Source organism: Lygodium microphyllum, chromosome 19 (assembly GCF_053477565.2).
Source record: "Lygodium microphyllum isolate KBCC chromosome 19, Lygodium_microphyllum_v1.1.10, whole genome shotgun sequence".
Taxonomy (NCBI): domain Eukaryota; kingdom Viridiplantae; phylum Streptophyta; class Polypodiopsida; order Schizaeales; family Lygodiaceae; genus Lygodium; species Lygodium microphyllum.
Window position 1 is genome coordinate 118164267 of NC_141153.1, and position 72089 is coordinate 118236355.

At 40.5% G+C, this 72089-nt stretch overlaps 3 pseudogenes; all 3 read left to right on the top strand.

Annotated features, from left to right (window-relative positions):
• Positions 1–15070: 15070 nt before the first annotated feature.
• Positions 15071–15966, top strand: LOC148020311 (isocitrate lyase pseudogene; annotated as a pseudogene).
• Positions 15967–24130: 8164 nt separating this feature from the next.
• Positions 24131–25029, top strand: LOC148020312 (isocitrate lyase pseudogene; annotated as a pseudogene).
• Positions 25030–43544: 18515 nt separating this feature from the next.
• On the top strand, positions 43545–44359 carry LOC148020313 (mitochondrial adenine nucleotide transporter ADNT1 pseudogene; annotated as a pseudogene).
• The last annotated feature ends 27730 nt before the right edge of the window (positions 44360–72089 follow it).

A 72089-nucleotide genomic window follows, 5' to 3' on the forward strand; every position in this document is an offset into this window, starting at 1 on the left:
GTTATGGACTTTATGCTTGTCATTCATAAAATCAACAACAAATCAAGCTGCAACAATTTGATAAATTTTCAAATGTACTGAGTATATGTATTTACATCGGGATATCTTATTAGCAAAAGCAACCAAAGTTTTTTGTGTCACATTGTCATCTTGTATTTGCATTGGAGTCTTAACATCATCCTAAAGGTTAAGGTTGATGAAACAAACATTCAATGTTATCCACTTTGATGGAAAGTTAGAAGCAGCCATTTTACTGCTTTTGATTGCCATGACACATTATTTAATAAGATTCTGAAGCTTTGAATCTAAACAAGGGAATACATTTGACCAACACTTGTTGTGCACCTCGGATGATGACTATGGTCCTTTTGCCCAGGACCAAAGAGTTGAAAGAACACATTAGGGTTTAATAGGCACTACTCAATCGGGTGAAGATTGACCAAACGGACGCACAATGTTCTCCATTTTCTAAATTTACAAACGCCCATACTATTATACCCTTCGGCTGCCATGATACATCCATTAAGAATCATAAGCTGCAATAGAGCCAACACGGTGCGGGTGGTAGCGGTCCACGAAGGACCTGTTGTTTAGCAGGTGGGGCTGGTTGGCTGTACTTGGAAGTGGTAATATGATCATCTGGAGAGGAGGAGGAAGAAGAAGAATTATGGCTAACATGGATGTGGTCGCCGCAGCGCTCAGCCTCATGCGACGAGCTGGCATTGTGAAGCTGCTGGACTCTCTGCTTGTGGCACTTGTATGCGGGCGCATATGCAACCGATCCAAGCATTGCGCCTAGCACGCACAATGAGACTGAAGTCCCAAGCAATCCTGATACTGACCTGCTCTGGGGCATTGTAACTCGGTCGGTAGATATTGTCGATGATGAAATGTCGATGACGATACTCCTCCAAGGCGCTGGAATCCTTCTGAATGGACTGAAGTATCATAACGCACCGTGTTTATATGTTGATGATACCAATGCGCAGTCGGCCGCTCTTCTTGATCACCTTTCTAATTGTTCGAACAGCAACGATATTATTACGAGTCGTTAGGGTATAAGTGAGTACTAGTATTATACCAGCTACATATTTTCCACACACAAATGTTTCAACATTGGGGCATTAGTTCCAAAGCCAACTACATAGAGCTCAACAAAGAATGGTTGGACACAAAGGATGGTTGGAAATTTTAAAACTATATAAGAATTTTCAAAATCCCTAATATAGTGTTATTAGAAAATTTGGAAATTTTGATGCACTTTAGGAACCCCCAATACTCTTAATATTTGACCACATGGTCAAATCATGTTTTCTTACTTAAAGATGAAGTCTAATCTAAATATCGTATAAGCTATCTTTTTAAATTTTACTTTCAAAAATAAATCAAGATTTAGCCATGTGGTCTAATATTTATCACTTATTTGAAATTGGGACTTGTAAATTTCTCAAATTCTCTAATATGGTATTACATAAAAACTTATTGATAGGCAGCTTTTGTATTTGGTTAATATAGATATCTTCACGAAGAGAAAACATTAGTAACATCCTTGCAATGGAGGTCTTTAACAGGAAAGATAGTAGCAGTAATCGGATTTTTGATAATTACTACAAGTTGGATTGGATTTTGATGCACCCAAGCATTTGAGATAGTTTCAAGATCAAGTGTAAGGATGTTTCAGACCTAGCAAACATTGAAAATGTAGAATTTTAGAGCTTAGAAAAGTGTTTAATAGAATAAGTACAATAACAAAACTATTGATCCAACATATTTGCATGCATAAATAAATATGTTTGCATGACTAGAACTGCACTGTAAAATATAAACAAAACAGTAAATTTTTAAAATTGATCATTGTTTATTCTTTTGTATCAATGTTATTTTTTATAATCTTTATAGTATTCTAATTCATGTGCATTTTACTGACAACTCTATATCCATCAACTCTGCATGAATGGCAGAATGTAGAATATTTGAGCAACAAGATACATGTTTGGCATGAATGCATAGGTTCTTTGATCTACGATAATAACTCTACAAGTCAACTTGTAACTCAAAATATATTTCTTTATAATTCATTGTATATAGTAGAAAATCAAAGATTGTAGCATCTCCCATTGCCACCATTTTGTAGTTATGAATAGTTGATTGGTAGCTTGGAGTTCTTAGAAGCATATAAGTCTAAGATAAAAATTGACATCAATAGTGCTATAAAACCTACCACATGCTCCAAAGATGTGCATCTTAGTTTATTTATTCTATTTTTATTGTTTGCACATTTTTTTGGTTTATGTGAGGTTTTGAAGAAAACAAAGATTACTTATCAGTGCAAGTGTTCGTTTGAGGAATGAATGAGTTGGCCTATTGGGTGAGTCATGGCAGGTTAAAAGAACACATTTTGATGAGATAATCATGTATAGGGTAAACCAATCAAATCTTACATTCAGGAAAACCTCTTGATTTAATCAATAAAGGTATTGCTTAGATGAATTGTTGTGTTAGTCAGTTTTACTTACCATAGTTTGTATTTTAAGTACAAGTATCTCATTGCTAGACAAACTCTGTACATTCGCTTTGGATATAGAAGATGGTGACTTTTATGAGGGGAGTGGATAAGCTTGGATCAAGATACCCAAGATGAGGCACATACAACTCTCGTAGTAGATGTAATTATCTTGTGGAATGGTCATACTTCTTTGTAGTTAGCGTAGAGAGTCATTGACCCATTTCTTTTTCCAGACAAAAAATCCAATTGATGTCCAATGAGCTTGTATGCAACTTCTATTTCAAGTTGGATAATAGAAAGGTCCGGACTTGTAGTGAAAACTCCTTGACAAGTAAGGAATGTGCTGCTCCACATATCCTTGGGATAGTGGAATCCTTGTAAAAATTCTTATAATTAAAGAGTGATTAATTTAAAAAGAAACTTTTGTGTACTTTTAATGTTGATAATTTTGATTTACTGTGATCCAAGCATGTGAGTATGTGTATTGTAATTAGTCAATCACACTAGTTAAAATCACAATTATGCAAAGACAATATTCTAAAGGCTACACTAGTCAATCACACTAGTTATGGAGTTCTGTGATTGACTAGTGTGATTTACAATATTGTCTTTGTAATTATGGAGTTCTATAGCCTTTAGAATATTGTCTTTGCATAACAATATATTGTAGCTCATCTCTTCTACTCATTTTTCTAAGCACTCACTGTTGGAAGGAATGAAAATAAGTGTTGGAAGTATTTAGATTTCTAGCTATTGTGTTTAAAGATCCTTTATATTTTCTCTAGCTAAACTTGAACATACTTAGTGATCCAAACATATTTGGAGGATATAATGAAGTGTAACAAAGTGCTTGTCTATTTATAAACTTTGATGATGGCTTTAAATTATTAAAATAAAATATCTATTTATAAAGCTCCAAGAAGGCTAGGATAGATTATATGTACTTAGTACCTAATGATGTCTCTTTCGCAATGTAACGTAGTTTGTAAACTTTTCTTATATTAATGAAAATTGATGTTGTAAGATTTACGTGCAATGTAGTTTGTGATACATGTCATTTATTATTATGTGCATTTGAATATAATGCTTATTTATTAGATTTATACACAACATGATTCATTATTTAAATTTAATACACAATATTTTATCAAATTCATACACAACATTTACTTATCTAAACACACATAAGGATAACTTAAATAAATAAATAAAACAAATAACAAGCAACTAACTAGAAATAAGATGTATAAAAATATTGTATTTATATTCATAATAATTTATAGAGGATCCAATACAAGCAAGGTTTCACAAAATCATTTCAGAAGCTAGATTCCATAAATGTTTCACTAGTAGACCCCTATTATTGCTGCTCTCCCGCCAGGATTGTCCCTCCATCACTGAAAGAATCTCACTATTTTTATATCCTTATCACTGTGACAGTGATCCTCCTTGGATAAACTACTTCATAGACTCATTCTCCAAACAAGTGAATGAGGAAGGATTTAGTAGCTTCCCGTAGTGCAAGGAGAGCCTAGGTAGTCCGTCAATCAAGTTGATCCATACTTGAACTATCAAGGAGTGCCTCCTACTATTTCTAATCACTACATCCCCTGCATTGTCTCTTGCATCACCTTTTGGAATGTAGCCTTTGGTATCAAGAGGTACATGGTCTTTTGATAATGGCCAATCTCTTGGAGGACCACTATGCTTGGCTTTCATCGATGCTTGTGATGGTGGCATGGTTGTAGTGGTGATGGAGCAAGGGAAGGTTACCTCTACATGAGAGTTCTTGGAGGGAACTCGATGCCGCTTGCTTGGTGCATGCTATGTCTTCCACCAATGAGAACTTGAAGGAAAAAACTCAAATAGGTAAAATGAGGTGAAACTTTCAACTTATAGCCACAATTCTTAAAAATCCATAAACTTAAATTAATACATCTAGATTCTTAAAGAAATATGACTAGTGATCACATTGACTTAAAAATTTACCTATGGATTCCTCTAGGACACGTAAACATCCAAAAATAAATTTGCCCCACCATCAGAAGTCTCTTGTACACCTAGCTGAAGGCTCACCTTTGGGGCCCTAAATTTGGAAAATGAAGGCTCCATACACGAGCCTTCATGTAGGTGTCCCAAAGGCTTGTAATGAGGCTAATTTTTTAGTGTTCATGAGTTCTTATGATGCTCGACATATGGGTGGAGTTCTATGGAGTTTTGATTTATAAAATTGAAGGTTGAATCATCTTTGGAAAATGTGTTAACTAGATTATACTTCACTAAGAACAAAAAATTTCATCAAGTGTGCGTAGTTGTGCATTAAATGTATTCTTGACCAAACTACATGTGACATTGAAAACTTAAAAATTCAAAAAACAAAAATCATGGGCAAAATAGAATATCATATATCTGATATAGTATTAGTAAATCATAAAATATAATAAAGATATAGTGCATTGACCCAAGTAGCTCTGTTCATTGATGTGTATGTGATTGCGCAGAAAATTTATCCTCAACAAAAGTACTTGCAAATTGGAAACTTCAAAAATCACATAATGCAAATCATGGGCAAAATAGAATATCACATATCGGATATAGCATTTTGAAACCAAAAAATACATGATAGATAGTACATCACACGAAGTACAACTAGAGTAAGGAAAAATCTAGCACCATTTTGAAGGCCACTACTATTAAATACTTGAAGGTCTACTAGAAGGATAACCAAAAACTAAGCTCCAAAAAATCTACAACCAAGCCTGAGTGTCGAGACCTAAAACGGGCCCAACATTGGCTATAGGCACTAGTCGGGCCTCCACTACTCACCTCAAACCACCCCACACATCCTTGTGGCCAAGAGCATCTAAGGGCTATACTATCCTAACCTCGAATATAGAAATTTTACGTTTGTATGGATTGTAATCCAACAAATAACATATTGGTGTAGTACACCACATAAGCATACACAGACAGAGCATACTTCGGCTGATTGTTACGACCCCACTATGGCTCTCCTACACCTCAAGGATTTGTTCCAAGATGTACCGTAAACACATAGAATAAATTTGATACATAATCCACTCTTTTAATTGATTAATCAAGGAGGTAATAGATAATCCTCACTAAATATTTTCCAAGGAACAAACCGGTAACCCTACAATAGCTTAGGATACCTCACATTCAACAAAGGTCATTGTCCATGAAAACAATTGCCATGCATCTAGGATGATACATTATGGTGCATTACAATGAAATTGTGTTTGACTACTATGCTCAAATAAGTTTATTAATTCACAATCAATATTATGAAAGTGTAAGAATAGTTCTTTTCGTGCTTTTCTTCTAAATCATGTGATTGCCTCGTTCCTTAGGGCCAACATTGAGCCTTCTCATGCTACTGGACCCTCTTCATTTTAACATACACATATCCTATATGCTCTGCATCATAAAACCATTAGAATTCAATGTATTTTAACACTTAAAAACCCCAATCTCCTTATCGCTTAAAATTGAGCATTCAATGATGGGTTTAGGGTGTATTTTTTATGTATATTTCTTTCATGAAAGCACTAAGGCTAGATCTCATGCTTACTCTACCATACATTCATAAACACAAATCTTATTTCTCCCTATTTTTTGATACAAAAAATCTATTTTTTCTTATTTTTTACTATTTATTTATGAATAATTACTAATATTTAAGTATTTTTTGATTTAGATTGATTGATCCTATTGAGAATCATTTTTTAATCATATTTCAACCCATAGGAATAGCATATGCAAGACAAAACCCAAAAAATGAATAATTTCTTTTAAATCTCAATGTTGCAGGTTTTGCGCATTTAGCATAAAATTTTTAGATGAATGATTTATGTTGATTTCTTTAACATTGGTGATAAATCAGACCATTGCCAACCAATGCAATCATTTCCAACCAAAATTTATCATAAAGCGATAAAATCTACAACTTACTTATAAAATTGCACCTTCTTACAAGGGTAGCATCTCATAATCGGAGGCCCGTCGATGCTTCCCAACAGCCCGTTGATAATTCTTCCAATCTTGATCTATGCTTTTACATCATCCCACGATCAAATTATTTCATCTCAGCAGCCCACCCCCTTCTCGCATTCAATAATCCATGGAAACACATAACAAGAAAGAGGAGAGAGAAGAGAGAAAGAATAAAACCAGATCTCTTGATTTATTGCATCATTTTTCGATCAGTTTGGAGTCATGGATGGCGAAGAAATGTTATGTCCTACTTCATTCTTGCTTCCTCATAATTTCAACATGCTGAAAATGACATTTTTAAATCAAATTTGGGGTGTTGAAAAAAAGGTTCCCCCCCATGTTCATGACTTTTCATATTTCCTTCATTAGTTAAGCTTATTAAGCTTTACTAGGATAACTAGTTCAAATTTTTTCATGTTCACACATGTCATAAGTGAATATTTTATCAAACAGAGGCCCCGAACAAACTTTGATTTGCAAATAGACTAGAGAATCAGCTTCATGGCGTCAAAATCTATAAAGTTGGTCTCCGCGATACACTTTTCAACTCCCAGATCACATAGCTGCTTCACAATGCCAAACCTTGTGAAGATTAAATAGGACGTCAAATGGACTCCAATCAACAAACTAAGACTTACATTTGGTTCTTGGCATCGAACTCCATCTAGGATAACAGGAGCTCATCAATTCACAACCATGTCATTTTTCATTAAAAGGTTTTTTACGCGTCATGTGCCACTTTTTTGCTTCAAATGGGTTCTAAAATATGCTCTCACTGAGCTAAACATAGATCCATTTACAAGGTAACTTCTCAAAGCATATTGTTGACATTAATATTAAATGTATTCTTGTTGTCGCAAATCTTACAAACACAAATCAAGTCTATGGGCTTAATAATGATAGGTCAAAGGCTAGAAGTTGATCAATCAAGTTGCTTTTAGCTCTCTTGGAGAGCAAGTAAGGCTTAGCTTGACCATCATCCCACATTGGTTGCCTAGTTCCTTAAAAAGAAATTGTGATGAGGCTCTAAGAGGTGCACCAACCTAGAGAATGGTGCCTTAGAAATAATTAAGTTGGTAGTCTTTTAGAAATTCCTTATCTTACATATAACAACGCTGCTTAGTCTCCATCTTTACTTCTTATGTATTGGAGGATGTGTATTACTAGCTAGAGCAATAGTGGGAGCTAGAGAAACTGGAGCACATGGACCACCACTTCTAGAAAATGGTGGACCATTATTCTTGATAGACGGGCCATCATTATTCACCACACTAAGGCCACCATTGTCAGCCACAGTAGCACCACCATTATTAATTGTAGTAGGGCCACCATTGTCACCCACTAGGGAGCCATTATCACACACAATATGCTCACTAGATTTGAAAGATTATTGAGCTCGTGCTCTTGCATGCACCTTATTGGTAGGAAGCTTAGAACATGCCATGGTTGTGATGATGCAGGATAGAAAAGTGGAGGATAGAGTGTACGATAATGGGAAAAAAGGAAAGGAGAGACTTGACTTAAATACAAAACTCTTAAGCTTAATGCAATATAAATGAACTTTAATATTACTTTAGTATAAATGCACTTTCAAACTTACCGTAGTATAAATGAGCTTTTGTGTGTGTGTCTCTCTCCACCCCATCCTTCCCTCTCTTTGTCTCTTGCCACCCCCCTCATGCCCCTCTCTCCTCTCTCTAGGCTAGTGAATGTTGAAATATTTGGAATTTTTGAAATTTTGTATTAGGATTTCAAAATAAAATTTTCTTAATTTAAAATTTAATTGTTTGAAAGTTCCAACAATATCTTGTATCCATAGTCAAATAAAGGATTCAAGTAGAGATAACCTTAAGCTTGGCCCTCTTTGATAGGCATTGTTACATTGTCCCATCTCCCAAGAAGTGTGGTTTAAGATTAATAGATCCAAAAGATAGAGCAATTGATGTCAAAAAATTAAAAAACATAGTTTGAACTTGTGAAATTTTAAACAAAAGTTTTAAATTGTTCTTTTAGCTAAATTCAAATAGGCAAACTCTCTAGAGCTTAAGATATGAGTGCTTAAGATATCTCATATTTTAGCTAGGAGTATTGATGAGTCATATCCTTGTTGAAAAGCTTGGATCTAGAGCATGGCTATGGAGGATGGAAGATAAGGGAAAGACTCATGAAGGTATAGACTTAGAGAGACTAACTGCTACACAAGTAAAGTAGGTTCCAAAATTGAATCTTGGACTCAAAAAAACAATCATGTGTAAGTGGACAATGACACTTGAATGAAAGGATAGAAGTACTATCACATTGCATTAAAATGATAGAAAAGTACAATGCTTTATAGTCTTTTGGGTGGGTACCACTTTCCACCACTTTGCTTATGGGATTTAGTTCCTTCTCCTAGATTGCTTTCATTTTCGTTGCCCACTGCTTCATACAAAGAGGCTACGCTAGGTGTGATTTCCAAAATTCTTAACACCCCTCCTCAATCACAACTAGAAAGGCTCAAAGTGTGTAGAGGCTTTAGTGAACAACCACTTGCAAAGTGTGGGCGTACCACGAATATCGTAACCATCCAGAGGTTGCCACAAACAAACCTAAGTGTGGGTACCAAAAACAAGGTGGACATCCACAGGTTGTAACAGGGGCTTCACAAAGTGTAGAGAGGCTATAGTGCCATGTTATGTTAGGGCAAGGTTATACAAGGCTTCAAAATTTTTTGTCAAGAAGGTCTGAATAGAAGGATTTGTGAGGCTTCTCCTTCTTCTCTCGATGGTCTTCTTCTTCTTTTGCTTCTTCATCTCCATGGTCTTCTTCTTCCTTCACATCTGTAAGATAGGCCTTTTGATGCCTTTTTGTGGCACGACTTGAGAGCTTTTTAGTATGTCTGGTCCTTTTGCAAAAGTCACAAATTAGCAATTTGTTTTTGCCTTTGTACTTATTTTTAACATACAACAATTGTTCATCCTTAGAAGTACTTGGCTCTTCTTTATTTTTGATCTTCCTTTCTTCTTCTAACAAATAGGTTTGAATGTCAACAAGTTTAAGATTTGGCATGTTGATTAAGTAGTGGATACATTATCATAATCTGGAGGTAGTATTTTTAACAAAATACCAATGCATATATCTTCATCCATTTTAATCTTGATCCTTGCAAGCTAGGTTAAGAGGCATTCCATGTAATTCCTATGTGTTGTAAGAGATGTGTTAGGTTTTGTGTCTAGTTTCCAAAATTCAATTAATAAACCATACTTTGAGGACTTTGACTGTGCACCAAATAGAGTATCCAATCTTTTCCAAGTGTCATGGGACGTGCCACATATATCCACATGGTGGATATAGCTATCATCCAGCTCAACCTTTATGATGGCTTGAGCCTTTTCATGACTTTTCTACCAAGCAACTACAAGAGTTGCATCTTGGGGCTTCTTCTCTTATCCATTAGTGATGATTTATATGCCCTTCTTCATCAAGATAGAATTTATTCATGTTTGTTAAGTATCAACCAGGTATCAAACCTGACTCCTTTGAAGCAATGTGTTGCTGAGTCTCACATCATTGAGTCTTTTCCCATGCTAGAAGGTTGTAGCAACAACAAAACAACACAAAAAATGTTAGATTTGAATAGCAGATGAAATGATTATGTCAAAGGACACAAGTGCTAAGAGTTACTAGATGAGCATCCATAAACATTATGCTTGAATTTTCTTGAGTTGAGCTTGAGTCATCCAAACTATCCAAAATCTCCCCTCCTTGCTTATTTAATGTGTAGACTTTCTGGAAACTTCAGTGGATCAATAAATGAGAGTGGCAGTAGTTTGGCTCAAGTGGTAGGAGAGTGAGAAAATAAAGGAAAAATGAGCTTCCAGTGAAATGGCTATGGCTACCCTTTTAGGGTTTCAGACATGGACGTGGTTTTTCATTGATTGTAGCTCATTACAGCTCATACACTAGACCATTTGGGAAAATATTTGAGCTCAAAATAGCCCAGATAATTGGCTTGAAAATTCCTATGATCTCGGGAAAGACTACACTGCACAAAGGGAGAATGACTATATGGATAGAAATAGGCACAGATCAAACAATGACCATGAATTTTTGCAATTCTAGATATATAGACCACCAATGTCAGCAAATTGAAGCACCATAAAGAAGCTTTAGAAGCAAAAAATATATATCTAGAAGGAATCTTAAAAATATTTGGCTTTTATGAAGAGATATGAGAGCTCCAATGAAGGTAGATCCTAGAGTTTATGTAGACATGAAGGAAGGAATGAGAATATAGGTGAGAAATTAGCAAAACTTGAGCTGAATTGAGGTGGAGAGAGGCTGGATTAGAGGTTTATTTATTTGATCCATACTCACCATGGCTCTGATACCATGTTGAAAAGCATAGATCTTGAGCATGGCTATGGAGGATGGAAGATAAAGACAAGACACATGAAGACATAGATTTAGAGAGTGACTATTACACAAATGAATTAGGTTTTAGATAGAAGCTTGGACTCATAAACAAAATCTTGTGTAAGTGGACAAAGACATTTGAATGGAAGGACAAAAGTACTAGGAAATTATATTTAATAGAAAAGCAAGTACAATGATTTATAGTATTTTGGGTAGGTAGCACTTTCAACCACTAAGCTTACGGGATTGAGTCCCTTCTCATAGATTGATTGCATTTCCCTTGCCCATTTCCTCATAGAAAGAGGCTATACTAGGTGTGATTTTCTATGTTCTCAAAAGTCCTTAGTACCTGTACTCTCTCTTGGACTCTAAATGCATCAAAATTGTACTTTTATCTAGGTTTCCATTTCTTGTCATCTCTCTCTTGGATTGCCAACCATTTTGTATGGCATTGTCTAGCTATGTTTTTTTCATATCTTGCTTTCCTCACTTCATATATTTTCCTACTTATAGATTGTGCTTGAGAGGTTTTGGACCCTTTTTTTCTTCCTCGTATCGTATCTCTAGTATCCTATACCACATTGGAATAATTGCGTCATAGAGTTGGAATCATGAATGCCACCTCCATGATTAATTGCCTTTTGAAAAGCACAGAAAGCTTGCAAGTGAGATCATTCCATGCCTTGAGTTGACTATATTACTAAATTCCCTTGATCTAGAAAGTATGGACCATGTGCCTCAAGTATATGTTGCATAAGAAAGAGAGATTAGAAACACAAACTACTTCTCAATGATTATATAGTTTTGTAATGGTGACAATGTTGATCACATAGTGTGTTATGCTATTTGAAGTCCATGCATCCACCATATATTTGTGAAATTAAGCAACTCTCTTTATATGTATTGGCATCACCATCCCTAAACCTCCACTTTTGTAAAAGAGCTACTAATCTATCCAGGTGTATCCACAATTTTGCCTTTGCAATCCTCATTCTTTCCCCATTGCTCCAATCTAGAACAACAAGGTGCAACTTATTCCATGCTTCATACTTCTCTGGTTGTTTCACAAGTATACTACCTTCCTCATCTCGAGGTGGAGATACAAACTTTATAGCCTTGGGTTTGCCAAATAATGGTTTGCAAGGAATATTTCCACTCTTTTCCTATTTTTTCTTGTTCTTTTTTATTTCTACTTGGCCCTCAGAAATCCAATTTTAGAGAGGACTTGTTCTACCTTCTTGCATGTAGCATCATCTTCTGACACATATTGCATCTTGTATGCAAAGCATACATATTCATATTATACTAAAATCTCAATTATTCTAACCAAACAATGCAATGTGCAAAAGTGTATCCTTATCAATAGTATTTCCAAATAGGATGCCAGTTTGGATCCCGAGGGGTCCACTAGGGTTTACTGTATGGTACCACTTGAGTGTAACGGAGGGGGGTTATTTAAGGGAAGGAAGGTACATTTTATAAGGTAAGATCCCATAAATAAGGGGTAGATAAGGGGTATTTTCACATATTTCTTGCACTCAAGTGATGTCTCCTTATTACTACTAGTGAATCCCCCTGTGATTTGGATCCATTGGGACTAGCAATCTATTTGTCATGACTTTCTAATCATGTGTTAGAGAACCTTATTGTCTTGTCTTGGCAAGCCATTATTTCTTTCCATCTTTCCATTTCTTTCTAGTTTGCATACACTATATGCATTGAAATTTTTCATTTGTTGTAGTCGATAAACCAAACATACACTTCATTGTTTCTAAATTAACTACAAGATGCCATTCAATTTGATAGTCTCTAAATCCTTCAACATGTAAAGTTGCTCCATTATTTTGCTGTCAAATAACACTTGGTATATTAGTGAGGTTTAAAATAACTTTAAGTACTTCATGGTCTTCCTTTGGTACTTTAAATTCTGCAAGCCACTATATTTCATTCTCTGATTGCAGACTGAAGTATAAAGGATGGTTTTTATTTATGTCAAGATCCAATTATTGATTCATAAGTGTTATGCTCACATGTTTAGGTTTTTGCCCCTTGATAATCTCGGTCTCATCAAGCTTGATGATAAATTAAGATTTCCTCTATATTCTTCCAAAGAAATATTGTAAAACTTGACCATAGCCACGTACACCCTACATATATCCAATACAAAGTTGTTGGATGCATTCAATACAAAGGTAACTATTTTAGAATGTGTGTGTTCCAAATGTGTAGGCTCACCAATCATTTCCAAAACTTTCTTATTTAGTTATTTTTAAGCGTTCTTCAAGTGAAATAGTTTTGGCAAAGATACTCCTTCCTTAGTTTTGAGAACCAACTTTAATATTTGTATTCAATTGTTGATAAAGCATATTGTATGACTTAGACCTCAGTCCCACATCATCACATAATCCTTGAGCATTTGTAGTAGTAAACCAATTGCTTACATCCCTAAGATGTTCACTTACAACACCATCCATAATATCTCTAATTTTTCAATGCATTTTTTACCATATCCTTGCTAAGGATTTTAGCAATAGTGTTATTCTTTGCATGAGGAAATATATTTCTCATTGTAGTATATTGAGAATATATCTATCTATAATATTCTCCACTTCCTCTGGTTAATTGCTGAATTGGTTTAACTAATCAGATGCACTAATGTGCTTCTTCTTTTTTCAAAGTGAACCCAATCTCCAAAGCTTTTATGAGCTTCCTCTTTAAGTTTCTATTCTCATTCTCCAACTCCATAATATTAGAGTGTAACTCAATATTTTGTACCTATGTAGCATGCATAGCATCTTCAATGATAGACATTTCTTATTGTAGGCTCTTATTCTCCCTATTCTTCTCAGTCAATAATCTATCTTCTTCCATCAAATACTACATACACACTACAATATATAGGCCTTATACCGACGTTAAAAGCGACGAAAATGCAAATAACAAAATTTGCCCCCGTTGTCGCAAAAAGCATCGTTATTGGCGATGCCATAGAAGAGTCGGTATCATTGTCGCTATTAGTGTCGGTATTGGCATCAACGTTGATACCGACACCAATACCAACGCTGATAGCGACGGTTTGCGACGAAAATAACTACGCCAATAACGATGCGATCAGTAAAATTTGCGATGCTAATAGCGACGGTAACAGGGGAAAAAAAAATTTTGTGGCAGGGTAAAAAGTATACTGAAATCATAACATTGATACATAAAATAAATACATGATCGCATAATAAGCGATTGGTACAATCATGACAAGATATCACTAATACATAGAAAATGTCTACATAGATCAGGCGACCAAAAAATAAAGGTGTGTGAGCTCCAGGGATCCAAGGGCGAGCTACATATCCTCGCCCTCCGAAAGCTCGTCCTGTCGCAAAGGAGCATCGAACAGACTCTGCAAAAAAAGAAACAATGATACATCAATCCACCATACAATAATGCATTCTAATTAAACATGATAACTACAGACAAGAAAGATGAGTGACTTACAGGGCCACTGCGTCTATACAATCGGTCGATCAATGAAGTGAGACTCTGCCTCTCTGCATATCAAGTCTCAAGGTTGGTCGGATCGTGATTTGTAATGGAGTGCTGCAAAGAAAACAAAATGCGAATTGTTAGAAACATGATTGTTAGTACAAAGGATATTGCAAAAAAATAAACAAGCAAAACAAAAGAAAAACTTAAAAAGTCCTCCAAATATGTCATGTGGTCGCAACTCCCAAGATGATGGACCACTCCGGTGTCGTGCTGCTGCGCATCCGAGCCGTAAACACCTCCATTTTTGTTATGCATCTGTCTTATCTTTTCACGTGTGTTTCATTGTGTTTGATTGCTGCATTATCTTTCCGTCCTTTTCAGTACCCGCATCCAAAGTACATACTCCACTTGTGTGTTTGTGTTTGCGTGTGTTTCTGTTTGTGTGCATGTTGTGTGTGTGTCAGAAAAATATGAAAAACTGATGCCAATGAATATTATCATGCTCTCAATTTCAATGATGAATTCCAAGAAAAGTGCAGGAAACTGTGGAATCAAAGGAAGCTTTATAGAAGCCGACATTTAAGCTATGAAGATAAAGGTTGCACGTGAACAAGGCCAACGTAACATGCGGGACAAAGCATTTTTGAAGAAGATACATTGGCACTACATGCAATGGAGATTATGGTGGAGAGGGGGGCTGCAGAGGTGCACATAGAAGACCAGGCATCTGTCACTAAGAAATGTGGGCACATGTCAGGCAAGGTCCTGGTGGCAACATCGGAGCACATCAACCGCCTGGTGGCTGCCAGGCTACAGTTTGATCTCATGGGTGTGGAGACTATCCTCATTGCCAGGACTAATACTGAGGCAGCGACGTAGACTAACATCGATAAGAGAGACCATGCTTTCATATTTGGCGCTTCGAACCCTGCCGTGAAAGACTAGCCACTGGCCATCCTGCTGTTCGAGGCGACCCAGGCAGGGAAGTCAGGGTCTGAACTGCAGGCCTTGGAAGATGCTTGGATGGCTAAAGCTGACCTGAGGCTCTTCAAGGATGTTGTTGCAGATAAGCTAAGGCTGTTGCCCATACCTGAGAAAGAGCAGAAGATGAGATTAGACCAGTGGTTCTCTCAGGTTGATAGTCTGTCGCACTATGAAGCACAGGTGTTGGCTGAGAGGCTTGGTGTGGGTAATGTATTCTGGGATTGGGATCTTCCTAGGAGCAGAGAAGGCTTCTACAGGTTCCAAGGCGGCACTAGGGCCGCAATTGCAAGAGGCATAATGCCTTTGCCCCTCATGCTGACATGCTCTGGATGGAATCTGCTAGGCCCCATTATGACCAGGCACGCGACTTCGCCCTCGGTGTCAAGGCGCATTATCCTAACATTCTCTTGGCCTATAACCTGTCCCCTTCTTTCAACTGGGATGCTGCTTGAATGAGCGAAGCACAGATGCAGAGCTTCATCCCAGACCTTGCTAAGCTTGGCTTTGTGTGGCAGTTCATCACCCTGGGTGGATTCCATGCTAACTCACTCATTATGGACGCCGTATTGACCGCAAAGACTTGAGGGATTTATACAAAGAAGAGGGAAGATTTAATGTTCTAATCACTCATTACGATTTAATCATGCATGACAGGAGCCCTTTTCGGCCGTGCTTATTCTTGTCACAGAGGACAAAAGCTAAAGAAAAAGGAGGTAAAGCCTGAGTGGCTTTTTCTCTCTCTCTCTCTCTCTCACTCTTGGAAAAAAATTCTTTTTGTGATCAGGCAATTCCCTTCGGCAGATTACACGAAGTTTGTGTGTCTATTGTTTTTCGAGTTTGTCTTTTGCCTCTCAATCTTGGGTGCTGCTCAGTTGCAGCTAGATCAATCTTGGGTTTCACACAATTTTGAGAGGATTATCTCAATAGGATTCTGGAGGGGTCTCACAAAGTCTAGTGCGATTCAGTTCATCATCTGTATTACTGAATTCGGTTCATTAGATGGCAGCCTTCCTGGGCTGAAGAGGAGTTCTGGGTTTCCTCTCCATCACACAACTGAAGGTTTTATACAAGTACAAACAGGGGTGGAGGAAGCATCAAGTGAAAGGCATCGAGTGAAGCAACAGGGTGACCAGCACCACAACTCCCTCACCTCGAGAGATGAAGCATAACAATGTTGTTTCGAACGGCCATTTCAAGAAGGATTGGTACATGGTTCAATCAGTCTACTCGCAAGAAGCGCAGACGTTTAGCGAAGCAAAATAAGGCTGTGAGAATATTCCCACGACCTATTAACGAGCCTCTCCGGCTTGTAGTGTACTCTAAGACTCTGGAGTACAACTCGAAGATCAGAGCTGGCCGTGGATTTGTCTCAAAATTGCAGCTTATGTGGAGTAGAATATCACAGTTTTTTTTGTTTGGAAATGCCATATAACGCACCTCTAGATGCTATCAGGTACTGCTATAAATGCCTGGTACCTGCAAGCACCAGATCTTTCTCTAAGAATTGATATAGCAGAGTAGCAACGGTTATCTTATTTTGATGGCTGAGATAAGAGAGATCTCTAGACTGTAAACACAAATGCTTAAAGCATCCAAGTGGATTGACGGCTTCTATGATTCACGTTGGATTCGTGAAGAGCTTGTGAGGAAATGCCTGGTGACATTAACAGAAATACAGGATGAAAAGCTCAATAAGCCATCATGGCCTTGCTGAAGGCTTGTGGCAAGAAGAAGGATTTGCATAAAGGCACTAAGATACATGCCGATGTTACGTTCAACATGGGTCTCTGGGAGGATTTTGAAAAGCTACCAAACCTTTTGAGCCAATATATATAGATGAGTCTGCCAGGTTTGCTGCTAAATAAAGATTTGAAGTCTCTAAATTGGAGCTTGTTGTTGCAAAGCCACATTCTCCAGACAATTGTGCTCTTGCAAGAGAATGTACCAGTGTGAAGATTGATTGGGTGTACATTGGTTCATGCACTGGTGGAAAAATTGAGGCAATCAATGACCAAGTTGATGTTTGGCCAATGGCTCTATTGTACTTTGATGCCACAGTTTTGGAGTGAGTGCAGTTCCTGTACGTTATACCAGTTGCCCTATAGACTTTGCCCCAATGCTTTTACCTTTGTTAGTGGCTTGAAAGCTTGAGCTTGCTTAAGAGCCTTGGAGCAAGACCAAAAGTTATATGTAGAGATAAGAAAGAAGGGACTTGAACAAAATTTGTTTGTTGGTAGTTTCTTTGTTGCAATTCACTTGACAAGCAATATAGTGATCTTTGGCATAAAAAATTGAGATCTTCTTGTTAGCCTCTTCCTTGTAGCATCTTGAACCCCGTGTTCAGCAGCTCTTGCACAAACTCCACGACATTTCTAGTGAACCTGACGTGAAAGTGCTGCGTCAATTTCCAGCAAGATGGGAGACTTGCAAGAAGAGATGACAGACGAGAATGTCATGAAGCATCTGTTTCAGTCATTTACATCCTATATGCAGCAGCAAGCATACACGAAACGCGATAGTGATGTCATGAATGCCTTGAAGGCTGTCCAACAACAGGAGATGAAGCAGTTCAACGGCCAACAAGTTTCAACTTACCTGCATTTGTATGAAGAAAAGATGAAGTTTTTTGGGGATTCTCAAGACGTTTGGAGCCGCTACTTCTTGCGGATCGTGGTTCACGCGCTTGAGGTCCGAATTTCAGAAATTCAAGGAACACATGCTGGTTGGATAGAGTTTAAGAAGGCATTAAAAGATAAATATTTCCTGGAGGATACAGGTCTTATGAATCGCAGGAATTTCTTAGCATGGGTTTCTATGCCTAATAAGGGACTTTCAGTTACCGCCCTTCTGCGAGAGTTTGAGAGCCGCTATGATCAATTGGACGGGACTGAGCAGCAAGCTTTGGAGATGTAGAAGGTGGAATTATTTTTACAGGCTGCTGATGCTGATTTACAGGAAAAGTTGGATGATCTTTTGGAAGGTCAAGTTACTGATTCAAGCTTAAAGAACGAGTGGAGACATGTCATTGATGCTGTGAATGCGCTTGTTAAGAAGTAGCGCAGGAGGGTACGATTGCATCGTAATATAGGATCTACTTCTGAAAAATCCTTGGAGACCTCTACTTCTACCCCTGCTGCAAGTTCTATGCCTAAGACTACTCCTCCTGTTGTAAATCCATTAATTCCTACTGCTCCAGTGCCCTTATTAGTAGATGATGTTATTAAAGGCTTGGTAGATTTGACGATAGAGGCAGTCAAAGCTAAAGTTGGAAAGTGAAAAGAGCAACTTATGTCAATACCTACTGTAGCACCTACTCTAGTGACTGCTTTTCCAGCTGGCCAAAGAAAAGGGAGACGATGTATTTGGTGCGATAGTACAAAGCACCAAGATTGCAGAGATTGTGATGCTTTTCAGGAAGCGCGTAAGAAGAACGTAGTGTTTTGGAGACAAGATGGGAAGATATGGCTGACAGAGACTGGTGCTCCTCTTGACACAAACTTTGGTAAGGGAGGCATGAAGAAGCTCGTTGATGATATGGCTGCGCGATCAGCTTATGTGAGTGTTAGAGGAGATGCTTCAGCTTATGGTGTCCAGCTTGAGCAGAAATCAGATGAAGACTCTGCCTTATGGTCCTCTGCCTTGGAGATAGCAAGAAGAGGGAAAGTTCAGGCATCCACTATGACTTGTGTGGGCTCCAGCATCCGAAGAGAAATGGGATGGGATTCTCCTGTTGAGAGGTATTCTATTTTTGCTTATATGGCAAAAACACAGGGTTTAGATGCCATGGTTGAGGAAAAGAGAAGAAGAGATGAGGAGGGTCTCAACACCTCCAAAAAGACTAGAGGGGATGACTTTGTTTCACCACCTGTTACAGCTCCACCTATGACGAGTTCTCCAGCACAATCAGGTCCTGAACAACCTATGGCAGACAAACAGATGAAAGAAAAGAGACAACCAAGAAAGGAGCCAAGATTCAAGCTCTTGTCAGACCTTGACATGCAGACGGATATGAGTAAGATTTTTCATGAAAGAATTTTAAATAGTGAAGTCACTTTTACTGTTGGTGAAGCTCTTGGGATTGCTAGAAGAGAAATACAGGATCAGATGCAGGATCTTTTGCAGAGGAAACGACATGCAATGGAAGGACCTGCTTTACAGGGGTTATGGCATGGAGCTCTTGGGGAAGAGCAAGATGATGCAGTGATGGTAAAAAATGCTTATGTCAACCCGCAGTTGGAGAAAATAGTTCAGCCTATGCGGTATGAGGATGATGAAACCCCTATCCTCATTCCTTGTAGCCATTTTTCACGCAGTCATTGGGCTAGAGTAACCACTGAGACGGTGGTAAGGATTGGAGAAAAAAAGATTCCTTTGGTCGCTTTAGTCGATCATGGTTCCGAGATTAATCTTATTGCTCGAGGTTTTTATGAGAGTGGCAAGTGGCCTATGGATGCAGAGCATGGCTGGCACATGAGAGCAGCCAATAATACTTCTGGTGATATGTATGCTACTTGTCTGAGCATCAGAATTTCTATTGGCAATGTTGAAGAAGATTATCATTGCTTTGTTCAGGATTCTTGTTCTTATCTGATTATTCTTGGACAGCCTTTCATTACAGAAGCAAGAATGGAGACGAAAGTGATGGATGACGGCTCAGCCTATGCACGGATATGCAGTAAGGATGGTATGCGAGTTGTGCAGTTTATGACTGTTGGAGTAAACCATCCGAGAAACAAGGACTCCTTGCATAAGGCACCACTACTTGCGAAGGTGTTGGATTTTCATTAGGTACTGCTGTCTTGCAAGACGCCAGTGGTACAGAGCGGAGAAAAGAGGAGATCTCACCTCCTAGTAGCCAATCTTTCTCCACTAATTTTTTTGGTTTTTCTTCAGATAGTTCAGTGAGTTATCAGAAAATTTCAGATTTGTCTAGAGCTGCCAGGCAGTACATTGGTCGTAAGGAGAAAGAGTTGAAGACTGCAGGTATTTTGCAAGCAGAAGAGCATGCAGATGGGCTATATGAAGGAATATCTTATGCAGATACATTGTCTGAGATGGAAAATATGCTGAAAACTGATGTATGTAAGGGTTCAAGGATCATACCTGTGCAAACCTTGGATATGTATCAGGAAATTTCTGATTTTATGATGAAAACAGAGTCAGAGGTTGAGAAAACTCAGCAAACTGAATCTATGGCTGATCTTGATCAGGTTTCAGAGTTGCAGAGGGCTGAAACCTTTCAGCCAGCAGAGTTAAATACTGGAATAGTTCAGCACACAGAGTATGAGGCTACAACTTGGCAGTCCACAAAGCAGAGGGATGAAACCATTCAGCCAGAGTTTAATGCTGAAGAATTTCACCATACAGAGTTTCAGGCTGCAGCCATGCAGTCCATAGAGCAAAGGGCTGAAATCTTTCAGCCAACAGAGTTGAGAATTACTGAAAAATTGTAGAAATTGCAGCAAAGAAGAGAGTGCCTGACTGATGCCAAGGTTGACACGAAGTATAAAACAGTTGATAAGAAAGTTAATCCGGTTGCAGGGCCGCTTTCTCCTGATAGTGATGAGCAGATAGAAAAAGCTATGAAGCAGCCTATGTTGAGAGATCCTGCAAATATTGGCCATGAATTTAGAGCTGAAACTCTTGCAGAATTGAATATTGGAAATGATGATTTCTTGCTTCCAGTGGAAAAAGAATGTTTTAGAGAGATGCTTGGACGACATGGTAAGGGATTTTGGAACCCTCTTCTGCGCCCTATTCTAATAGATGGTTTACTATACCAAAGAAGAATGGAACCTTGAGATTTATTCAGGATATGCAGCCTGTGAATAGAGTGACAATTAGGAATGTGGGAACAAGACCAGTTGTGGATGAGTTTGCCGAGGCTTTTGCAGGACGAGCTATCTATTCCCTAGGTGACTTGTATTCTGGTTATGACCAGTTTCAGCTTGCCTTGGAAAGCAAGGATATTACCACTATGCGGACACCTATTGGTCTTGTGAGGATGTGTACCTTGCCTCAAGGTGCCACCAACTCAGTTGCTCATATGATGAATGCTATGCATAAAGTTTTGTGAGACTATATTCCGCAGTATACCATGCCTTTCTTAGATGATGTGCCTATTAAGGGTTGTGCAGCAGAAGAAAAGAATGAGAGTCTTGATTTGCGAGGATGTAGACAGTTTGTGGCTGAACACTTGGTTGCTTGTGAGCAAATATTGACACGATTAGAGGAGGTGAATTTGACTCTTTCAGGGCTGAAATCTGTCTTTGTTATTAATGAAGTCATCATAGTTGAGAAGCAGTCGAAAGCCATGCGTAAACTCAAGAAGCTGTTGCAGTTAGCTCCTACTCTTCGCAAGGTGGATTATCAGTGTGGACGGCCAATCATGTTGACAGTTGATACTAGCCCTATTGGCATAGGTTGGGCAGTGGGACAGGATGATGCTGATGGGAACAGATATGCAATCCGCTTTGGAGCTAAAGTTCTTAATGAGTAGTAGAGGAGATATCCGCAGATTAAAAGAGACTTGTGGGGAGTAACCACTGCACTGAAGTGTGATAAAGAGTATTTTATTGGTGCTTCAGTTGTTTTGGAAACAAATTGCTTGCCTTTGCTTGGCATGATTACTAGCTGTTCGACTCCAGATATAGCACTGCTTCGGTGGATTGCCTACATCAAATCGTTGAATCTAGAATTTCGACACATAGCAGGAAAAGATAATCCAGTTGCTGATATGCTGTCTAGAGCGAGATATGAGAATGAGGAGTCGTTGCTTGTAGAAGATGATGAGACAGAGTATGCAGCTTCTGTCCTTGTTCATGATTGTCATGTATCTACTGTTGAAGCCTTTACTGAAGAACTCTATGTTGGCGAATGGCTGCAAATTGGTCAATATCTGAGTTCATTGACTCGAAGAGCTGATTGGACAGATGATGCATTCAAGAAAATCAGAAGAAAGGCTTATGGGTATTACTTGAAAGATGGTTTTCTTTGGAAGCACCCAAAGAAGAGAGGCGGCCTACCCTTGAGAGTAGTTTGTGAGGTAGCGATGCAGATACAAATTATGCAAGAGTTGCACGAGAGTTCTTGGGCTGGACACAGAGGTGTGTGGGCTACCTATGAGAAAATCAAAGAAAGCTACTAGTGGAAAGGGATGTATAAGCATGTTTCCCACTTTGTGGAGACTTGCAGGGACTGCCAGCTCTACTCTTTAGTGCGGCATCGCGATGAGTTGCATCCGACCTATCTGCTATGTATGCATTATAAGTGGGTGGTTGACTTGGTTACTTTGCCAGTGGGACTTTGGCAGATGAGATATCTTGTCTTGGCCCCCAGGGAGGATCTTACAAACTATGTTGAAGGCAGATCTTTGCAGACGAAGACCACCAACAGAGTATGTAAATTCTTGTTTGAAGAAATATTTTGTAGGTATGGATGTATAAGCAAGATTACTGCTGATCATGGAGAGCTAGATGCAGATGAAGCTATAGAAATTTTCTCACAACTTGGGATTAAGTTGTCTCTTACTACTGCCTATAATCCAGAGGGGAATGGCAAGAGCGAAAGAAGACATCCACCGATAGTTAAGGCATTGGCAAAAGCTTGTAGAGGTCGGATTCGAGATTGGCCGAGATTACTACCTTTCGCATTGTGGGCAGACCGCTCTACACATAGCGTGACTACTGGATATATGCATGCAGAGTTGATATATGGGCAAAAACCTATCATGCCTACTGAAATTTGTGCTCTCACGTGGAGTGGTCTTCCTTGGCATAAGAATTTATCAAGAGAGGAGCTTCTAGCTCTTTGGATTCGTCAACTAGAGAGAAGGGCAGAAGATGTGCAGCTAGCAGTTGATCGTTTGAAGGCAGGTCGACTCAGAAACAAGGACAGGTTTGATTTGAGGCATCGCTTGCGACCTAGAGCCATAAAAGAGGGAGATTGGGTTCTAGTCTACGACAATAGCCTAGAGAATCAGCATAGCAGCATGAGAAAAATGGTTCAAAGATGGTTTGGACCGTATGAGGTGAAACACATTTTTGACAACGCTACCTATGAGTTGGCTGAATTGGATGGGACGGTATTGAGGGTGCCCATTGCTGGAAAACGAGTCAAGATTTTCAAGAGAAGAGAAGATGAAGAGTATGCACTTGAAGCATTGGCAGAAGAAAAGCAGTCAGAAGAAATTCTAGTAGAAGAAGCAGAGAATATGGATGATGTAGATGATGGAGAAACAGGTCTACCAGAAACTGATGAAGAACTGGACCTATTTGTGGACTTAGATGATCATGGATAGTTGGCTCATCCAGAGGATGCGCAGGTTTAGAGGGGGTGGATTTCATGCTGCTGCATATCCGAGCCGTAAACACCTCCATTTTTGTTGTGCATCTGTCTTATCTTTTCACGTGTGTTTAATTGTGTTTGATTGCTGCATTATCTTTCCGTCCTTTTCAGTACCCGCATCCAATGTACATACTCCACTTGTGTGTTTGTGTTTGCGTGTGTTTCTGTTTGTGTGCATGTTGTGTGTGTGTCAGAAAAATATGAAAAACTGATACCAAAGAATATTATCATGCTGTCAATTTCAATGATGAATTCCAAGAAAAGTGCAGGAAACTATGGAATCAAAGGAAGCTTTGTAGAAGTTGACATTTAAGCTATGAAGATAAAGGTTGCACGTGAACAAGGCCAATGTAACATGCGGGACAAAGCATTTTTGAAGAAGATACATTGGCACTACATGCAATGGAGATTATGGTGGAGAGGGGGACTGTAGAGGTGCACATAGAAGACCAGGAATCTGTCACTAAGAAATGTGGGCACATGTCAGGCAAGGTCCTGGTGGCAACATCGGAGCACATCAACCGCCTAGTGGCTGCCAGGCTGCAGTTTGATCTCATGGGTGTGGAGACTGTCCTCATTACCAAGACCGATGCTGAGGCAGCCACTTTGTTGTAGAAAAACATCGATAAGAGAGACCATGCTTTCATATTTGGCACTTAGAACCCTGCCGTGAAAGACCAGCCACTGGCCATCCTGCTGTTCGAGGCGACCCAGGCAGGGAAGTCAGGGTCTGAATTGCAGGCCTTGGAAGATGCTTGGATGGCTAAAGCTGACCTGAGGCTCTTCAAGGATGTTGTTGTGGATAAGCTAAGGCTGTTGCCCATACCTGAGAAAGAGCAGAAGATGAGATTAGACCAGTGGTTCTCTCATGTTGATAGTCTGTCGCACTATGAAGCATAGGTGTTGGCTAAGAGGCTTGGTGCGGGTAATTATTCAGGGATAGGGATCTGCCTAGGACCAGAGAAGGCTTCTACAGGTTCCAAGGCGGCACTAGGGCCGCAATTGCAAGAGGCATTGCCTTTGCCCCTCATGCTGACATACTCTGGATGGAGTCTACTGGGCCCCATTATGACCAGGCACGCGACTTCGCCCTCAGTGTCAAGGCGCATTATCCTGACATTCTCCTGGCCTATAACCTGTCCCCTTCTTTCAACTAGGATGCTGCTAGAATGAGGGAAGCACAGATCCTGAGCTTCATCCCAAACCTTGCTAAGCTTGGCTTTGTGTGGCAGTTCATTACCCTGGGTGGATTCCATGCTAACTCACTCATTATGGACGCCGTATTGACCGCAAAGACTTGAGGGATTTATACAAAGAAGAGGGAAGATTTAATGTTTTAATCACTCATTACGATTTAATCATGCGTGACAGGAGCCCTTTTTGGCCGTGCCTATTCTTGTCACAAAGGACAAAAGCTAAAGAAAAACGAGGTAAAGCTTGAGTGGCTTTTTCTCTCTCTCTCTCTCTCTCTCTCTCTTGGAAAAAAATTATTTCTGTGATCAGGCAATTCCCTCCGGCAGATTACAGAAAGTTTGTGTGTCTGTTGTTTTTCGAGTTTGTCTTTTGCCTCTCAATCTTGGGTGCTACTCAGTTGCTGCCAGCTAGATCAATCTTGGGTTTCACACAATTTTGAGAGGATTATCTCAATAGGATTCTGGAGGGGTCTCACAAAGTCTAGTGCGATTCAGTTCATCATCTGTATTACTGAATTCGGTTCATTAGATGGCAGCCTTCCTAGGCTGAAGAGGAGTTCTGGGTTTCCTCTCCATCACACAGTCGAAGGTTTTATACAAATACAAACAGCGGTGGAGAAAGCATCGAGTGAAGGGCATCGAGTGAAGCAACAGGGTGACCAGCACCACAACTCCCTCGCCTCGAGAGATGAAGCATAACAGTGTTGTTCCGAACGGCCATTTCATGAAGGATTGGCAGAACTATGTCTGAACATGGTTCAATCAGCCTGCTCGCAAGAAGCACAGACGTTTAGCGAAGCAAAAGAAGGCCATGAGAATATTTCCATGACCTACTAACGAGCCTCTCCGGCCTGTAGTGTACTCTCAGACTCTGAAGTACAACTCGAAGATCAGAGTTGGCTGTGGATTGGTCTCAAAATTGTAGCTTATGTGGAGCAGAATATCACAGTTTTTTTGGTCTAGAAATGCCAGAGAACGCAGCTCCGGATGCTATCAGGTACTGCTATAAATGCCTAGTACCTGCAAGCACTAAATCTTTCTCTTAGAATTGATAGAGTAGAGTAGCAAGGGTTATCTTATTTTGATGGCTGAGATAAGAGAGATCTCCAAACTGTAAACACAAATGCTTAAAGTATCCAAGTGGATTGACGACTTCTATGATTCACGTTGGATTCGTGAAGAGCTTGTGAGGAAATGCCTGGTGACATTAACAGAAATACAGGATGAAAAGCTCAATGTGGGAGATGAACAAGCCATCGTGGCCTTGCTGAAGGCTTGTGGCAAGAAGAAGGATTTGCATAAAGGCACTAAGATACATGACGATGTTACGTTCAACATGGGTCTCTGGGAGGATTTTGAAAAGCTACCAAACCTTTTGAGCCAATATATATAGATGAGTCTGCCAGGTTTGCTGCTAAATGCAGATTTGAAGTCTCTAAACTGGAGCTTGTTGTTGCAAAGCCACATTCTCCAGACAATTGTGCTCTTGCAAGAGAATGTACCAGTGTGAAGATTGATTGGGTGTACATTGGTTCATGCACTGGTGGAAAAATTGAGGCAATCAATGACCAAGTTGATGTTTGGCCAATGGCTCTGTTGTACTTTGATGCCACAGTTTTGCAGTGAGTGCAGTTCCTGTACGTTATATCAGTTGCCTTACAGACTTTTCCCCAATGCTTTTACCTTTGTTAGTGGCTTGAAAGCTTGAGCTTGCTTAAGAGCCTTGGAGCAAGACCAAAAGTTATATGTAGAGATAAGAAAGAAGGGACTTGAACAAAATTTGTTTGTTGGCAGTTTCTTTGTTATAATTCACTTGACAAGCAATATAGTGATCTTTGGCATAAAAAATTGAGATCTTCTTGTTAGCCTCTTCCTTGTAGCATCTTGAACCCCGTGTTCAGCAGCTCTTGCACGAACTCCATGACACCGGCCTCGAGTCGTGCCCTCGCTGCCTCGTGCTGCTGACTCCAACGTCCTGGAGAATCTGTAGCCTCCTCCCTCAGTCGGTGCCAGTCATCCGCATCTAACCACTCGGGCTTTGTAGCCCCACTCTTGATTTCCTTGCATGCGTCAGATCGTCTGTGTGACATACATGCATGCATGTAATCCATCATCTAGCCTGTAGAAAATCTATCTACTGAGGCTGGAATCGGAAACTCCTCATGCAAGGATGCTACTATGTAGTCCTTGCGCTCCTTCGGTATGTTCTTCCAATGATCTAAGACGTTGTGCTGAAAAACTTGTTGGCACAACTCTATCATGCGAGCTATCACCCTCCTCCCGCTCCTGACCTATCATCAACTAGATATGCATATCCCCCTGGGGTCTGCCTAAGATTGGTCCTCTCCCATCTGTGTCCACGCTCCTGGTCATATCCAAGAGACCCATGTGTATCCGGTGTACCGACCGGGGTAGTATCTCTTGCAATGGCACCCATAGGGGTGCCACCTGCTACTGACGGCTGAGCAAAAGCCGGAGTAACTAGAGTAGACGTCCCCACAGGTGTGACAAATCCCGGAGGTGACGCAAATCTAGCTGAATGATGAGAAGGGGACACCGCGTCCGTGCCTCCATAGCATCCACCTGAGCCTGAGCCATGCTTCCTGGAACTGCCGCATGAGTGAGGAGCCACACATGTATCCCGCGTCGACTGCGGACTCACTGCATCCGTATATTTTGTTGAGATATCGAGCTCCACTCGTGATATGCCAGGGTGACCGTTGTGCATTTATGTCACCGACATGTTAGTTGCAGATGCGGTTGGTACACCGCCCATGAATAATAGCTACATGATAGCTATCCTTATCTACTCTAGTTCGTGGCTCAGTTAGTATGCCACCTTAGTTAGTTGAGTTTGGTTTGAGACCCATATATAGGGTTCTTCTATTTCGTTGTATAAGAGTTCTTTTTGGCTTACACAACTAAGAAGAGGAAAACTGTTTTCAGCCTCCACCCTTGTGTGTATTTCCCCATTGTGCAAGCAAGAAAGCTACAAGTGAGACTCCTTCCTTCTCTCCCACAATCTTGACATGGTATCAGAGCCTTGTTCGTGGTAAGGAGCTCAAGAAAGCAAGCCAAGCTCGCGGTGTTCTGGTAAGAGGAGCAGTGTTGCTTTCATTTTCTGTTTTGGGAGCAGATCTCTGCAGGTAGCACAGCCGGAAAGGGTAGGAGTGCATTGTCTCAGGTTGAGACGCCCTTCGCGGTGAAGCAAAAGGGTAGTATATGCTGCGGGCGAGGCCTTTAGCCCTCGGCGACCTTGTTTTTTTGATTTGAGGCCATTTCGGGGCCTGTTTTGGAGGCGGAAGTTTTCTGCACGCACTCAAGAAAAAGCCCAGTTTTATGCTGTGCAGCCACTGTTCTATAGGTCGGTGAAAAGTTACTGTAGAAATTGCATCGTATGCTTATGTGCAGAGACATTGGGAGTTACAGAATCATCCTTGGTTCCTGTTTATGCAAAATCGTCACTAGAAAGTGACTGTGTGGTCAAATACCACTTTCGCCAGTTTTGCAGATTTGCCCTTGTGAGGCTGAAGCTGTGTTCTTTGCAGTGACAGAACTTTTTGCAGTATTCTGTAATGGCGTCTGATTCTCTCTCACAGATTGTCACTGAAAAGCTTGACAAGAACAACTTCCAAGCATGGAAGTTTAAAATGACGAATTTCCTTATGGGAAAAGGATATTGGGAATTTGTTGCAGGAAATGAAGAAGAACCAGTTCTTCCTGATGTTCCCAATCAACAGCAAATGCAGGCATTCAAAGCATGGCATGAGAGAGCCATGAAAGTTATGTACTGGATGTCTATCAGTATTTTAGACTCTATAATTGTGCATATTCAAGATGCAAGTACGCCAAAGGAGGGATGGGATACTTTGTCAAAAATGTACAGTACAAATACTCAAGCTAGGAAAATGCAGCTCAAGCAAGAGTTGCATAATGTGCAAAGAGAAAATATGAGCATCAATGACTACCACATGAAGGTGAAGAAGATTGCAGATGCACTTGCTTCCATTGGGTCGCCAGTGGAAGATGATGATTTAGTTTCTGTGACCTTGAATGGTCTAGGAAAGGATTATGCACAGTTTCGAACATCCATTTTAGTTCGTGAAAGATTTCCTGATTTTGAGGAGTTGATTGCTCTTCTAATTTCTGAGGAGCAGAGAAATGGTGGTGCATCTTCTTCAGGAGGAACTTCAAAAGAAATTGTCTTCTACTCAAATGCTGGAAGAGGTAGAGGCAGAGGTAGAGGAGGCCGATTTGGAGGCCGTGGCAGAAATCAGAATATGCAGCAAACTCAAGAAAACCAGTCCTATGGAGGAGGACGTGGTAACTCTAGAGGCAGGGGGAGCCAAAGAGGTCATGGTGGATGGCAAAGAGGCCAAAATGCAAACAGTAATGTTGAATGCTACTACTGTGGTAAAATGGATCATATGGCTAAAGACTGCTATAAAAAGCAGAATGACATCATGAATGGAAAACTGCAACAAGGGAATTATGCATCTTCTAGTAGACAGGGTGATGACAGAAATGAGCATTTGTTTATGGTGCAGCACATGAACAATTTTGTGACAAGTGCAGAAGAAAGCAATGATGTATGGTATGTTGACTCAGGTGCATCAAACCACATGACAGGTCATGCAGAATGGATGGAGGATGCAAGGAAAATGAAAAAACTAGGATTTGTGGAGACTGGTGATGATACTGCACATCCTATTGTGCAGATTGGAAAAATTCTTTGTCTATGCAGGATGGGAAAAAGAAATACCTGTTCGATGTATTTCATGTCCCGAATATCAGCAAGAATCTGGTTTCTGTTGGTCAAATGGTTGAGCAGGGCTTGCAGGTCAGATTTAATCCTCATGGATGCTTTGTTGAGGATATGAAAAATAAAGGTCGCTTGATAGCAAAAGGAAAGAAGAAGGGCAGAATGTTTACATTGGATGCAGACATGTCTGAATTGAGTGCAGCAATGTTTGCACATGGGACCGGTGTAGTTGCAGATATTGATATCTAGCATAAACGCATTGGTCATGTTAATGTACAGCGACTTAAATCAATGCACGCCCAAAATATTGTTGCAGGATTGCCCAAATTCAAGGTTGCAGAAATGCATAAGGTATGTGAAGCCTGTCAGTTTGGAAAACAGGCAAGGAAACCATTTCCTAGACATGTTCAAGAGAGTGAGAAGCCATTGGAATTAATCCATTCTGATGTGTGGACTACTAAAGCTGCATCTCTTGGAGGCTGTCATTATTTTTTCACTTTTATTGATGACTATAGCATAAAAGTTTGGGTGTATTTTATGAAAAAGAAAAGTCAAGTTTTTGGGCATTTCAAAACTCTTAAATCTATGGTTGAAAAAGAAACAGGCTTGTAGATAAAATGCCTAAGGTCAGATGGAGGGGGAGAGTACCTCTCAAATGAGTTGGCAAGGTTCCTGCAGGAGCATGGCATAAAGCAGCAATATTCATGCAATCATACTCCAAAACAAAATGGAATTGCAGAAAGGAAAAACAGGCATATTGGAGAGGTATCTCGTGCCATGCTCAATGAAAAAGACTTGCCAGATTTTTATTGGGCTGAAGCAGTTGCTACAGCAGTCTACATAATGAACAGGACTCCCACTGCAGCAATACATGGAATGACTCCAGAGGAGAGGTATACTGGTAGGAAACCAGATATTTCTCATTTGAAAATTTTTGGTTGCATTGCCTATGTACATGTGCCAGATGAGTTGAGATCCAAGTTGGATCCAAAAGCTGAGAAGTGCATCTTTATTGGTTACTCTCTGCAGCAAAAAGGGTATAGATGCTATAGCCCTTCTACTCGTAAGTTTACAGTGAGCAGAGATGTTGTTTTTGATGAGATGAGTAGCTGGTATAAACCAGTAAATGTGATTGATGATGTAGATGCACAAAATGGTAATGCTGCACAGAATTCACAGCAGCAGTCACAAAATATTAGTGGACCTGGAGCGTCCTCTAGTAGTGGTTCACATTCTTCGCCATGGACAAGCAGATTGAGATTAGGAGAATCTTCTCAAAGCAATGCAGATAGTGGTATGCAGGTATCACGAAAAGGAAAAGAGAAGGTTGATCATCCCATGTTTGATGTGAATGCAGGTCACTCTTATGTGGATGGTGAATCCAGTGGCTCAGAACAGAGCATTGATGATGAGTTGGGTATCCCCTCTATTGTTACACCTGGAGTAAGGAAGACCAGGGATGTTTTGAGAGCACCTGGAAGTGAGCCTACTTTGCATAGGTCTACCAGAGCTAGGTATCCTGTGGATAGGCTGAAATATGATGGATTTACAGCCATCCACTATGCATATATGGTCAAAGTGATACAGGAACCAGAACCCACTTCTTTTGAGCAAGCCATGGGAAAAGAAAAATGGGAGAAAGCCATGGATGAAGAAATGGATGCCTTGGAAGCAAATGCTACATGGGAATTGGTACCTTTTCCTAAAGGTAAGAATGCTATTGGCTGTAAGTGGGTTTATAAGGTGAAGCACAATGCAGATGGTTCTGTGAACAGATACAAGGCAAGATTAGTAGTCAAGGGGTATGCACAAACATATGGCATTGACTATGAATAAAATATTCAGTCCGGTTGCAAGGATGGAAACCGTAAGAGCAGTCATTGCTATGGCTGCATCAAAGGGATGGTCTTTACATCAGATGGATGTAAAGAATGCCTTCTTGCATGGTGATTTGCAAGAAGAGGTCTATATGGAGCAGCCACCAGGTTATGTGCATGCTGTTCATCCTGAGTTTGTTTGCAGGTTGAAGAAAGCTTTGTATGGCTTGAAGCAAGCACCTAGAGCATGGTTTGACAAGATAGGACAGTATCTTGTCACTATTGGCTTTCAGATTTTCAAGGCAGATTTCTCACTTTATGTAAGAAAAACAGAGAAAGGTATTATGCTACTTGTTATTTATGTTGATGATTTGATTATGACAGGTGACAGTGATGAAGATATCCTTCATGTGAAAATGCTATTGAAGCAAAAGTTTGAGATGAAGGATTTGGGAGAGCTGCGTTATTTCTTGGGTATTAAGGTGATTAGATCACCAAATGGGATACAGCTCTTGCAGAGGCAGTATGGATTGGACATGCTGTCCAAATATGGGATAACAGGCTGTAAGCCTATTTCAGTTCATTTGGAGCAGAATGTGAAGTTGAGCGCAAATGCAGGTGAGCTTCTGGAAGACCCTACTATGTACAGACGCATAGTAGGAAGCTTGATTTATATGACTATTACCAGGCCAGATTTGAGCTATGCTGTTGGATTGGTAAGTCAGTTTATGCAGGCTCCAAGGAAACCACATTTGGATGCGGCTAGACGCATACTCAGGTATGTGAAGTCCACATTGTAGTATGGACTATTTTATGAGACTAGGGTTCAGATACAGCTAGATGGATACACTGATGCTGATTGGGCTGGTAGTATTTCTGATACAAGATCTACCAGTGGATATGTGTTCTCTTTTGGGAGTGCTGCAGTCACTTGGAGCAGCAAGAAACAGCCTACAGTTGCCTTGTCGAGCACAGAGGCCGAGTACAGGGGTGCAGCAATGGCTGCATGTGAGGTAGCTTGGCTGCATAAGCTACTTTATGATATGCATCAGCCTACAGATGGGCCAGTTGTCATTTATTATGACAACATGAGTAGTATACACTTGGCAAATAACCCAGTCTATCATACTAGAACAAAGCACATTGAGGTGCATTATCACTATGTGCGGGAGAGGGTTTTACTAGGTCTTATTGATCTAGTTTATGTCAGCACAGAGGATCAGGTAGCTGACATATTTACGAAGGCATTGGGCGCAGAGAAGCTGCGCAAGTTCAGAGATCTGCTTGGTGTGCAGGAATTGGGATTGAGCTCGAGGGGGAGTGTTGAGATATCGAGCTCCATTCGTGATATACCAGGGTGATCGTTGTGCATTTATGTCACCGACGTGTTAGTTGCAGATGTGGTTGGTACACCGCCCATGAATAATAGCTACATGATAGCTATCCTTATCTACTCTAGTTCGTGGCTCAGTTAGTATGCCACCTTAGTTAGTTGAGTTTGGTTTGAGACCCATATATAGGGTTCTTCTATTTCTTTGTATGAGAGTTCTTTTTTGCTTACACAACTAAGAAGAGAAAAACTGTTTTTAGCCTCCACCCTTGTGTGTATTCCCCTATTGTGCAAGCAAGAAAGCTACAAGTGAGACTCCTTCCTTCTCTCCCACAATCTTGACATATTTGTAGCATCCCCCTGACCTTGAAGACTCCCTCCCTCTGGCCCAAGTCTGGAGCATTGAGCTCATCTACCCGAAGTTGAAGCATGCGATCGCCCTAAAGTAGATCTAGCACAACACCCTGACGAAGACCAAGACAGCTCGTGGTCTGCCATATCTTTGAATCTCGCAATTTGTTCTGGAGACATGCGTGTGAAGATATATCCTTTAACTCCTCATCACTCATCCCTCGACTCATCTTGAAAATGTCACCTACATAGACAAAAAATAATGTTAGAATAATCAATTTAAATCATACAAAGCATAGCAATATAAATCCTAAAAAATATATCTCACTTAAAATGCATATCTTATGTACCCTTATAAGTGATTGGTCAATGAATTGAGTAAGTGGATGCTTCAAGTATGAAGTATCCTATGGCCCCATGTCAATCTCCTAACGCAACTCCGCATATATTGGAAGGTCACGACAAGAAGGAGACACCGCGTCCGTGCCTCCACAGCATCCACCTGAGCCTGAGCCATGCTTCCTGGAACTTCCACAAGATCGAGGAGTCGCACATGTATCCCGTGTCGACCGCGGGCTCACTGCATCCGTATCTTTGCAGCATCCCCCTGACCCTGAAGACTCCCTCCCTCTGGCCCAAGTCTAGAGCATTGAGCTTGTCTGCTTGAAGCTGAAACATCTGATCGCGCTGAAGTAGATCTAGCACAACACCCTGACAAAGACCGAGACAGCTCTTGGTCTGCCATATCTCTGAATCTCGCGATTTGGTCTGGAGAGATGAGCGATGAGGAGTTAAAGGATATCTTCATACGCATGTCTCCAGACCAAATCGCGAGATTCAGAGATATGGCAGACCAAGAGCTGTCTCAGTCTTCGTCAGGGTGTTGTGCTAGATCTACTTCAGCGCGATCGGATGTTTCAGCTTCAAGCAGACAAGCTCAATGCTCTAGACTTGGGCCATCCTCATCTCTCATCCCTCGACTCATCCTGAAAATTTCACCTACACAGACAAAAAATGATGTTAGAATAATCAATTTAAATCATACAAAGCATAGTAATATAAATCCTAAAAAAAAGATCTCACTTAAAATGCATATCTTATGTACCCTTATAAGCGATTGGTCAACGAATTGAGTAAGTGGATGCTCCAAGTATGAAGTATCCTATGGTCCCATGTAAATCTCCTAACACAACTTCGCATACATTGGAAGGTCGATAGACATGTCACCACAAAAGGATGAGTCCACCTTATTCTCAAAGAATTCTTGGACTCCTGTATTTCCATTATTGTTAGTCGATGCTGGCTCCAAGCTTTCGGTGGCCTCCACCCCTTGCAATATCGACCCCTCTATTTGCATATTGTCTTCATCTGTACTCGGAATATCTCTTTGATCATATACTCTCGCACTTTGGGGAGTTGAAGGTATAACATACCACCATCGAGGTTGTCGGGGGTTTGGAGAGAAGTTACCTGTTCACAAACACGTACAAGAGAGTTTAAACCATTGTGACATGTACCATGTCGTAATACAATTAACAAACAAATGAGTCCATGCATGTGTTCACAATGGGCCGACAACACAAAGATGTCGCGCAAATCCGTCCATTTTTTTCGGAATCTATTTCGAGAAATCCAGATGGACCTCGTCGAGTTGTTGCTCCAGCTCCTCCAAGTACCACTTTGAACCACTACACATCGAATAGTATCATGGAGAAGCTACAGTAATCCACCGTAACAATACTTTGCAAGTTCCCAAAATACTCCATCTCATCCACAACAGTATTTGGATCCATTGCTCATCACCGGCTCTCTTGCTTGAACTTTGCCATGATACCACAATCCATTGTGGAGTGCATTTTGTCAATACGCTCCACGTGGAAATGCTATCCACGCGACCACGCTCCACTATATATTTTGTATTGTACATTGAAGCACTCAAATTAGATATCACATATAAAATTTAGATACAACAAATCCTAAACACCTCATCACCTTTGGACTACATCCCCTTGAGAATTTCCACTCCTCCATTGAGACCTCTGTCCCTTCGCGAGACGCTGCCGTCAAAGCTCCATGCAACCATCGCGTGGCATCTCCTCCATGCCCTCGGGATATCCAATCGGTCGATGACATGTACTACATCGAAATTCAGCTCGCGCTTCCTCTCGATCTGGTACTTGGCCACCTCTCCATAGAGGCATGGTGCAACATACAAAAGCGATTCACATTCTCCTCCATTGAGGCATCCATTCTTTTTTCTACCCCATTTCCAACCACCACATCTCAAGTCAATCTATCATCGTCCTTCATCAACCATAGCATTTTGTTGTCTAAATCCACCGTTGATAGCCATTGTGAAATATGCACTAGTGCCTCAGACACCAACTAACCTTCAGCCATGCTACCTTTTGGCGGAGCTCGTTGTCGCACAAAGCCTTTCAGGGTTTTCATGAAGCACTCCGAGAAGAACATCCATGAAGCGCTCCGAGAAGAACATCCATTGCGTATGGACAGGTCTAGTAATCTCCACTTCATCTACAAGATGCACAAGAATTTGGATTTGTATCGTGAGCATGCTGGTGGGCAAGTATTTCTCAAAGAGAAAGACTATCTTCACTGCTCCCCGCCTCGTGGATTCAATAGAGGAAGTCTTAATCTCCTTCAGTGGGATCCATTGCACCAAAGTCGACAATCTGTAAATGGCCCCACGTATTTCTGGAGTAAGGCATCCTCCGATCGCGATCCGTAGTATAAACTACCACAAATTAGAAAGCATTATGAATAATGGCTACACTCCAAATAGCAAAATGTGCATGCCAATTACAATTCATTCGTAGTACAAACCTGACATATCTTATGCCAGTCGTGGGATTTTAGCTTTGATAATTGGTCGTCTTTAGAAAATGCACACCTGAGAGAACGCATCATACCTGTTAGAGTTCGGATAGACTTGACTACTTGCTTCACAATGCACTCTTCTTTAGTGGACAATACCCAAGGAGCGCGAGGTAGCTGCACGTGACTATCAGCACTCGACTATGGCTAAAGCACCTCCATCTTACCTACGTCCTTCAAATCCATTGTCTCTCTTTCTTGTGATGTGGTCCCATAGCAAGCTGCCCACATTCTTGAAAATATGCATGGGATCCAACAAGTGGTTGACCTGTAAGTGGATCTAATATGGCAACTCGTAGAAAACTGAGAACCGTCGCATTCCGTTTGGATGTGATTCCGCGTGGACCATTTTCAGCTCGTACCAGCTTGCGGTGTTCATACGTATTGGAGGTCGTCCAAGAAAACCTTCCCTGAGGTCATGATTCTTTGGCAAGAAAGTAGCGTGTCCTTGATATACCATCTTCTTCATGGTTCGTGACCTTCGAGAGTTTAACTGTGGCCCGCACAATGGACATGCATGATAACCTGAGGTAACCAGACATGTTCCAACACCATGACCCAGTGAATACAAGCTTGAACGAGATAAAATATAGATATTACCAACGAGAACGGAGGCCTATTCACGAACCATCTTCTTCATGGTTCGTGACCTTTGAGAGTTTAACTATGACCCACACAATGGACATGCATGATAACCTGAGGTAACCAAACATGTTCCAACACCATGACCCAGTGAATACAAGATTGAATGAGATAAAATATAGATATTACCAACGAGAACGGAAGCCTATTCACCTGATCACTCTTTGAATCCTAGAAAGTCATGCATCATCCACATGAGAATGGCTTGAATATTTGCTCTTAAGCTCATCGACTAATGGACGAAGATACACGTCCATATTTTTGACTTTGTAGCGACCGGGGACGAGTAAGCTAAGGATGAGATGTCCTTTCTTCATAGAAAGCCATAATGGAGGGATATTGTAGTTGATAAGGACTATAGGCCACACACTGTAAGAAGTTGAGTGCAAACCAAATGGGTTCACGTCATCCATTGCAAGACCAAGCCAAAGATTCCTTGGCTCTCGGGCAAAGCTTGGGAAGGTAAGGTCAATGTGGCTCCATGCGCGTGAATCCACTGATATTCGTTGAACCCCATCCGTGGACCTATTCTGCGCATGCCACGTTGTCAAGCTCGCCATGCCGGACGTACAAAACATGTGGTTTACGCGGGGGATAAGCGAAAAGTGTCTGAGAACTTTTTGAGGGATGGTTTGCTCTTGAAAGTCCTATCGATACTTGTGAGCACCACTCTTTGGACATGTCTCGATAGTCTCATATTCTCCTCGAAACAGTATGAAATCGTTGATACATGCATGGATGTTGTTGTATTCCATGCCAAGCTTTCGTAAAACATATCGTGCATCATCACGAGACTCAGGCATGGTATTTGCAAGTGGTAATATATGATATTTCAATAACCTAAAAAAAATCATAAACACCTTGAAAAAGCACAAATGTTTTTAATAATAGAGCCGAAAAAAAATAAACGAAGCGTATGTACAAGGAACTTGAATGACTCAGTCACACTCTATCGCTCCACCCGTATTTTGCTTGCACACTTAAGAGTGCAAGCAGTGTCTTCAGGCGAGATACTCGGCACCCATCATATAATGGTATGGATGCTTCCTCTCTAAGTGAGTCAGAAGTCTCGACATCCATGGGAATCAATGCATTGATCATTGCCTCCATCTCAAGCTCCAAGATTATAGGTAGGTCTCGAAGGTTGCCTATCTCCTCTAGCATTGACAGTATAGATTGGCCTTGCAAGTGGTGGATTGGCTCATGCACTCCATCCATCACACGCCCACGAACTCTTCTAATTGGCTGCAAAGGGTGCACTCCTTCTTGGGACAAGACATCACCTCCTTGGATAGAAAATTTGCCAGCGAGACCTAATCATGCACTCCATTCATCATATGCCCACGAACTCTTCTAATTGGCCGCAAAGGGTGCACTCCTCCTTGGGACGAGACATCACCTCCCTGGGTAGAAAATTTGCCAGCAAGACCTAATCTTATTGTATATGGTATTCAATTAGCTTGCGAGTACAATGCATGATTGATATTAACTTTTCTTACCATTTGCTGAAAATCTGCAATTGCCTGATCAATGATCTCAAATTGAAACTTGCCAAATCGTCGTACGTGTTCTATAGACAATTGACGTTTTCGTCTAATTTCCAGCTTTCATTGAGGGCAAGGACATGGGACGTGCTGATTAAGATACTCTTCGCGATCTTGAACAACAAGACCTTCATCGTTTTCCATTTTGTCTACATTACAACAAACAATTTGTTTTTGTTATCATTCTTTTTTTTTCTTAAATTGTTATCCTCTCCTTCCATCTCTATCTCTTTTTTTCTTTCTTAAATTTTTATCCTCTCCTTCCATCTCTCTCTCTTTTTCTATATTACAACTACGACCACGACCACGACCATGACTACCACGACCACCATGACCATGACGACGACTACGACCATGACTACGACTATGACCACGACCATGATCACGACCACGACCATGACCACGACCACGACCACGACCATGACCACGACCATGACCACGGCTACGACTACGACGACGACCACCACCACCACCACCACCACTATGACTACGATGACAACTACGACCACAACTACGACTACGACTACGACCACAGCTACGGCCACGACCATGACTACGACTATGACTATGATGACCACAACCAAGACCCATGACCACGACCACGACTACGACGACCATGACCATGACTACAACCATGACCATGACCATGACTACGACTACGATGACCATGATCACGACTACGACCATGACCATGACCACGACCATGACCATGACCATGACCACGACTACAAATACAACTACGACTACGACCACAACCACGACCATGACAACAACCATGACCACGACTACGACTATGACTACGACGACCACGACCATAACCACGACTATGACCACGACCACGACCACAACTACGACCATGTCCACGACCACGACCACGACCACGATCACGACCACGACCATGGGTAGGTTGCACTCACTAAGAATAGGATTGGCGATTCACCTCATCTTCTCTCCATCATCAATAGAATTCTCCTTTACCATTTACAACTCACCCATCTTCTCTCCACACTATTGCACACTATAATCTCTATGAGGGCATAAGATTGAGATCTCCACAGATACCAAAGCATGATCTCTAGCTTTATGGTTGCATATATACTACTACTACTCATGGAGTAGACCTTAAAATAGTTTTTATGCTCAAATACATGCTTGTTAGAGCATAAACTTGTTCCTAAGACTATTCTAAGGAAGAAAGAGGGTTAATGATAAAAGAGTGTCCTTCCTTGCAAGTGATTTTATATTATATTTATTAATTGAAATTGATAGTTGAAGATGAGTTTCCTAAGAGATCTTCTGGTGATGTTGTTTTAGTTTTGCGAGGCATATATATGAATGATGTTGTTTTAGTTTTTTGTATTTGTCTTTTTAAGAAGAGATTGATTTTTATGGAAAATCCAAAGTTATTTGGGATTATGTTATGAAAAATTAATGGTTTTCATATTGATAGGCTGATTTCATTCGTTGTATATTTGCGTGATGGAGGCTAGGACAAGCCCCATGTATGAGAGGTCTCTTTGCAAGAAGAACATTATGCTAGGAGGCACAAGTATGCTAGGGATCTCTAGCCATATATCCCTTAGGTCTGTTGAGAGGATCGGCCTAATCCCTATGAGCCTAGGATGAGCTTATGATAAGGTCCTATTTACTTTTCTCTCTTCCTCTTCCTCTCTCATTTCCTCTCCCTCCCTCACCCTAACCCTCTCTTTCTCTCTTTCCCTATTAGGTTTAATGATTTTTCTCTCTTTTTCTCTCTCCTCTCTCTCTCATATTTCTTTTTCTCTCTCCTCTCCATCTCTCATTTCCCTTTCTCTCTTTCTCTCCCTCTCTCATTTCCTCTCCCTCTCTCACCCTCACCCTCTCTTTCTCTCTTTCTGTATTAGGTTTAATGATTTTTTTCTCTTTTTCTCTCTCCTCTCCCTCTCTCATTTCCCTTTCTCTCTTTCTCTCCCTCTCTCATTTCCTCTCCCTCCCCACCTTGACCCTCTCATTCTCTCCTTCCCCATTAGGCTTGATGATATTTCTCTCTTTTTCTCTCTCCTCTCCCTCTCTCATTTCCTTTTCTCTCTTTCTCTCCTTCTCTCATTTCCTCTCCCTCCCTCACCCTGACCCTCTCTTTCTTTCTTTCCCTATTAGGTTTAATGATTTTTCTATCTTTTTCTCTCTCCTCTCTCTCTCTCTTTTCTTTTTCTCTCTCCTCTCCCTCTCTCATTTCCCTTTCTCTCTTTCTCTCCCTCTCTCATTTCCTCTCCCTCCCTCACCCTAACCCTCTCTTTCTCTCTTTCTCTATTAGATTTAATGATTTTTTTCTCTTTTTCTCTCTCCTCTCCCTCTCTCATTTCCCTTTCTCTCTTTCTCTCCCTCTCTCATTTCCTCTCCCTCTCTCATTTTCCTATTATGTTTAATATCTCCCTCCCTCTCTCTCTCTCCCTCTCCCTCTCCCATTTCCCTATTATGTTTAATGTCTCCCTCTCCCTCTCTCATTTCCTCTCCCTCCGTCTCTCATTTCCTCTCTCTCCATCTCTTTAATTTCCCTCTCTTTCTCTCTCTCTCCCTCCCTCTCCCTCTCTCATTTCCTCCCTCTCCCTCTCCTCTCTCATTTCCTCTCCCTCTCTCAATATAGACAAATTATACAAAATAAAAAATAAAAGAGAGAGAGAATACACTCTCCATCCCTCTGTTCTCTCATTTCATCCCCCTCCCTCTTCCATTTCCTCCCTCTCCTTCTCTTTCTCTCTCTCTTCCTCCCTCTCTCTCCCTCCCTCTCCCTCTCTCATTTCCTCCCTCTCCCTCTCTTTCTCTCTCTCTCTCTCTCTCTCTCTCCCTGCCCCTCCCTCTCCCTCTCTTTCTCTCTCAATATATATACACAAATTATATAAAGAAAGTAAAAGAGAGAGAGAATGCACCCTCCCTCCCTCTCCCTCTCTCATTTCCTCCCCCTCCCTCTCCCTCTCCCTCTCTTTCTCTCTCATTTCCTCGCCCTCTCTCAATATATATACACAAATTATATAAAAAAAGTAAAAGAGAGAGAGAATGCACTCTCCCTCCCTCTCCCTCTCCCTCTCCCTCTCCCTCTCTTTCTCTTTCTCTTTCTCTTCCTCCCTCTCCCTCTCCCTCTCTTTCTCTCTCATTTCCTCTCCCTCCCTCAATATACACAAATTAAACCCTAAACAAGTTAAAGAGAGAGAGAATGGACTCACCATAAAGATTTGCAGGAGGGTTTGTGTAAAGAATGGGATTAGAGGGTCTTACACGGTGTTAACACGGGAATAGCACATGCAAATACCCGATTATATGGAGGGGGTATTTAAGGTGTATAAGGACCTGGTTAGGTTACCATTTTTATGAATATACATCTCTCCTTTCACCTTCTTCACCTTCTTTCCGGTCCTTCCATGGCTGTCAGCCATTTCTCTCTCTACTTCTAGTCTTTCTCTCTCCTCTTCTTGTCTTTCTCTCTCTTTAGCTAGTCTTTCTTCCTCTTCTTCTCTCATCTTATTCCTCTTTCTCTCTCCTCTCTGCAATCTCTCCCTTCTCTCCTTCTGTCTCCTAGGTCACCTTCATTATAGTTGGTATCAGAGCCTAGTTTTTAGATCCTTCCTTTCTCTCTTCTTTCCCTCAAATCTAGTCTCATTTTCCAACAATAAACCCTACTTTTCAGGTACACAGGTAGAGATGGCAGCTTTCTTGGAAGACACACAGGAGCTATGGTAGGAGGATTGGCCAAATCTGGAGGCAAGGAGACAAAAATGATAGCTTGTTTTCAACTTTGAGGTACAGCAGGGATAGGAGTTGTATGAAGCAGTGATGGAGTACCATGTGGTGCTGGTAGAAAAGCTACACTGTTTGTAGTAGGTTGTTTTGCTTCTTTCCCATGAACTACTTCTTTTCACCATGATGAGGGAGTGTTTGGTTCTAGAGTTCCAACACATGAACTCCGAGAACTTGGCACTGATCTAGTTGCCTTGTCCTTTTTCCTACCCACAGCACCAACATCATCGTCATCAATGTCAATCCCAGTTTCAGCATGCGGTGAATTCTGTTTCCAAAGGTGTTGGGATCATCCAGGCTAAACCCAGAGGTCAACAAGGCAGTCTCGAATAGGAGAAGCACGAGGTCCTTGACAGACTTGTCATTCTTATCAGCATCAACCCTTTTTCTCAGCTCCTCCATGATGGGGTTCTCAGGGTTGATCTCCATGGTCTTCTTGCTGGACATGTAGCTGAACATGCTGCCATAAGTCGTTGATCTCCACATACGTATTATCTAGAAGGCGATGTTCGAGGAAGCTCAAAGAGCGAGGCTTACTAGTCTCTTTGCACATGACCCTGCTCTCTCCATGAATGACAAGGTAGCAGTACTCGGTCGGGTGAGGGGGACGGAGAGGACTGCTTTCCAGAAGAGCTCCTAGCCTTGATGGTGGAGAGTCATCTGTAGGGAGAGGGAGTGATCCCAGGATCCTAGAAGGGGATCCGATCCACACACGACCAGTCTATGGCTCCACTGAGTGTAATAGAGCAAGGAGAAACACAGGGAGAGGCATTTTGGATGCGCATAGGGGAGGGGCGAGGTTTTTTCTGGAGTGCTGTCTGCAGCACATGGGAGATGGCATTCGGAGTACTTGCACGAGCAAGCCAACCAGGGAAGAAACTCCTCCATAAGATTTACAAGAATGCTACACATGAACTACCATACGATCCTGACTTATTCTTCAAAACTGAAATGTTGGATGAGCAATGGAAAAACCTGCTCTTCCTCTTTGGACATATGTTTGCAGAGGGTAGTCTGAATAGCTTTTGTACAACATATAAGCTCATGTCGCAACTTCATTGAAGCATCTGATTTTGATTTTAATGCTAACTTTAGTAACTCTAGCATCTAATAAAAAAAATCACTTTCCTCCTTGTGCTCTAATGCATACGTCTGTGCTACATTCTTCACCCAACTGTCAAGAGCTGGAAAGATGACCTCATCTTCAACGTTGCTATGCTGTGTGTACACAACTCGCAAAAATTCATAGAGATCATGAAGTGCTTGAAACTCTTGCTCTGCCCCTTTCTCCACTGCCAAAGAATCTTTGTGAAGACGGCTAAGCTCTGCTCGGATGGATTTGTGAAAGAAAAGAAACTCGAGAGTAGGGGATGTGATGGTTGTAAATCCTCCCGAGGAAGACATGCTGGGTGTTGGCTCCTCACCAAAGAATGCTATGGGATGAGGATTTCTGTTTCTGAATTCAAAGTGCAAGCGGTATTTCCACAACAGATTGAAACCCTCAAAATTGACATGGACTGTTCTATAAAGGGCTGAAATACATCTGGCAAAACGAAGGCATTGCTGGATTCTTCAAAGGCAATGGAACAAATTGTGCTTGAATTATACCCAATTCTGCAGTAAGGTTCTATATCTATGAGCAAGCTTCAAGTGCAATTCTATGGCTGTACAAAAGACAAACCGGACAGGACAATGCTGAGGACAATGCTGAACTCACGCCAGTTTTGCGGTTGGGAGCTGGTGCATGTGCGGTTATAATTGCTATGTATGGTACATATCCAATGGACATGGTGTGGGGCAGGCTGATAGTCCAGAGGATTCACATGCACGCTATAGAGGAATGTTCCATGCTGCATCAACTATTGTAAAAGAAGAGGGGCCGAGGGCTTTGTACAAAGGTTGGCAGCCATCGGTTATTGGAGTGAAACCTTATGTGGGACTGAATTTTGTTGTTTATGAGTCTGTCAAGGACTACATTGTGAAAAAGAATCAAGCCTTGTCAAGAGAAAGTTCAGAGTTAAGCGTGTTGACAAAGCTTGGGTGTGGAGCTGTTGCTGGTACAGTTGGTCAGATTGTTGCATATCCTTTTGATGTGGTATGCATAAGGATGCAGATGGTAGGATGGAAAGATGCTTCAGCTGTCATAACAACAGATGGTCACTTGAAAGCTTGTGTGCAATACACTGCCATGATAGATGCATTCAAGTAGACAGTTAAGAACGAGGGGTTTGGTACATTATACAAGGGTTTGCTTCCTAATTCTATCAAGGTGGTCCCTTGAATTGCACTTGCTTTTGTGACATATGGAATGAAAGAAGCTATGTGAGAAGTATTGCCAGGATGAGGATGTTGAAGATAAAAAGGCCCGTAGGCGGCGGCATTCACTCTCTATAATCAGTTCAATCAAATGAGGAGAGTGATAATTCAGATATTGAGCCTGGTGAGTTTGAAGTTGAAAAGATAATTGGCATTCTATGCCCCCAGGGCCCTGGTATACTGCACCCCAAAAGGGATCTCACTTTAAGGATGATTGATGGTGTTGTTATGCTTCACCCTGAGGATGACAACAATTTGCAGAGAAGAGAAGGCCCTGATGTGCTTCACCCTGAAAATGTCCATGCTCTTAGGAGGATAGATGGTCATGGATTACTACGACTTGCTAGTGACAAGACTCTTAGGAGGAGGGACAGACTTGGTATGCCACAACCGGAAGATGATACTCTGAGGAGAATGGAAGGGACTGGGATTCCTTGTCCTAAACTTGATGATGTATTTAGAAGAGTACAAGGCCTTAGTGTTAACACAGATCGTGGCAATGATTTTAGGCGGATGGAAGGGCTTGGTATGCAAAAGTCAGATGGCAACAATTTTGATAACCAAAGTATTGTACAATACCACTTTGGGCAACACCTAGGCTATGTACCTTGTCATGAGGGTGGATCATACTCCAATGGATTTGATTAGTAGTATGGCTATCATGGGCAGCATGATTATGGCCATTATGGATAGCATGATTATGCTTACAAGCACTCCTTTATGCAGCAACACAGTTCTTATGCAAGTCATGATCATGGACATGTATATGGTAGCTCATACAACATTGTTCAGCATCATGCATATGGAGATTCTTACGCCACGCAACCATATGGGCAACTGCCTCATGGAGACCTTGATGCAATGCAGGAGTGGGAAGCAAGTGATCATGACCGACATCATGTCGATACCTATGCTCATGGGCTTGCCAATCATCATATTTATGGTCTGCCTAGGATGCAAGGACACTATTGTAGTCATGTTGGACAGTCATCATGTAATCTTGGGCATTATGTTTATGGGCAACAATATGGCCAAGGTTTTGGTAGTAGGCAATAGCAAATAGATGTATTTGGGCAACAACATGAACATTTTTGTGACATGCATTCTCATAGAGATTATGGACAGCATGACCAATGTTGTGGGATCAATGATCAAAGGGAGCATGCTTATGATGGTTATGCGTGTGATGTGCAGCAGGGATATTATCACCATATGCAGTATGGATAGCATGCATATCATGATGAGCAGCAGCCACATTGGTATGACCATCCATATGGACAGCATGAGCATTATGGTCATGAGCATGGACAACCATCTGTTGTACATGAGTAGCAAGATGACTATGAGCAGCATGTCAGAACTATTACTGAGCTGACCAATGGTGATAAGTAGGTGTATAAATTGCTATCTAAGGCTAAACGCATTAGACACCTTACTAGTGATAGGATATGGGAATTGCATGCTGCGGGCTTATGCTATCGATGTGCTAAGCCAATATCGTGTAATCATCAAGCCACATGTAGGGCAAAGATTGCCAGAATACTCTTGGTATTACAATATTATGATGCAAAGGATGGAGAAGATCTTGTTGAAGACCATTTAGGTATGGGTTCACAACAAGAACTTCAGTTCAAGAAATAAGATCATGGGCAACATGTGGATTTAGATGATCATGACCCCATGTGGGAGCCCCTTCAGTCCACAGACCTACAGTTTGAACGCTTGAACATCACTAAGAATGCAGGGTCCATGAATATGCAACACTTAAAGGCTGACGCAGTAAACTTTTTAGCTTATGCAACCCCGAGTGTTGTTGACAACATCCAAGTGCAGACCGAGCTTAATCATATGATGATTATGGTAGAGTCAATGCAACAACTAGTGGTTCTGACCATTCTAGCTTTACTTGTGGATGGTAACCCAATGCATGGAAAGGATAACGACTTTCCATTTGACCCTGGTGGCAGTGCAGAGATGCACACTTGCATGGATGACCTGTATGCTAGTGATGCTTAACATGCAGGTTATCCATTTGATCCTGGGGGTTAAAAAAAGCTCTATCTGCATCAACACTCCCCCGGTGCAGTCCCCTCACCTTGAGGCAGAAAGCTTGGCTGAAGGACAACTCGATTTGGGCATGTTTTGCAGTAGACAACCATCTGTTTTCAAACAGTTTTGGGCTTTCATTAATTGCACCCATGCATGACCTACGTAAGTTGAAAGTATGCTCAAGGAGCTTCATTTTGACATGCAGAATGTCTCGTTTGGAGTTTCCCATGGCAAGTTATGATTAGTTTTCCACTGCAGGCATGTTCGGGACAGCCTATTGTCCGGTGTTGTCCAGCCCTTCTTGTTTGGAATTGGTGCCTATATTTGTACCGAGTTACTTTCACTCCTCATGCTCACATTGCATACATGCTTATAGACAACCGTTCCACAAGATTTCCTCCCCCATCTAGCCATACCAATACGTCCTCTTTTTGCTTTTGAGGGAAAAAACCTTCCCGATCGGGATGGAATGTAAAGAATGGGATTAGAGGGTCTTACACGGGGCTAACACGGGAATAGCACATGCGAATACCCAGTTACATGGAGGGGGTATTTAAGGTGTACAAGGACCTGGTTAGGATACCATTTTTATGAATATACATCTCTCCTTTCACCTTCTTCACCTTCTTCCCTGTCCTTCCATGGCTGCCAGCCATTTCTCTCTCTACTCCTAGTCTTTCTCTCTCCTCTTCTTGTCTTTCTCTCTCTTCAGCTAGTCTTTCTCCCTCTTCTTCTCTCATCTTCTTCCTCTTTCTCTCTCCTGTCTACAGTCTCTCCCTTCTCTCCTTCTCTCTCCTAGGTCTCCTTCATTATAGTTTGGCGGCTCCTCTTCGCAACGGTGGCTCCTCCTCTCCTTCGTGAATGGCGATGGCGACGGTGGCGACAAGCCTTCTTCCTCTCTCTCTCTCACCCTCTATGCAAAACGATCGCTCTCTCTCTTGCTCTCCCTCTTGAAATGTTTCACAAATGTGCGAAATGAAACGCGCTCGGGTTTTGGCCCACTTTTTTTTCTCTGTGGGGCATCGCTATTTGTGTCACTATTAGCGTTGCATCTATAGCGACGCCGCTATTTCTGCGTCGCTACCCACCGTCGCTATTCTTGTGTTTCCTTGTAGTGACACCCTTGTAATCATGTCTACATATTTTTTAAGGCTTAATGAGCCCATGTTGATCCTTGTGTCACAAGTTTACATGTGTATCCATACAATCCTTCATTGGCTTTACAACAAAATATTTATAGAAAAAGGACATGGATGGAAAACTAAGCTTTATAGCAGAAGCACATGGATGGAAAGAACAATCTCTCTATTAGTACATTTGAAATTAAAGATGTTTCTATTCTTGTTGTATTTGTTGTGTGTTTTGTACTCCTTGCTCAGATTCTATCCACTATGCCATGTAATCTCTACATGGTATTAGAGCCCAATGGGCTCTAAGGAGTGAAGAGTATGTGAGAGTCCAGGGCTTCAATAGTGAGGAGGAGAATTTTTTTTTCGTGTATCAAGTAGTGGTGCTAGTGTATTAGGTAATATTGTTACTCTACTAACAATTCAAATACTAAGAATTCATCTAGCAACCTTTAGAAAAGGCAAGTTAGCTAGTACAAACTATAGTTTGTGGAGGTTTAAAATTAAAACTATCCTTATTTTTTATGAGTTCTTGGAGATGATGCTAGGGACTAACCTAGAATCATAGCCTACCCTGAATTCATCAAATTTGAGTATTGTGATTGCTCCAAATATAGATCCTTTACAAGCTTAGAAATAAAAAAATGCAGATGCATTATGTGCCTTAGGTACAAGTTATTCTAAAAATGTATTGACCTTGATTTATCATACAACCAAGGCATCAAAGACTTGGAATGTACTAAGGAGTTAGTATGAAAAATTAAATCAAACAAGTATTCAGAACTTGGAGTATAAATTAGCACTAGAGAAGCTTACTAAATGAGAGATTGCAAAAGTATTTATTACTCAAATCAAGAGTTTGTGCAATCACATGATTATCACTAAGATACAAAAGACTAGTAAGGAGCTAGCTCAAAGGTGTTTTCAAAAATTTCCACCAAATGGTGATGGATTGGTAACTATATTACATACTTAGGTGAGACCCCAAGCTTTGATGTTTAAGAAAATTTATGTACTACTAATGGAGGGGGAGTTATGGCTTAAAGTTAAGAAGGTAATAGCAATAGAGATGCCTCGGGGAAGTCACTATATGTATATCCTCTGCATCACGTGCGTTCAAGGCCTATTTATAGATAACCTTATCTGCAAAAATTTTCTAAATAAAACATAACCCTTTTCAATTAAATCTGTAAATAAACTCTTTATATTACACCCTTCTGTATGTAAAAAAATGTATAAAAAATGTATTTTAAAGATACCTTATTTTGAACCCACGTGATGCACACATATATTCATGAGTAACTTACCTGAGAGAGATGCTAAGGTCTCTGTGAATGCACAACAAAGGTGATTTCTCTACCAATGGTGACAAGAAGAAGAAGGGTAGTAAAAAAAAGTTTCACATAGAGCGCTTCTACTACAAGAACAAAGGACGTGCAATTTTAGATTGTTGTGTCAAGAATGCATACGAAAAAAATGACAGCATAAAGACTAAAGGAAAGGAGACAACCAATATGGTGGAAGAAAAGTTGGATTCATTCATGGTCACCATTAAGGAAGTGTGTTTCTCAACACAAGGAATATCTATCACTAACTCATGGCTATTAGATAGTGATGCCTCCTATTTCATGACCAACAAGAAATGTCCATATAGTTCTATGAAGCATCTATAAGAATCCATCTTTATGATGCTTGGGAATGATGCAAAATGCCATGTGGAAGGTACATGTACTATTTCCTTTGTTGCTACAAATGGTAAACTCGAACATCTTTCAAGTGTGTTATATGCTCCAAATATTAAGAGAAAATTGCTATCTCTTACTTCTATAGCTGATCTTGGGCATGAGGTAAAGTTCACTGAGATAACTGCACAAATGATTGACAATGCTAGCAAAGCTATAAGCAAATGAGAAAGAAGGAATAACTAGTATGAGCTAAGCACTCTTATAGACAACAATGGTATGGGCACAAGTAAACTTTAGCATTAAAGATTTGGTCATATTGGTGTTGCAGTGTTAAAGGAGATGCATAAGAAAGGTATGATTGCTCACATATCTCTAATAAATCAAATGAAGAAACCATGTGAGGATTGTATAATGGGCAAGTAACATTGAAAAACATTTTCACAAGAAAGCAAGAATAGAGTGAAGGCTGCTCTAAAGTTGGTGCATGTTTTAGTAAAATGCCTATAAAAGCCATGCATGGATCTTCTTATTTTATGTTGATTTTCAATGACCATAGAAGGAAGATATGGGTGTACTTTCTTCATGATAAGTCTCAAGCTCTTGGTAAGTTTAAAGAATGGCTAAAACTGGTTAAGAATGAAATAAGGCAAACTGTGAAGAATTTTAGAATAGATGTTGGTGGTGAGTTCAACAACTTAAAGAAGTTTGAAAACTTTTGCAAGATCAAAAGTATTAAGAATCAATTGATGCAACCTTACACGCCTCAACAAAATGGCATTGTTGAATGCTCGAATCACACCATTGTTGAAATAGCAAGGTGCATGCTTAAGGGCAAGGGACTGCGAGAAGCTCTTAATACTATAGTCTAAATTCTCAATTGGGTTTACACAAGGTTCTTAAGGGAAAAACTCACCGTATACAAAAGAGGAAGCTCACTCAAGAACACAAGAAGAGAGATGGAGGCCAAAACATTTTCTTGCTAGTTTCTTCTTCTTCTTCTCCACACAATACAATGTACACAAAGTATAGATAAGATACAACATAAATGAAAGTGGCTTACTAAGTCAAAGAGTGAATAACTAAATATACTAATAGACTAATGCTATATCTATGCTAGCTTTGTAGGTAGGTGTAACATGCTAGATATAATAAGGGATAAGTTAGTAGCCATGTGAGGATCATAATGACCACCAACATGTTGAGTATAGATGTGTGGACCCATCTAGCTAAGTGGTCCATCATCAATGTCTCTACATGTTGAGCTTGCCATCTCAACACTCATGAGACCTATTTTAGTAAGCAATCATGTGTCTCACATTTTAGAAATTTTGGATGTGAATGTTATGCACATATTCCAAAGTATATGAGAAACAAGCTAAATCCAATAAGTATAAAATGTATCTTCTTGGGTTATAGTGATGAGAAAAAGACTTACAAATAGTATGAGCACGAGACAAAGATGATGACAGTGAACTATGATGGGTGTTCAAGGAGGAGTAGCCACATACATTGAAGGAGGAGAAAAAAGTAGTCCATTATGAACCTATTCGAAGAGCTATCCCTACCCTCAAGGAGAAGGAACCATCATCTTTAGACAAAGAGGAAAAGGTTCACTAACTTACAATCGTGGCACTAAAAAAACCATTACCATGATAGATAAAGCAACTCCATGATTGCAATAATCCTATGTATACCACAATTGAAAAAAAGGTAGAGGACTAAGGAGGTCTCTAAGAATAGAGGATCAAACAAAGGATTCTACTTACATAGTCAATATGGCTTTAGTGGCTAAGTTTATGAGAAATATAAAGGAGCCAACACACTTGAACGAAGCACTTTTTGATCAAGCATGGAAAGTAGCTATAGAAGCTGAGTATGACAAGATAATGAAGAATGATACTTGGAAGCTAGTGGATTAGCTAGAAAAGAGGAAGATGATTGGCACCAACTAGTTCTAGAAGGTAAAGTAAAAGGTTGAGAGTAGATTATAAATGTATAAAGCTAGAATAGTTATACCAAGGATTTTCACGGGTTAAAGAATCATTTGCTCCAGCTACTAGAGAATGACCACTATTCGCATAGTATTTGTAGTGATTGCTCATGAGAAGATACATGTTTACCAAATGGATATTGAATCAAGGTTCTTGAATGGAGATCTCATGGAGGAGATACACATGGCTCAACCACCATGGTCTAATGTCCCCAATTCTAAGAACAAAGTCTATAAGTTGAAGAAGTATTGTATGGGCTAAAACAAGCCCCTAGAGCATGGTACCAACATATAGATAAATTCTTTTTAGGCTTGAATTTCAAAAGACGTGCCTAACATTTTAACTTGTATGTTTACAGGAATAGTGAAATTTCTCTAGTAATTGTCCTATATATTATAGAGTACCTTCCTATTATAGGTCACTATGAAGATATGATCCGTCAAACTTGAAAGGCTTCGACCTATGGATTCAAAATGGCAAACTTGGGCTTTTGCATTATTCTTTAGGGATTGAAGTCTAGCAAGTAAAAATATTCATCTCTCAAAAGAAATATACATGTGAGATTTTAAAAGAAATTGGCATGACTCAATGTAAGGAGATAGCTACAACTATGGAGATCAATGTGAAGTTATCCATTGATGATACATTGGCATTACCAAACAAAATTTGGGAGATACATGAGCTTTGTTGATAGCCTCACCTACTTGTGTAACACTAGGCCAAATATCAAAATTTTTGTTTGTATTTTGAGCAAGTTCTCGAACAAAACACAAGAAAGTTAGTGGAAATCTTGGGTATAGATGGTCAAATACTTGAAGGTAACTCTTGACAATTGTATCACATATAGCTGTAGTATGACTCCAATGGGAAACTATGATTGGAATTGGGCAGCTGACAGTGATTCCCAAAAATCTATTTCTAGATTTTGTTTCTCTTTAGATTCAAAACTATTCTCTTGGATCAATAAAAAGCAACCGACTATGGCATCACCTTCTACCAAACTAGGGTATAAGGTAGCTTGCTTTGTTACATGTGAACCAATATGGTTAGAGAGGATCCTATTGTACATGGGGTACACTATGAAGATCCAACATTACTAAGATATGAAAATCAGAGCTGCATGGCCATTGCCAAAAATCCAAATTTTCATGTAGACACCAAACACATTGAGATCCATTATCTCTATATGCATGATTTGATTGAGAATGGGATAGTAGAGCTAGTTTATGGGGGAGAGTACATATCTTCACCAAAACTCTTACAAAAGATCTGCTTCAAATTCATCTTTAGAGACTTCGCATTGGGCCGAGGATGTACTTAACCTTAGGTTGACATTGAGAGGGGGTGCTGGATATGCTCATTACCCCACCTTGTAAGGTGCCAACGATGATCCATGGTACTCTAAATTTTTATGGCCCCAGTATGTGTAGAAGCCATATGTCCTAGGACACATCTTTTTCGGTTCCTAACTTGCATGTTAGATGAGATGTGTGTGACAGGATGGAAAAAGGTGACCTTTGTTGATCTAGCCTTTGGGTTAGATAGAGTAGATATATTGGTAGCAACTTGAAAATGGTAATGAAAATATTCCCTAGAATATCTACTGGTCTACTAGGAAAGGTTAGCAATATGGTTAAATAGGCTTACTAGATTACCTTCGCAAGCTATAAAAGGAAGACTCCTCTAGGGCCATCATCAATCTATCTTTCACCCAATCAGAGTTCTTCCACATTTCCTAAAGCTCTTCACCTATTATCTATTTGGATCGCCATCTAAGTTTTATAGTGGAAGCACATGGGTGGACAAATACTTCTTTATATTAGTTCGTTTGAAATTAAAGTAGTTTTTATTATTCTCATACTTGATGTGCTTTCTCTACTCCTTGTTTAGATTCTATCCACTGTGTCATATAATTTCTATGTGGATGATAAAAGAATCAAAAAATTTCAAAGATCCACATTCCGTGTTAGTATTAGATTCCAAACTTGCATGTGTGGAATGGATCATAGGACCATTGGCATTGTAGTAGAGACTTACATCAGTTCTAGGTTTTACACTAACATATCCAAGACCAAATGAAACCATCAAATTATCGGCCACAATACAGCCTCCATAGCCAATTCTTGGTTCTACCAAACTCATGAGGGTGCAAGGGATTTAACTTGCTCACCAAGCCAAGGCTTCAACCTTAATAGAGATCGTTCCAAATGAATTAGATACCTAGACTTCATGGGATCTAATTTCCATTACCATTCTTATGGGAATTACTAAATTTGATCTTAGTATTCAAGGAGCACTTGCTAAAGATAAGCTAGTCAAATCAGTGTGATCTATTAGACCTAAAAGTAGTAAGTGACTACATCTACATTGGAAGAAGAAGTTTGGAAGGTGCACCAGGAGCCCATCCCCTCAAGACCGTTGTCCGACCTTACTATTCCCATCATCTCTCTTTGATAGCAAAATTAGGCCACCAATAATGTTTTTAGAGAGTGGGTTTGAAGTCAACATCATTATGGTGGCCACTTGTACAAATTTTCAGTTGATGAACTAGGAGCTTGGTCTGAATGGAAAACCAACAAAGGCTGCAACCACTTGGCATCATTGAGTCAGTTCTCATGGAGTTTTCTAATGTGACATTCCTGATTTCCTTGAAAGTTCTCATCATATTATATGCACATGATAATTACAACCACTCTTGGGCAAGATACTCATGAATATATGTGTTGTGTGTGTGTGTGTGTGTGTGTGTGTGTGTGTGTATGTGTGTGTGTGTGCGCACATCCAAAGTGTTACATCTATACACACTCATCTCCTTTGCCATGGAAAACCTTACAAAAACATCTTACAACGAGAGAGAGAGAGAGAGAGAGAGAGAGAGGTCTTAAAATATAAGGGGGAGGAAAGTGTTTCTTGTAGCTCTCATGATACAGAAATACCTCCACTTATCCCTGCATCCCAAACCTTTCTAGCTTTTGACACATAGACTTGGGAAAACCTTTCTAGCTTGTGACACGTAGACTTGGGAAAACCTTTCTAGCTTGTGCCACTAGTCTTGGGAATCTTCTCCTTGGTTTGGAAACTATTGAATCAAAGCTTTAAATTGCATATATTGAAGATGCTCTATACTTATTTAGTAGGTTCTACTCATAAAAAATTCATTGTAATCCATGTTATTACACTAATGTCCATTGAATGGGCTCCTAGATGACCCTTGTGCATCTATCTTAAAACATGCTTATGTATTTTATGTACCATGCACCCAAGCATGCATGCTCCAAAGAAAATGCAATTCAAAAATATATGCTATGGACGTCACACATAATGCAAATAAAAGAGAAATGAATGCATTGAAGAATCATTTGTGCCTATTCTAGTGCTTGTGTTTTTATGCATATATGCACACAAGGTTCTTCGATTATGCTTTTAGTCTCTTACACTCTAGAACCTTACAACTCAATGGATATCTCCACTCCACCCCCGCACTCTCAAGCACTCTAGATGAGGTTGAAAACTAGTTTGGACCCTTCTCATAGCTAGACTAGACAATCACAACCCTAATCTCAATGAACCCCATTCACCCTCTCAATCTAGGGTTGTTGACAGTTGGAATTTTCCTGAAGTGTCATGGAAAATATGTGTGCTTAATGAATATCTTGTGCATGTGATTTTAGGGTTGTGTAGTATAGCTTCAACAAGCCTCATGTCATGCAATGTATATAAAACGTGTAGTTCAATATATCTTCCTTCATGACATGGAAATAGTTGAAGAAGTAGAGGTATATGAAGCCCTAATGTAGTGCTACATAAGAACAAGTGCAATGTGGTGCCCATGACCCTTCATCTAGTGATGTGCAAGTGTTAGGACTATAAAAATATTACCTCTCCTCAAGGTTACTCATTGAACATGTTGATATAGTTCCTCCTTTCATCCTATACAACACATCCAATCTGGACAAAATTGTTATATGCATAAGGAAAATCAAATCCAAAGTCAAGTTCAAGCTCCTACCCTACTAGATATCAAGTTTGTATTCACTTATCAAAACTCAAATACCACTATCAAAAAAATTAAGAAAATCAAAATCCAAGCCATCCTATGCAAACTTAAGAGTTCTTTTGGTTTTGTGAAAGTGCACAACAACATCCATCTGAGATAGATAATAATGATGATGTTAATTATGTGGTTGGAGACTAGGACACTACCATAATTAAACTCCATATCTACTCAATTAGAAATAGCAAGCTTCTCTTATTTTTCTATTTCTTCAAAACTAGACTAGAAAAATTTACAAGGCCATGTAGAAGTGGTTTTACAAGAGTTGAGTATATTCCTTCAACCAAATGTATTCTAAGGTCAACTTAACTAGTAGGTGAACATGAAATGGAAAAATATGTGAGGCATAATATTATGGAACAATTATAAAACAAGGCTTTAGATCCAATTTTTTGACAAGAAGTGTTGAGTGATGAGTCTTGATTGCGAGCCATGAGGTAACTTAATAGTCTTGGTTGCGAGCTACAAGCTAGCTTAGACATTTCCAAAGATTGGCATAAATACCTTTGAGTAGAGAATGCAATGCCAGGTTTATGTTCTTTTGATTATGCTCTCTGAAGAATAGGGACATATTGATTTGGATCCCTCCCTTACAATAAAAAGGAACATATTGATTTGGAGCCCAAGAAGAGTATGTCTATCATTAACATGGCGTGCAACTTATGAACCTCTAATTGTGACCATCATAAACAAGGCATGTGACTTGATCTTTTTTTTGTTGTATGGGATATTCCAAATACTTTGAATTGAATAATTTGAATATGCCTCTGCTCCCTTCACTCAACTACTATTATCAATGACCTAAAAAAGACTCAAGACTCAAAAATCAACAAATGAATGGGCACCACATTATTTGATAATAATCCATGTGCAAGCATTTATAATCTTGGATAGATCAAGAATTATGAACATATATTTCCTTTTTACTCAGCTATGGTGGTTGAAGAACACATATGCTTTCCTTTTTTTCATTTTTTATTTAAGACTTTATCTCTACACACATCCTTAGAAATTGATGAAAAGGTATAGGGATGAGAGTAAAATAACTCTACACACACACACACACATACACATGTGCACGCATGCACACACACACACACACACACACACACACACACACACACACACACACACACATATGCACACACAAAAGATCCCACCTCATGACTTGGGGACATACAAAAGTGAGGGATATGCTTCACAACAAAAGATCCCACCTCATGACTTGGGCTAGGGACTCACTGCGGAGGCTGGAGGAGGGGCGTGGAGCCTATAGCCAACCACCTATGTGCCACCGCATAGAGTGGAAGAAAGCCAAGAAGAAAGCAGTAGAGAAAGTGAAGAGTCGCCAACACACAGAGGCGCAACGGATCCAAATGGAAACAATGGGATCGTCGCATTACGGATCGGGCGACAGAGAGTCATGGGAGGCAGATTTTGTAAGTATATTTTGATTTCTAGTTTTTTAAAATTTATATTTCTTTCAATTCTTTATATATTTTAGTCTAATATATTATGACTCATAGTTGTTTGTATATCTCTAAATGTTTTGCAGACTACCATCATTGATAGGACACCTACTCCTCGAGAGGTAGGTTACCATCGAGGCCATAACCGCGCAGCGACATGGCTTCACTTTTATGAGGAGGGTCTCATCACTGAGGACCAATACAACCGGGCCATGAGGATTCAACAGCCAGAGGAGGTATGTTTTTCTTAATTTTCTATTAAAAGTATAGCTAATTATAACTTTTTCTCCACCTTGTCTATGTAAGCAACCCTGATCTTTTGTGTGTGTAGGCGAACCCGGATGTGGAGCATAGCAAGGAGGGAGATAGCGACGCTAGTAGCCATGGTGGTATTAGCGAAGATGTTTCCTCTTCAGATTCGTAGAGGAGCACCATACTCCTCATGAGGCCTTCTTTTATTGTATATGTATGATATCTCTTTGAGCCTACTACTTGCGGCCACGCTTTAGGTCGCAAGCACTTAAACTTCCCTTGTAAATGCTTTTGATATATAATGAATACATGGACTTTTATTTTCAATTCTCGTGCCTGTAAGATTCATTGTCTTTTTCCCAAATACACCATTTGATGCTCTCTAGTTTTTTTTTTTCCAGTTCTGTTTTGCGCGTCTATCCGCGCGTCTAAATTGCAGATAATTCGTGTTTATACATGCATCTATAATGCAGACTACACGCGCTTATATACACGCTTCATAATTCAAATTTAAAAAAGAAATTAAATATCTTTTTAAAAAAATGACATTTTTTGTTTTCCGTTCGCATCTACCAGTGCTTGTAAAAGCGCGTTTACCAGCGTGTCTATATGCGCATGTATATGTGTGTCTATTGCGCGTCTATTTGTGCGTATAAATTCGTTGATACATGCGATTATAGACGTGAAATGGTAGACGCGCAAATAGACGGGCGGATAGAGGCACCCATAAGAATTTCTCTATATTCAAAAATCGCGTCTAAATGTGCGTCTATGAGGCCTTTTTGTTGTAGTGGCTCCGCCACCCGGAAAGCCTAATTTATCGACTTCTAGATTTAGCTTTCTTATGCTTTATTGAAAACACACATTCTTAAAAGTCATTGATTATGTCATCCAATTTGCTATAGATAGATGGCTCTATATTCACTGGAAAGGCTGAATGAAGTAACCCTTAATATCTTTTTAGTAGCTTCTCTCTTTTCTAGCCATCAAGAGCGCATTGTATTAATGGATATGCTATTAAAACGCTTTAGTCTCTCTACATTTTGGAATTCTGCCGTATAACAACAATTATTATCTTTGTCTTGAATTCTATCATTGAAACCTTTAAAGGTTTCCACATTCCAAAGCCCTTCAACAACAGCTGTGTGGTCAAACTCATATTGCTAATGAAACATTTTCTTTAAGAGTTTTTCTACTTTACACCTAAGATCACACCACAGCAAGTTTCCTTTTTCTCATCAAAGTATACAAATATCGGATGTTGTAATGCCCACTTAGATGTAATTGACTTTTGTAGACCTTGAGTCTTCAAAACAGGATCCTTCATGTAGACCAATTTTCCTTACAATCAGGGAAGGTGGGCAAGTATTTTAAAGTATAAATATTTCTCTGGATTCTAAATTATTCGCAATGCATATTTCGCAGCATAGGTATTTCTAAGTTTACATTAATTTGGTTAGCTTTTAGAAGGTAATATCGAGATCACCTAGGCACGATTTGTTATCTATGTGACGATTGATTTTTCAGTCCTAAACTTTATTGCTTCGAGGTTAGATAAATTCAAGTAATCTTCCTTTTTTTCTTGCGAACAAAACTCATGCCAAATAAACAATCTTTCCCTTGCTAAGATATGCAGTTAGCAATGATGAGTTCCTAGAGTTTAAGCAACGTAAGAAACCTTTCATGAATTTCAGCTTCTATGATGATTCGTTGTAAAAAGAATAGGGGTTAATGGTGCAAGATGCAGTTTTTATACCTTCAAGACTTAACCGAAATATACTACTATAGTAGGTAGATAATCTTGCTCGTAATTCGTTTCAATGCATGATGCTATTCGAAGGAAACTATGTTTTATACATTATCATTTTTGCATGTTCAATTAAACTAAACTCCTTCATCGTAAATAACTAGGACAAAATATATCTTATCCCTAACAATTCATCTTGCATGATTGAACTAAAACCGATATAAAACCAAGAAGAAAAAACCTGGTTTTGGGGTGAGATATCCACATGGATACCGGGAGATGACCCTCCCACAGCTACTCCTTGGACTTTTTTAGGCGACATTGCAGTTGTAATCCTTTGAACGTGAAGGCAGCTTTTACTCTCCTTTTCGAATTTCCACCGTCTCTCTTTTGAGGCAAGGAGACGTTTAAAGGATTGACCACGAGAAGGGATAATAAGACCTTTAGCTTCTTCAGAGAGGGAAAGGTTTATAAAGCCTTAAGAAGGCCCTACAGGGTATATACACGGCAAAAAGGTTATGGGTGAGTGTGGCTTCGCAACCATATGATCCTTGGGAGAATTTTGGGCTTGGGGTAAAAGGTATAGGAAGAGGGATTTTTAGAGAGGTTTTTGGACATGGGGTAGTAAAGGTTTTAGGGATTTTAACCCGAAGTGATAGGGAAAAGGTGGAGGGTGAAGGCTTCTAGCACGGGGGGAGAGGGAAAAGGGTGTGTAAGGAAAAGGGGACATGGGGTTAGAAAGGGGCTTAGGGGGTGTGTTAAGAAAAAAAAAAGAATATGAGGGGGAGTGCAACACGGTTTCAAAGAAACACAAGAAGGGACTTTACAAATTTAGGCACGAGGAAGGGATTTGTGGGTTATGAGGCCAAGGGTTGTGGGGGTTTAACGGCCCCTCGGGAAGGGGTTAAGGCCATAAGACCGGGACGGGATGAAAGGACTTCTAAGGGGTAAAACCCGAGAGGGGGGAAAAGGGTAAGGCAAGGGTATAGGAAGGGGGGCTTGAGGGATTTAAAAAAAAGGGGGTGAAAAGGGTTCTAAGGTATAGGAAGGGGGCTTGAGGAGGCCCCCCCTTAGAAGCTTCTTGAAGCTTCTGTGGGGGATTTGGTCAGAAACCAGGTGGGGGAAAAATCTTCCGACGGCATCCACAGGGGGGTGAATGCCTGCAGGCGGTGAGGAAGAGCTATCCCACCTCGTTCAGGACGGTGTTATGGTGGCCTCCTTCTATAGATTTGCAGGGCGTCAGGCGGCAGCATTTGAAGGCAGGGCGGCATATTTTTTTCCTTTCGTCCTTCCTCCGTCTCCCCAGTACCTGCAGCCCTCCCTCTTTTATATAGGGTAGGGGAGGGAATCCTCCCCTCCTTGACGTGTCGCTGGGCATGGTCATGGAGTCGAGCAAGCTCCAGCGAGGAGCTTGATGGCTCCTCTATCCCCCCCTCTACCCCTCTAGCACGATGCGCCGCCGCGCGAGAAGGAGAAAAATCAAAATATATATTTGATATATTACATTCTCTCCCCCTTAAAGAAATCGAGATGTCCTCATCTCAAGATAAACTGGGAAAATTGATGGTTGAGAGTGCCTTCATCTACCCAAGTGGCATCCTCTTCGGGATAATCTTTCCACTGGACGAGGCATTCTCTCAAGGTTCTGGATCTTAGCTGTCTCTCCCTAACATCTAAGATCCTATCCGGCCTTAGTTCAAGGACTCCTTGACTAGGCATTACAATTTGTTGGTCATCAAGTACATGGTTAGGGTTGGGTACATATTTTTTCAATAGGCTGATATGGAATACATTGTGAACCTTTAGGTTCTCAGGGAGTTGCAATCTATAAGCATTGGGTCCTAGGCATTTGAGGATTTTGTACGGCCCACAATACCTTGGACTTAGCTTCTTGCAATCTCCTAGGGATAGAGAACTCTTTTTAGGGCGTACGCGAATGAAGACCATGTCTCCTTCTTCGAAGACTCTTTCATGACGCTTCAAATCCACGTATGCCTTTTGTCTATCCTTGGTCGCTTGTATGTCTTGTCTTATTGACTTTATTTGATCATCCATGTCTTCCAACATCTGTCTTGACGCTTCAACCCTTAGAGTTGGATCAGAAAAGTTTAGGGGACTTCGACAATCATGACCATACAATGCTTGGAAAGGAGTCATCTGAATACTCTACTGGTAAGAAGCATTGTAGGCAAATTCAACCAATGGCAAGTATTGAATCCACCTCGATGACTTGATTTACTCGCTCTGTTTGGCCATCCATTTGGGGATGGTAGGTAGTGCTAAAACAGAGTTGAGTCCCAATAGCTTCAAAAATAGCTCTCAAGAAGTGTGATGTGAAGAGAGAATCTTGATCACTAATAATTATTCTGGGTAACCCATGTAGCTTGAATATCTCTTTGATAAACAACCTTGCAATGTCGGAGGCTTTATAATTTGTCTTTACTGGAATAAGGTGTACAACCTTGGTAAGCATGTCAACCATAACCATGATGGAGTTGTATCCTCCCTGGACTTGGGATAATCCTACAACAAAATCCATACTGATGAATTCCCATTTCATTTGGGGAATGTCAAGCGGTTGTAGTTTCCCTGGCATTATGACATGTTCGGCTTTGATACGTTGGCAAGACAAACACTCAGTGACATATTTGAGAATGTCACCTTTGAGCCTCTCCCAATGGTAGCTCTTCCTAACTGCATTAAGAGTCTTAGCATAGCCAGGATGTCTTGCGAAAGGGGAATCATGAGCTTCCCACATTATCTTCTGCTTAAGTGACTGGCTTGCTGGTATACACACCTTGTTCTATAGTAGACAAGTCCATTATCAATGGAAAATTCCTGATACTTAGCTTGCAACTTTTGATTCTGATCCTTGATAGAGATCTCCTTTAGCATTGCTTGGTAGGCCAAATCATGGCATGCTTCCTCTCTAGCTAACTCAAGTATAGGGTTGTTTGGCATAGATACTTTTGTAGCTAGAGATCTGTCCGTTGATGGATTCTGCAAGATTAGGAAATTTAGGAATGCCTTGCGACTAAGTGCATCGGCAACTACATTCTCTTTCCCTGGTCGGTACTTGATTTCAAAGTCATATTCCTCCAATACTTCAATCCACTGATGTTGCCTCATGTTGAGCTCGTTCTGGGTAAAGATCCATTTGAGACTCTTATGATCGGTTACTAGAGTAAACTTGTTACCTAACAGGTAGTGTCTCCAAAGCTTTAGGGCATGGATGATAGCTAGTAATTCCAGATCATGCGTAGCATAATTCTTTTCATGGTTCTTCAGTTTCCTTGAAGAGTATGCTACTGGATGACCTTCCTGCATAAGTACACACCCCAAGGAAAGAATGCTAGCATCAGTTACTACCTCGAACTCCTTATTGAGGTCTGGAAGTTTTAGAATAGGTCCTGATACCAAACTTTGCTTCAATCAGTCGAAGCTATTTTGTTCGGGAGTTGACCATCTCAGTAAATCCGTCAGAGGTGCTACAATCAAAGCATAGTTTTTGATGAAGACCCTATACCATCCTGTCAAACCAAGAAAGCTGCATATTTCTTTGAGAGATACTGGTGTTGGCCATTCAAGCACATCTCTGACCTTGGCTAGGTCTATTGATATTCCTTCTGATGATACTATGAATCCCAGATATTCAATCTGACGCTTGAAGAATGCACACTTTTTCATTTTTGCATACAGCTTATGTGACCTCGTTGTCTCAAGGACAATCCGCAGTTGAGGTTCATGATCTTCTTCCTGTTTAGAATAGACTAAAGTGTCATCGAAGAAGACAAGTATGAAGTCATCAAGATATGGCCTAAAGATGTCCTGCATTAATCTATTGAAGGTAGCAGGTGCATTCGTAAGCTCAAATGACATAATCAGGAGCTCAAAGTGCCCATATCTTGTATTGAAGGCCGTCTTTGGGATATCTTCTTCCTTGATCCTTATCTGATAGTAACCTAACCTGAGATCAATCTTGGAGAAGATCTTTGCACCCTGAAGACGATCAAGAAGCTCATCTATTCTAAGAATAGGATACTTGTTCTTGACTATTGATTGATTCAACCCTCGGTAATCAATACATAGTTGAAGTGTCCCATCTTTCTTTTTCTAGAATAGTACTGGAGCTCCCCACAGTGAATTGCTAGGCCGGATGTAGCCCCGATCTAATAGTTGCTTGAGTTGTTCCTTCAACTCAATTGCTTCTGTTATGGACATTCTATAAGGTCTCTTGGCTATTGGCGCAGCTCTAGGTACTAACCTAATCTCATGATCTACTTTGCTTTGAGGCGGAAGTTTGGTCAATTCTTTCGGGAATACGTCATCATATTCCTTTAGCCAAGAAGGTCCTTCATGAGACTCTTGCTTTTGATCTAACTTGTTGAGTTTAATCAAGTAAATGGGTAATCCTTTTCTGACTCCTTTTATGATCCGAGATACTTTGGCCAATTGGATTCTTGGTACTCCTGCCTCACCTTGAGTTGTGACTAATTCCCTTTCAGAGTTTCGAAAGGAAACTTGACCCTTTCCACAGTGAATGTGGGCATCGTTGGGCTTAAGCCAATCCATTCCGAGTAGACACTCATGGATACCTAAATTCATGACTCTGAATTTAACTGAAGTCTTCTTTCCTCCTAGAAAGAATTCCACCTTAGCAGTTTGCGTGGTACAAGTTACCTCACGACCATTTGCCAACTCCACAAGTAGGGTAGGTGCTTCTACTGTGGCTATTCCTAATCTTTTTACACATGCCAGTGAGATAAAGGAATGTGTACTGCCACAATCAATCAAGGTTTTGAAACCTTTACCTTGATAGTCTGACGGTGTTTGAATCACGGAGAACTGGCGATTCGGTCCTTTCTTGTGTAAAGCGGCATGGACTATCACTCTTTCGAATTCTGCTTCCATGGTCGGATCTTCTTCTTTTTCTTCTTTGCACATTTGCCTATTGGCCATGCAGGTGGTTCTTCCTCTTCCTCGGGTAGCGGCTCCTTGACCACGGCCTGTTCCTTGGAAAGGTGCTTGGCGATGTCCTCTGCTGAGCTTGGGACATTGCCTCTTGAAGTGACCAGGTTCGTTGTAGTGGAAACAATGGAGGTTTCTGCCATTACTTTGAGTAGGAACAAAGTTGTTGACATTATTCATCCTTGCTTTCTTTCTTTGTCCTTGATTATGACCTTGAGCTCTCTTCATTTGAGGTTTGAATGCTCCTCTGTTCAGGTCATTATAAGACCAAGTTTTGTTACCCCTTGGTCTAGCTTGCACCTCCTGAATTATAGGTACCACTCGAATGAGTGCATCCTAAAGATCTGATGGACGCATAGATTCAAGATGGGTATTTACTGGTGGATTTAAATCCACACAAAATTTGGACACCTACTGTGTCATGTCCATCTGTGGCGCATACTTTAAAAGTGAGACGAATTTAGAGTAGTATGCGTCAAGAGTGAGTCCTAGCTGTTTTAGCTCGTAGAACTCGTTCATTTTCTACGTGCGATATGCAGGTGGTAAGAATCTACCCTGCACGACTTTCTTCAGCTTCTCCCAGGTAACGGATCCCTCTGCAATCCCTTGATCCCCGCACCATTGCTTCCACCAAAGTCTGGCTTCGTCGGTGAGTTTTAACTTGGCGAGCATTGCTTGATTGGCGGGTGCAGTACCGGCTGCTTCGAAGTAATCCTCCATGGATTCAATCCAAATTTCAGTATCAGTCTGGACAAATCTGCCTCTCCTGTCAAACTCGAGTGGCTTAATCTGCTTGAGAAGGAACTTGTTCTCCTGGATCACAGCAGTACTTGATGTAGGAGGTAAATTAGGAACCTGTACCTGGGGTTGTGCCTGAATAAAGGTTTTCTTGATTGTTATTATATGATAATCGATGTTAGCTTATCTTTAATTCAGCTATCTCGTAAACAATGTAGCTACTTAACTTTTTATCAACTCTTATGCACAGCCAAACATTGATAAAAAGAAGTCTTTATTTGTATTTACATAGGCATAGCCCTTTCGAATACAACGTTCCCTGTGATGATAAGTCAATTGTTACATTTTGTTTGGGCAGAACAACGTTGTATTACATTTATCTACAGGAACTGTGTAATAGTAGGGTTTTGGGTCATGGATCTTTAGGAATCGATAAGTCATTAGAAGTTCAGGATATCCTTTCCGCTGGAATCCATACTTCTCATGACGGCCTAACACTTTAATCCTGTCGGCGGGGATTACACGGGTTACTTCCTCATATACATATGAGTTCATTACAACCCTCCAACCTCGAATATATAAAGTCGAATTTACGTGAGCTTCTACAAAAACAAATAGCTTCATGACTTTCAAGTCTTCCAACCACTTGATCCTCTTTAGGTTGGTCTGTAGATAAGCAAACCGGTGGGCGGCTATATAGTAGATTTCTGAAGCACCCGTCCATCTTTATTCTATGTACAAAGGTGCTAGATTATAAATCTATCTAGGATGTTCATCATCCCAATCCTTTGTCTATAAAGCGAAGAATGCATTGCAGTCATAAACATGACCCGAAATACCAAAAACTTGTTCCACGCTTCGTAATTCTGCCAGATAGTGTTGAAGGTAAGGAAATGTCTGGACAGCAACAATTTCTTTACTTCATTTTATCGAGATCTCATAAAAAAAATTTCCGTTGTTGGTGGCTCTGATACTAACTGTAACGTGTCCAATAGCATAATCCAGGACACGTCTTAGCAGTCTGTCGGGAAGGATGTCTAGAAAGCTCCACCTGCCACTCCCATGAAATGTTACGGGATTTGCGATCTAGGGCTTCCCGCATCTGCCACGTAGCGGAAGTATTCTGGCCGTTCCCACTTAGGATCAACCGGAATTAGGGTTTTCCTGATTGGTCATTACCTAACAGCAACTAGCGTCGGACCCAAGTGAACTACTTTACGCAGAAATGCCAGGTCCGAAGCGGATTCACGCTACACTTGGTTCAAGGAGAATGGGAAACGAGAGGGATGCAAAGCTTAACCTCTCTACCATAAGGCATAGTCCCATTCCGTTCCCCTAAAATAGCGTAAATCGGTTAAGACATCACTCTAGGTCAATGCTTTTGTTGTGCGTGTCCTTTGACGATCATCCCGCTGTTCTTTGAGAAAAGTTCCCGGCTAACGGGGACCACCCAACCGTAGGACGGACTCATGGCCCATCCTCCGCACTTTCCTCGGTTTGTTTTAGTTATGTAATTATCTAACACATTAATTTGACATGCAACAATCGGCTTCTTTAATTAATCTGTTAAGCATTGGTTCCTTCACGTAATCTTATCACGTGACATAGAAAAACAATATCAAACAAGTTCTTTATTAACATATCATCATTTTTATCTTTGAAATACAAGGAGTTCCACCCGTAGGCTTGTCCATAATCCGCCCGAAGGCTATCCAGTAATCCACAGGGATCACTAATCCAAGCTTCTGCCCGTAGACTAGTATGCGGGCCTCGAGATCCAATCCTGAGTCACGTTAGCCTCTTGTGCAGGACCCGCAAGGCGAGGGATTTACGGCCAGAGCCCCCCTAGCACCCAAGCGTCCTCCTGCTCCAAGTAGAGCTCAACGGAGAGACCTCTCGCCGCAGGTTCGGTCCACGTTCTCGGCGCAGTCAACAACCCCCTTGGTTAGGGTCAGGCAAGTAGTCCGGGGTAACTGAAGTTGCCTCTTCCTTCAGGCCTTCAATATGAAGTATAGATATTTATTTAATTTTTAATTCATAAATCAAACAGTGCTTCTAAAATCTCTAGCAAGCACAAACACTTCCATTAACCAATCTTGTTGTTGGCAAACTGCTAAGGAATGATTCTTTCCTTTTGAATGCATCAGCACTCGTTCCAGGGTGTCTTGCGACTTGGCAAGTTCCCTTATATTCGGGGTTAGGGCGTACCCTATTAACCCAACTTGGTCAACCCTAAAGTTCATTGGATGCTTTAGTTTCCGGTTTTTAACCTTCCTTACTTAGAAGGATATCAAAGAGTACATCATTTTGCAAGATAACTTGCGTAAGTATCCGCCATCCTTGTTGAGAGTATTTCACTTTTCTTCTTGTGAATCAATCACAAGACCATATGACTTCGTACTTGCCGCGCAAGTCCTGCATCGTACTATGTGATGAAGCAATCCGCTTCAGTTTCTTTAAGCTAACGTTTGTCAGACCTAGGGTCTCCTTTTCTTTAAGAACCTCAGGGACAAACCCTAGTTCTTTTATGATTTATTGATCCTACAATTAGGGAAGGTGGGCAAGTATTTTAAAGTATAAATGTTTCTCTGGATTCTAAATTATTCCCAATGCATATTTCGCAGCATAGGTATTTCTAAGTTTACATTAATTCGGTTAACTTTTAGAAGGTAATATTGAGATCACCTAGGCACGATTTGTTATCTATGTGACGATTGATTTTTTAGTCCTAAACTTTATTGCTTCGAGGTTAGATAAATTCAAGTAATCTTCATTTTTTCCTTGCGAACAAAACTCATGCCAAATAAACAATCTTTCCCTTGCTAAGATATGCAGTTAGCAATGATGAGTTCCTAGAGTTTAAGCAACATAAGAAACCTTTCATGAATTTCACCTTCTATGATGATTCATTGTAAAAAGAATAGGGGTTAATGGTACAAGATGCAGTTTTTATACCTTCAAGACTTAACTGAAATATGCTACTATAGTAGGTAGATAATCTTGCTCATAATTTGTTCCAATGCATGATGCTATTTAAAGGAAACTATGTTTTATACATTATCATTTTTGCATGTTCAATTAAACTAAACTCCTTCATCGTAAATAACTAGGACAAAATATATCTTATCCCTAACAATTCATCTTGCATGATTGAACTAAAATCGATATAAAACCAAGAAGGAAAAACGTGGTTTTGGGGTGAGATATCCACATGGATACTGGGAGATGACCCTCCCGCAGCTACTCCTTGGACTTTCTTAGGCGGCATTGCAGTTGTAATCCTTCGAACGTGAAGGCAGCTTTTACTCTCCTTTTTTGGATTTCCACCGTCTCTCTTTTGAGGCAAGGAGCCGTTTAAAGGATTGACCACGAGAAGGGATAATAAGACCTTTAGCTTCTTCGGAGGGGGAAAGGTTTATAAAGCCTTAAGAAGGCCCTATAGGGTATATACACGGCAAAAAGGTTATGGGTGAGTGTGGCTTCACAACCATATGAACCTTGGGAGAATTTTGGGCTTGGGATAAAAGGTATAGGAAGGGGGATTTTTAGAGAGGTTTTTGGACACGGGGTAGTAAAGGTTTTAGGGATTTTAACCCGGAGTGATAGGGGAAAGGTGAAGGGTGAAGGCTTCTAGCACGAGGGGGAGAGGGAAAAGGGTGTGTAAGGAAAAGAGGACACGGGGTTAGAAAGAGGCTTAGGGGGTGTGTTAAGAAAAAAAAAAAGAATATGAGGGGGGGGTGCAACACTGTTTCCAAGAAACGCAAGAAGGGACTTTACAAATTTAGGCACGGGGAAGGGATTTGTGGGTTATGAGGCCAAGGGTTGTGGGGGTTTAACGGCCCCTCGGGAAGGGGTTAAGGCCTTAAGACCGGGATGGGGTGAAAGGACTTCTAAGGGTAAAACCCGGGAGGGGGGAAAAGGGTAAGGGAAGGGTATAGAAAGGGGGGCTTGAGGGATTTAAAAAAAACCGGGGTGAAAAGGGTTCTAAGGTATAGGAAGGGGGCTTGAGGAGGCCCCCCCTTAGAAGCTTCAAGAAGCTTCTTGAAGCTTCTGTGGGGGGTTTGGTCAGGAACCACATGGGGGAAAAATCTTCCGATGGCGTCCACCACAGGGGGGTGAATGCCTGCAGGCGGCGACGAAGAGCTATCCCACCTCGTTCAGGACGGCGTTATGGCGGCCTCCTTCTATAAATTTGCAGGGCGTCAGGCGGTAGCATTTGAAGGCAGGGCGGTAGCGTTTTTTCCTTTCATCCTTCCTTCGTATCCCCAGTACCTGCGGCCCTCCCTCTTTTATATAGGGGAGGGGAGGGAACTCCTCGACGTGTCGCTGGGCATGCTCATGGAGCTGAGCAAGTTGCAGCGAGGAGCTTGCTGGCTCCTCTATCCCCCCCTCTACCCCTCCAGCATGATGCGCCGCCGCGCGAGAAGGAGAAAAATCAAAATATATATTTGATATATTACAGTGTGTAAGTCTCTTTCAGTGAGTATGAAGGAAGAATAATGGAAGAAGAACAACAATGATCTCAGGCTCATCTTCTGCTCCACTCTGTCTCTCTCCCTCTCTTCCAAGAGTGTGGAAGACTATAATGTGATCTCAAAGTTTGGAAAATGTCAAGGTCCAAATAGAGGATGGAAGAGAAAGTACAAAGGAACAAGGGAGAGTGGAGGGCAGAGTAGAGCAAAGCCAAGAGGAACACAATACTTCTTCTTTGACCCTTTTATAGCTTGTAGTGCCCATGGTGTCATGAAGTCCATTTTCCATAATCTATGGCTAATCCAATGCCTTCTATTAGTGTGTAAAGTTCAAGGTTTATAATTTGGTGTAAAGTTTTAGTATCTAGGATCTTAGATTTTAGATAACGAGTCACGTGCTTAGGATACTTGGTTAATGAACAAACTTTTGTACTCTTTCCTTATCCTCTCTAACCTATCTTGGAGCTCCTAGTTTTCCTTAAGTGCAATGGCCTTATTGTTTTTGAGTTCTCTAATTATCTAATCAATGTATTCTATTCTTTTGACATCACTCTATCCCTTGGAAGATTCTTGAGTATTCATTGTGGAATCAATTGGATGTGAGCTCTTTTCAGGGTTAGTGATGTTGTTTGTTGAAGAGGATTTTGGCTTAGCTAGGTTCACAGTTTTTGCTAGCATTTGTTCCATCTATGTCTCTAAGTTGTGTAGAAGAGTTGCGTTGATGATTGATTGAGATTTTTCAATATATTTTAATTTTTTGAAGCTACTTTTACCTTTCTTTACTACAAAATTTCCCATTTTCTTACACATTGACTCCTCAATGTATGCCTTTGTGGCTCCTTGATACTCTTTTCATTTTTTCTCATTATAAGCTTTTCCCTCTTGCCAAATTCCTCCTTGGACTACTAAAGGCTTTTCTTAGTAGATTCCTATCTTCTAAGTACTCCTTACTATTTTCTCCCCTATGTCTTTTATGTCACTCTAGGTGCTCTTCAGGCTCTTTTCCTCTTTGACTTTCTTTTCGTGGTGGATATGGTATCATAATGGATCTTGTGTGATAGTCCCAATATGGTAGTTTATCAAACTAAGAGAGCATGCTAGCATCATTGATGATGGCATTATTTGACTCCATGTGGCTTAGCCTTGTGTTTCTTCAAAATATAGTACAACATTTTGTGAGATTTTGTAAGAGACTCCATGATGCAATTTAGTGATAGAGATTTAAGATTCTGCCTTCGAAATTTCCACTTAGGATGTCTTCCATAAGTCATCTAAATACTCTACACTTACTTGTAGAAGGCCTTCTATAACTGAACAGATAGTGCATCATGTGTGGTATAATTTCTTGCATGGAATAATGACCACAAACCCCTGCTAGTATTAACATCAACCTCTCCTCCCCCCACCACTGCAAGTGAATGGGAAAAGATAGTGATGGTCATTTCTAACCGTCATTTTTGATGAAATATAGTGGTGTAACTATTTGTGTCGCAAATAGCCATGCAAACAGCAATGCCGCTTTGAGAAAAAAAGTGCTAAAAACTCGAGTGCAACATTTTTTTGCAAAAATTTAGAGAGAGAGGGAAAGAGTGAGTATCGTGGTTTTGTGAGGGAGATGGAGAGAAAGAGAGAGAAGGAGAGTTACTCACAACGGTTGTTGTACGCAAAGAAGGGGGAGAAGTGTAGGAGGGAGAAAGAGGGGACATTATGAAGAGGAGAGGAAGAATCCACTCTCATGCCTTTGTGGTAGGTACATTGCCTTTTTTTTCTTTGTTCTTGTGCTTTATTCTTTTCTTTTGTTTATTTTTCTTGAGGAGGAGATGCATTGAGAGAGAAAGAGAGGAAAGGAGAGAGGGATAATAAGAAAGGAAAAGGAAGAGAGAATGAGAGAGAGAGAGAGAGAGAGATTTTAAAAAAAATGAAAGATAAAAAAGGAGAGAAATGGAGAGAGAGAAAGTGAGAGAGAGATGAGAATGAGTAAGAGAAACAGAGAGGCAACAAAGAAAGAGAAAGAGAGGGGGATGGGTATTAAACAAAAAAACTTCACTATGGTGGTAGCTATATGGAAAATTCCATACCACCACTGGTTTAGACAACTCCATAGCCAACTTATCAAATTACAACACTTGATACACTAGAGGGTTCTAATAGTACATATTTGAGTGTCCTTTGAGGGTTGATAGGTTTGGTCTTTTCTTCTTGGACATAGTTGGCTTCTAGTATTCCTCTTTCTCATAGTTCTCCTCTCTACTACTCTCTTTTACAAATCCAATCCATATTAGAGTCGTTGGATTCCATATAACAAAAAATATTAGAAAGTTTGATTGATTTCTCCTCTTTTTTTTACTTTTCCATAGCTAGAAACATCTCAATGTGGCTAGCACACTAGTAAAAATTATCCAGGATATCAACTAGCAGGCCTTTCGAAGCCAAAGCTATTTGAATATTGTGATTCAAGTCTAGTACACTAGTAAAAATAATCTAGGGTATCATTGAGAAATGAAGTCCTATCAGAAGACAAAATTTTATGTTGCTACTCATGTCCAAGCCATTATGAAAACATAGACTAGACGTCCTTCTCTAGTGGACCCTAAGAGCATATGTGCATGTCGACCCAATTTTGTGGTAAAGATGAGTATGGTTACCATGTGTAATCAAGTCAAAGCTCCAATTGTGGTTGTTGGGTGTAAACCAATTGCATCAGCTCTATAGGATAGCATATCCTTATCATACCGAAACCTGACCTAAAGATATGCTAGCATTGTGGATTCAGCAACAAAGCATAGTGAAAGAAAATACTACCATTTATACTGATTAAGACTAATACTTAATCAAGAAGAGAAATACTCATATATTCCAATAAGAGTTTATAGTTTTTGGTAGCAAAAATCAAAATATAGGGTGAAAGAGTAACTATCCAGAAGAAATACATGGCAATGGACTACATCATCTTGGTTGCCATCACAATATGGTGCTGTGTGGAAGATTATACGGTGATCCCAAAGTTTGATCCAAATAGAGGATCAAAGAGAAAGTACAAAGGAACAAGGGAGAGTGGAAGCCAAGAGGAACAAAATACTTATTATTTGATCCTTTTATAGCTTGTAGTGCCCACGGTGTCATGAAGTCTATCTGCCATAATCTATGGCTAATCCAGTGCCTTATATTTGTGTGTAAAGTTTAAAGTC